The sequence below is a fragment of the Eublepharis macularius genome, chromosome 6, assembly GCF_028583425.1.
Source record: "Eublepharis macularius isolate TG4126 chromosome 6, MPM_Emac_v1.0, whole genome shotgun sequence".
Taxonomy (NCBI): Eukaryota; Metazoa; Chordata; class Lepidosauria; order Squamata; family Eublepharidae; genus Eublepharis; species Eublepharis macularius.
Genome location: NC_072795.1, coordinates 74,154,575 through 74,226,663, shown reverse-complemented (window position 1 = coordinate 74,226,663; position 72,089 = coordinate 74,154,575). Strand labels below are relative to the sequence as shown.

The window sequence follows — 72,089 nt, the reverse complement described above, 5'->3', positions numbered from 1 at the left end:
GCTAAATGCTGTGCTGCTGTATTATCCCCATAAACATCAACAGGTACAGCACAATGCATTTTCATGTCAGACATGAGCTGTTGTATTACTTCCAGCTCTAAAATACCTTGGCTTATGGCTGCGAACTCAGCTTCACAAGATGAAGGAGCTAACAAAGATTGCTTTGATGTCTTATGTGCAATGAGAGCACCTCCAACAAAAATAACTAGTCCTGTGGTTGATTTTCCGTCAGGGCGGTCTGCCCAGCTAGCATCACAAAACATAGTGACTTGCATAGGTTCAGTAACTTTCAGAACCAAAGAGAAATTAAGAGTAGCCTTAAGATATCTTAATACGCGTCTTGCTGCTATCCAATCCCTACAGAAAGGCTTAGCACACCTTTTACATAGCATGTTTACTGCTTGTGTTATATCTGGACGGCCCCAACATGAGAGATACAAAAGACTGCCCACCAACGACTGATATCTCTGTACATCTTCCAAGGGAATGTCATCTGGCTCTTTGATATACCCTGTCGTCATAGGAGTAGACACACCATGTACTCCAGTTAATTTATACTCTGTGAGCAACTTTACAATTTTATCCCTCTGATTCAGTTGGTAAAATCTGTCCTGGGTTTTTGACACTTGCACTCCCAAATAGTTAGAGATAGGACCCAAATGTTTCACCTTGCAAATATCCTTTGCTATTTGTTTAAACCAGCATAATTGTTCGTCTGTCTCGTATATATACAATATATCATCTACAAAAATAAGGAGTTGGACTTCTGAACCTCCTACCATTTTTGTAAAAATGCAGGCATCACCTTTGCCTTGCTCAAAGCCTGCTGTTTTTCGTGATTGTGATAGGTATTGAAACCAAGCTCGTGCTGATTGACGTAACCCATACAAAGCCCGGTTTAATTTGAGCACCATATGTTTATTTGACACCTCAAATCCTGGTATTTGCTCCATGTATAAACATTCCTGTAAAGGAGCATGGAGGTAAGCCGTACAGACGTCAAAATGATCTATGTTTTTGTGTTGCACCCCTGCCTTGCATAAGGCTAACTTTACTGTTTCAGGCCTAACGGTGGGAGAAAATACCTGGTCATAATCTTGGAATTGTACCTGAGAAAAACCACGGGCTACCAAACGCGCTTTCCTCTGCATATCTCCTGAGGGAAGTTGTTTTATCTTATACAGCCACCTACAGCCAATTATATTGGCGTCTTTTGGCTTAGGTACAACTGTAAAAACTTCATGGTCAGTTAGAGACTGATACTCGGGTTTCATGGCCTCGAGCCAAGCCTTTTTCTCTTCCCCCTCATAAGTGAGAAGTTCTGAATAGCTAGCTGGCTCTTTAACTAGTCCACAGTTTGCTGCAGCTTCAAAACCAAACCTTTGAGGTGGGACACCCTTATTTGACCGACTGGACACGTGTATTGGAGGACTAGACCTCTGTGTGTCCTGTGTTACCTGCCTGGCTGGAAAACTAATCTCCTGCTTCACACTCACGTTTCCCTCTGGACTTATTTCAGGCACTTCTTCGGTAACTGGCAATGCAATCTGGCTTTCACTCTCATACCCGTGAAGCCTTCTCCAATTCCCATGTTCACATACACTGGCTGATCGGCTATATGATATCTTTTTGTTTTCATTGGCAAACCTGTAGGCCTTCATGCCACTCTGGTATCCAACGAATATCAACTTAGAGGCTTTTGGGCCCCCTTTTCTGCACTGCCTTAAAGGGATGTGCACCCAAGAATTCATGCCAAACAGCCTTAGTAAACTTAGATTAGGATCCCTTTTGAAAAGTAACCTAAAAGGTATTTCATTCACAGCACGGGACCACAGACGATTTACCACATAACAGGCACAGATAATTGCCTCAGCCCAGTAAGTTTTTGGCAAACCGGCATCAGTTAACATAGCAGCCATTTTTTCTTGTATAATGGCACCATGCCTTTCTGCCAGACCATTCTCTTGCGGCACACTTGTAGTCGCTACCCTGTGCAAGACACCATTTAGATCACACCAGCGAGAGAAATTTACAGACATGAACTCTCCCCCTTGGTCAGACTGGATGGCCTTAATCTCCAGCACCAACTGTTTTTGTACCTTTTTTGCCCAAACCTTAAACAAATCAAAAGTTTGAGACTTGTGTTTCATAACATAAATCCATGAGTACCGGCTAAAATCGTCTGTTAGGACCAGGGCATAACAATTTTGAGAATGGCTTTTGGGGAACAGACCAATCAGATCCATGTGGATCAACTCGAATGGTTTTGTAGACACCCGACCACTTTTCTTAGCTACAGGGAATGCCTTTGTTTTGACTGCTTTACAAACAGTGCAGGCTAGGAACTCTGAGCAGCTTGACACCTTTTCTCCCTTCAGGAGTGTTAGAGATTTGCGTATAACCCCAAAGCTAGCATGCCCTAAGCGCCGGTGCAATAAACTGTTACCAGAACTGCTCTTTTATTATAATGGGGAATTAGCTGTAGCAGTCTGTAACTATTAATATTAAGCGAGGATCATAACCTATGTTTACGGAGGTCCCGATCCCAGACACTCTAGTGAAAAAGAGGCAGACAAGGAGTAAGGTACAAACACGTGTATTGAGTGTAGCGTAAGCCTAGCTTGCACAATCATACAAGGAACACACAAGGTCTAAGAAATACAGAGTAGGAAATACAGAGACGTTCGCATTAGCTGGTTCCCAACGATGATAGGGGAAATACTCACTTATCCTGGAGCGAAGCAGAGACACAGCAGCGAGGGTGGCCCAATGCCAGCACTGGGACCACAGACGGACAGCAAGGAAGTCTGGATAGGAATGGCCGAGGCACCGAGTGGTCTGAGAGACCAGCTTAAATACCCCAAAACGTACCCTGGGGCTGGTGCTGTACTTGGTGGTTCTCACAGATTAAAACAAAGGGTCTAATGGGCTACTGAATGGCTTGGATGGGCCACTTTGGTAATCTGATTGCGATAAGTGACACCTCAGGAAGAGGGGACAAAAGAGGGAGGGGGAAATCCAAGTGGGCTGAATGGATGTTCCAGCGGACAGGGCTTGTCCTGATGTCATCAGCTTCTGGAATGCGGAGGTTTCTTTGAGATGCATTCTCTAAGTGCTTGGGATGGTCAGCACTTAGCTCTTCTCCGGGGCGGCTCCTAAGATATGCAGAGCGGGGCGAGGGGCTCTCGCTGCGGACGTGGTGTGCCCGCTTCGCCGAAATGGCTTCTCAAAGCAGTCTCTTCCTCTGGGTCTTCTGGGTGCCTGAGAACATGGATGCCGGCTGGGCATAGCTGGGGCTGGATAGCAGGCTGCCCGGTAGCGAGGGCAAGCTCGGCGACCGACCCGCGGGAGGCTCCAGGCGGGAACTGACCAGGGAGCGCCTAGCCAGGCTCGTTGGAGGCTTCCCCGGCAGGCGCCCGGCTGCTAGCAGCGGCTTGGGCCCATATGAGGCAGGCTTCCATGGAGGCAGCGGGAACAACACTTTAAAACACAGTACAAGGCAAGGAACAGGCACGGTCCGTGGCAGATGGCAAAGCAGGCACGGGGAACACAGTCCAAACACACACTGGGAATTCCAGATACAGGTCAGGGCAGGGCTGCCCAGAAAGAGAGTCCTTTGTGCAGTTAACCAAACATGGAGTCAGTAAACTACACAGTCTATAGCAGCAAGGTACTTGACACGCAGGCAGGAAACTGACACGTGTATCAGAACACACACGTGCAAAGCAGTCTTTGGTGTAGCAGTGAAACAGCAACGCAGGAAACTTTAGCACAGTTCATGGCAGGCTTCAAAGCAGGGGAGGGGGCCTACTTGGCAACAATTCCCCCCCTCGGAGACCATGTGACGTCAGGCACGTGGGTCTCCGAACTTGTCTTCAAAGGCGAGGTGGTCGGCAATGTCCGGTGGTCGAGCTTCGAGCGCAGAAGGAGTGGGAAGGGAAGGGGGAGGAGGCGTCACTCAAAAAAATTTAGTTTGGAGAACCACCTAACCGAATAAGTGCAATTTCGATCAGCCAATGGGCTGCAGGTCTCTGGGTTCACACCAGGGGGTGTGCTAAGTGCAACCGTCAGAATAAATAGTAATAATTCATAGCAATAGTAATTCATAGTAATAGGCAGCAATGACCAATTCATGCATATAAATAGCAATAATTCATAATTGTGTACATTGATTAATTCATGGATGAGGGTAATTCATACGGAATTCATGATGGGTTAAAAGCACTAAAAACCAGGAGCAATTAATATACATGGATCAATTCATGGATAGTTAAAATCATAAGTAGATACATAGAATTAAAAGCAGGGACAATTAAAAGCAATTCATACAGGGTAAAGTGAAATGTGCAAGCATGGCATAATTCATCAAGGGTAGAGTAATTCATACATGGCTAAAATCATAAATACATATATGTGATTAAAAGCAATAGTTCATGAAGTCAAAAGCAGCAAGAATAAAAGCAAGTGCGTGGAAACAATTCATGAGGGGTAGGCGGCGGAAGGGCTCATGGGGGCAGAAAAATAAACTCTGCAATTAAAAGACCAAATCAATATGGCTGGATTAAAATCAAATTCATAGACTAGAACTGCCTCGGCGGAGGGAGTCGGGTTAAGAAGGCAATTCAAGGTTAAAATCAAATTCATAGGGATAAAGTTCATGGGCGCACTTGCAATAGATAGAGAGAGGGACTAGTTCGGGGCTAAATTCATGGGAGTTAAAATTCATGAAAGCAATGAGAAGAAATTCATAAAACAATAGAGCAACAAAGATCACAGACGGCTCAGTCTGCAGTACAGCTGCTGGACTGGGTTACATATATACAAGAACAAGCAAACTTAGTCCATGTGCTCCAAAACACACTTCCACCCCCCTTGCTGTCTGCGTCAATCCGCAGAGCAGGGTCGGCAGGCGGCGAGAAGGGCTCCAGGCACACAGTTCTAGTCCTCATGGAGGTGGCGCTGCTGGCGGTCGTTTGGAGACGGGCCGTGGGCTGGGAGGCAGAGAAACATGTCCCCCCCTAGTCCACAAGAGGGCCTCGGAGCGGTGTCCGGCAGCAGAGCGTCCATGGGGCCGGTGCAGGATTCATACACATAATAATAAACATAATCATAGTCCATACCGGCACAAGCAATAAAACAAACAAGGGTTAAAGGAGGGCGCCAAGAATAACCTTTAGGGCAAGAGGAGGTCGGGGTTGTAATGATCCAAACGGTAGGACAGCTGGAGTTGCTGGAGCTGTCGGCGGCTCCAACAGCCCAAATAAAGCAGTGAGGCACATAGTAGAACTTGAAAAGCCAAAATCACAACGATCGGGTGCAGAGCCAAATTGTAAATTCCAGTGGCAGTGGGGCTCCAACCAAAGAGGGTCTCCCACCACGAGTGCTCGCCGGTGGTCTTAATCCGCTGGACCAGATCCAAAATCTCCTTTCCGTTGTGGGACACAACCAAAGCAGTGGTGTCCCCGTCCCTCTGGATGCTTTGGAGGGTGCGGTGGAGCTGCGGGTGGGCCAGGAGCTCGTGGATTAATTCCAGACCGATGCCAAGGGCGACAGGCTTCACATAACGATAGATGGAGGTCGCCACCAGGATCTCTTCTTGGGTCCAGACCGGTACCGTGTAGGTGAAGTCGCAGGCTGCCACCGAAGACAGGTTGCAGAAGCAGCGGTTGACTCCCGGGATCACGGGCTTAAGCTGGAACGAGTTCAGGATCACAAAGTCGCAGGCCGTTCGCACGCAGGCACATCCTTTCCCAAGGTAGACCACAGCGGAGCTGTTCTCCTGGACGACCTCGAAAGGGCATTCGTTGAGGGCGTCGACTTGCGGGGCTACACAGGGGTGATGAGGTGCAAAGGCTTGGTCCTGGCAAATGAAGCCGGTCTGGTCTCGATGCTGGCACCCTTGGAGGCTGACGAGCTGCCATCCGGTCGGGGTGAAGCGGGCCCAATGGTCGGGGTGGCGGGCGTAGAGGACCTCGGTGTCGCTGACTTGGAGTCCCAGAGGCACGACTGGATACACATGGAATGACTCGTGCGCACTGGCCGTTAATAAAAATAATTTAAGCTCCTGGGTGGTTGGTGAGAATGAGGAATTTACGAGAGACCACCAGGATTCAAGCTCCAGTTCTATGGGTGACAATTTGGGTATAATCAATCTTTTAATTTCCAGGGGCAAGTGCCCATCCGTGGCTTGCCGAATTAGTCCCAGGCCACAGCCTGATTTAATTGTTGGGCTTGCATACATGCCATGGCTATTGACATGTTGCGTTCCAAAGACTGTGTTCCTTTGAGCAGCAGAGAAAAATCTCTTTCAATTTGACTCTCCCAGTTAACTAAAATGGAGCTGATCTCGTGTTGCCCATTTGAAATGGAATTTAGGGACTGCACCACTGGTTTACCTAAGTCGGAGATGCTAGTCGTGACATGGGCAAACTTATTAGCGAGAGTCTCAATATTGACCGAATCCATGATTGCTAAGCCTCCGGCTGCAGGAGCAGTCCAGTCGGCAATGCTTCGTCTGGCATGCGAGAGAGAAGGAGAGGGATCGATCCACAGTTGTAGCCATGCATTCCAACCCTTGCTACCGGCCTCCAGATAGGGAGCGCACTGCGGCAGCCTCTGGGTTATATTTAGTTCAGCTAAGTCTATGCGGATCTCTTTTAAAGACATTTGCGGGCGGACTAGAACTCTCTCTCGAATGTCAGTTTTCAAAACATGGGAGCCCACTATATGTGTGCCGCCTTGGCTTAATTGTTCATTGCTAGCAATCAAAGGGTCAATTTGGATGGTGTGGGTCTCCTGGGTCCGGATCAGCAGGGAATAATTGCCTGGTTCGTGAGTCAAATTTACAAAGAGCAGCCCAAGCCGGTGAAATTTCTCTACAAGGGGCTTGGTTTGGCATTCGGGCGTCTGTTGAACCAGAATCCAATCGGGTGGGCCATGTTTGGCTAGATCTTCCTCTTTTACAATCCAGGTCAGGTTCTCCCAGCGTTCTATAGCAAAGGAGAGAGCCGTGCCTGAAGGGGGCGTGATAGTGACTGATGCAGACTCAGTGGTAGTGGTGCCTAGTAGGATGGTCATTCTAAAGGGGTCTCCTGCCTTCCATACTGCGGCCGACACTAAAATAACTTCACAGTATGGTCCGAAAGCCTCAGTAACAAATGGCGAGGTTTCGAAATTGGTAGGGGTGGTATATTTGTCTACCACTGGGACTGCGGTGGGGGCTGGCCTGATACGGGGAAGAAACATACATGGAATTGGAGCAAGAGGTGACACTGTGTCAGTAGACGAGTAGCATACTAGCTCTTGGGACATAGTTTTTACTCCTACACATAAAATAACAAGCTCGGGGGGTCGGATCCACTGCTCTTCACAGCTGCGGAAGTTTGTGCGATCCGTGGGGGTGGTCATATTGCTCTGCTGTACAACTTTGCAGACCATCATTTCACTCCTTGCTAGGGTATTAATGCATCTCCAGTGGGGGTAGGGCATTAATTTGGACGGGCGTCCCTCTATTAGGGTGCCTGCCAGCACGAGCAAACACAGAGTAGCCAGGTGCCTCATCTCCTGGCCTTCCTTTTCCTTTCTGTAGTGAAAATATCCTGGGGAGACCTGCGGATATAAGTACAGGTTCCCTGAGTTTGTTGCAGCGAAAATAAAATAAAGTGGAGCAGGGAAAAAGAAAAGAGAGGGCGTTTTTCTGCCAGCACTGTCTATTAGGTGGGGCTCGAATGAGAAGTCCCAGAGCACTAAGCGAGCCTTCCAGCTTGTTGCTCTGGGGGACTCCTGTGCGGGGGCTTCTTCCTAAAGCATGTATATTTCAGAGGGGAAACGTTTTTACGTCGAGCGAGGGTCGGCTGTGCGTTAGGCGGGATTATGCAAACTCGCCCCAGGGGTCCCTGGGTGCCTGGGCTATGTGGCCTTCAGGTGCCCCTTGCTCGGCGGCGGGCTATTTTCATTTTGCGGGCTGAGAGCTGTCGGTCCGGCTCGGCCTGGCCTTGCCGTTTTAAAAGGAAGAAAAACTAGAGAGCGGTATCCAGCAACTATAAGGATTGCTGCAGACGGGGGCCCTCGCTTTAATTTCCTAAAAATGGGCTTTCGTCATATGTTTGCAGGACTAGCAATTTTTGGAGGGACTCCCTCGGGAGGCCCCATCTTCTGGTTTCAAAAAAAAGGTACACCGGGCAAAAAGAAAAATACACTGAGCAAAAGAAAAATGCACTGAGCAAAAAGAAAAATACACGGAGCAAGAGGCATACGGGTGTAGGGTACTTTCGGGTGCCCTTACTTGGGGTGCCTGGCAGGGCTTCATTATATCTTCAATATGTCTCCCCCCCTTCTTTTCCCTTGTACGGTACGGGCAAGGGAAAAGATTACGTGGGGCGGGCGGCTGCTTGCGGAAAGGGCCGAAATGGGGCCGAAGGCGCTCGGCAGCGTTTATCGAAAAGCGGCAGAGGCGGCCGAGATCTGCCGGCGCCACTGGGTCTGGGTTATTCGGGGGTCATCTTGGCGCAGGGGATCCTGGCTATGTAAATGAGGCACGCTGCCCCTTGTGCGTGGCGAACGCACCTCAATAACACATTCCAGAGGGCACATATTTACAAAATACTGGCGGGTCTTTTACATTTGCACTAAAGCGTACTAACTGGTGGCGCCGTATAGCAACTCACCATGACGAATATGAACATTAGTAAAAGAGGGGTATTGGGTTATCTGGGGGACCTTTTCCAGGGGAGGCACGGCCCTCAAAGCCAAAGCCGACCATCATGCGAAAGCGTGGGTCTGGCAGGTGAGACCCCGAATCTACGTAGATGCGGGATCTTCACCAGCACGGCGGGTGATATATTTTCGAATACCGGGATCACCTTATTTGGTGGATCTACGGTATTGGAAATCACCTTTGGGCTAAAGCCTCTCCAAAACTTACCACAAGGCAACTCTCTTTTGCCTGTGCAAAATTTTTTTTCCGAACATGCGGCTTAAAATCCAATTAAGAATCACTTTCGGTGGTGGTCCTATTTGGCCTTGGTTGCCGTGTTCCCCCTATACTCAGGGTCCCAACTGTGGGGCCCGCCTAATGAAGTTAAAGAATAGAACTGAAAAGAAATAACAAAAACACTAAATGATTATATGAAGCCAAGTTGGCTTTTTACATCTAATTTCAAAAGGGAATTGGGCTTCAGGTTCACACACACATAAAGTTAAGACTGCACAACAAAAAGGGACGGGGGCTGCGGGGACTTGAACTCAAGTCTCCTTAAGGTGGCTTTTCCACTCCTGGTTCCAATCCCTTCCAAATTCGGACAGGGAACCAGTGATTACATTTATTTAGGCTTACTTCAGCCTGGGAGAGGACAAAAGGAAGAACTGGGAGGAGGTCAGAATCCTGGTCTGGCCAGTTTTTTCCATTTCAATGAGGGGTGGGGGTGCAACGCTGAGTGGGAATAGTCTGTTTTAGATGCTGCTAGCAACTGGGAGTCTTTCTGGAGTTTGCTCACTTGCATTATTACATTCCTGACTGCACTTACTGCTGGAGGCTCTACCTTTTCATTAAGTTTTGGGCTTGAGCCTTTTAAAACGTGGAAACAGATACACAAATGTCTCTGAATTAGCTCAAGCACTACTAAACCACACAGGCACAACATAAGGTTTTCTTCAGGGGTGTTAGTCAGGGAAGGCTGAGAGAAAGCTATTTGGTGTGTAGTTGCAAGCACTGGATTCTCAAAGCATTTTAAATCTTTTAAAGGAACTGCATTTTTACTTTTGTCTGTTTGGTTTTCAGGGTCATTGCAAGAGGGCACAGTCACGGTGGGCTGTGTATAGCTTGGCTGGGGGCAGTCTATGGGAGCCAAGACAATTTCTTGGGGAATGACTTTTAAACTCTGCACATGCTCAGAGGCTAAAGTGAATTCTGGCTTCTTGGGCGTGGGGGCTGAGGCAGAAATTGGAGGCAAAGGTGACTGGCTACCTGTTTCACTGCCTTTGGCGGGGCGGGGTGCTGATTCAATCACTGATTGTTCCTCTAAAGTCTTTAATCTGGCCTCAGTGAGTCTCTGGGATTCCAGGAGATTTTGCATCAGGGTTTTTAAAGTGGCGGTTTCATTATTCTGGTTCTCCAGCCAAGTCTGCATGCTAAGGAATTTACTGTGGAGCTGCTCTTTCTCTATTGTGCAAGCATTTAATTTTTCTTTTAATTCCTCATTCTCTTTATTAAGATCATTTATTTTTAAATTCTGTTCCCTGTTTACACTTATGAGTTCCTGAATTTTATTTTGCAGCTCTGCCAGATTTCTTTCAGAGGTGTCTGGCAAAGTTGGTGCTGGGTTCTGGGTGCGAATCACCCTTTGGAATCTTTCCTTCTCTCTTTTAAGTTCCAAGCTATTTTTAGTTCCCGGAGGTCGAAGGCTAGCCTCAACCTTTGGTTTTCTCCCACGGGCAGTTAAGTGGGGAGAAGCACGTGTGACCCCCGGGCATCCCTATTGGAAAAAGGGGTTCCCAGCTGGTGGCGGCTCTCCTAGGTCAGAGGGCTCCTCGTGGTCCTTTGGCTGCGGTCTCCAGGAGTCAGCCTGACTTGGGGGAGGGTAGACCTGGTGATTGTAGGGGTGAGGTGCCCGAGGGGGCGGGGGTGCCGAGGGCAGCGCAGGTCTCCAGGGCTCAGAGGGTCCCTGTGGGGAGGAAGGGTAGCGACTGGGGGTGGGCACAAAGGTTACTCCTGGACGGGAGTCCCTCTGGCTGCGGCCCCGAGTGAAGCTACCACTTCTCCCACGCAAGATGCCACCTCTAGGCTCCGAGTACGAGCTATGCCCTTGGGGCCGATATTGGGAGTGGGGACCATGGTTGGCATACATGACTGTGTTGATGGGCTCACTCTCTTTCCTATGGGAGGCCGGGGACTTCACATGACGGATGGCTCCGGTCTCTCGCAACAGGCCAGCAATGCTCCTGATGTGGGATTCCAGCTCTCCCCATGTAATGCTCCCGGGCTCTACTCCTGCTAGGGCTAGGCGAGTGGTGCTGTTGAGCCCATCTATGACTGCTCTCCTAAACTCTAAGTCATCGAAGTCAGGCATGTCGCTCAAGTCTAAGTCTACCTCGTCTGCTAGTTCGGCTAGGAGCTGTTTCCTGGCTAAATATGCCTCTGGATCCTCTCCGGGTTTTTGAGACTCTGCAATATACAGGGCTTTTAAACTCTTGGTGGGCCACAGAAATGCGCACAACTCTTTCATGGCACCATACTGACTGCGAGTGGCTAGTCTCCGGTTAGAAATGTATGCATTAAGAGAGGTGACTATTTCGGGGCTGGCACAATGGCGAGCCAGCTGAGCTACATCGGAGCCACTGGCGGAGGGCTGGGACATGGTCACGTGTGCAAACCATTGTATAGCCGAGTCCCGGTTCAGGGGTCCCATGCGGTCCGCTATGGCTTGGAGCTCATCGGGCCTCCAATTGCGGGTTTCCTTAACGACCCGGTCTGTTTTCCTGCCATCCTCGTCCATGGATACAATTTCCTTAGTAGCTATTGGATGGAGGGGCTGTGGGGCTTCCTCGGGCTGGGGCGACTGAGATGCCCAGCTATCCTTACTATCTTCTGGGAGGGCCAAGAGGGCTGAGGGGTGCACGGCGGAAATTACGGCCTGTTGCATCCCCAAGTGTCGCTTTAGGGCCTCTAGCTCCCTCTTACAAGCTGAATGGTCCGCGGCTGCGGTTTTAGACTGGTTGTGGTCCGCCATGAACCGGGCGGCATGGGTGAGCTTAGTAATCTCTTCTTGTCCCTCCGTTAATGCGTGCTCAGCCATATCGGCACGAGCGGTGGCCGCTTCAGCCTTGTGCTGAGCGTCCTGGAGGGCGGTAGTTAGTCCTTGCTTCTCTAATATGAAATTGACGCGTTTGGCGCGCCACTCAACTGCTTTCTCCTCATGTTCTCTCTCCTGGTCGGTTAGCTTGGTCCTGAGAGTCTGGATTTCTAGGCGCAAGGCGTCCTGCTCTCGTTTTGACCTCTCCTCTAACTCCTCCTGTGCTGTTTGCAACTTGCTAATTAGGGACACGCTGTCCTGCAGGGCGGTGAAAAGTGCCCAGGCTCCATATCTGTCCTTTTTGCTAGACCTAGGTTTCTCCTTGTCACAAAAGTCCTGGAAGGCGCTTCTAACTATCTGGAGTGGGTCGGGTCCCTTGAAGGAACCGGCTTCCCAGGGGCAATCTCCCTTCTTAACTAGCCACTTCTCCAGGCGGGGCACGGTGGGGGCTGCCCGGTACATTTTTTTTTCTTTTTAGTTTAAGGCTGATCTCGGGGGAGGTTAAAGAGTGGATCAGCGACACCAGGGGTGGGGCGATTAAAGCTGCTCAAGGGTTTTAACAACTTCTTCCTATCTATGTTCCTTTTGGGAGGTTTATCCTTCCCTCAGGTCCTCAAGGGTTTTTACCAGGGGGTTTTAAGGTTCTACTTTTAGGTTCACAAGGGTATTTTTAAGGGTTCTACACTCGGTTCTCCTCCACCGGGGGAGAAGGAAAATTCCTATTCCCGTTTCAAGCTTGCCTACAAGCCACGGGACCAGGAAAAGCTTACTGGCTCAGAGGGTGCTCTCAAGCTCTCTAAGCCCAAGAACCAAAAGACGCTCAGCGCTTCCAAGCCTCTGCTCAGAAGCTAAAGCTCAGGGGTCTCCCAAGCCTATACTCGGAAACCAAAAGGTGTCCCCAAGCCTCTGCTCAGGAACTGCTACTAAAGGGGTCTCCCAAGCCTCTGCTCAGGCAACCAGAAATGCTCCCAAGCCTCTGCTCAGAAACTGCAAATGCTCCCAAGCTCTCTGCCCAAGAACTGTACTCAAAAGTGTCCCCAGGCCTCGTGCTCAGAGACAAACGGTTAAACTGTCTCCAAGCCAAGACCAAAAGACTAAATGTGCTCAAGGACTGCCTCTGCAAGTCCCCAAGCAAAAGTGCCCAGGAGTAAAACTACGGTACTCCCAAGCGGAAAAAGCGCTCAAGAGTTCAAACAACTCCCAAGCAGGGTGCGCCCAAGAGTCCCACTGACTCCCAAGCGAGGTGCGCCCACGAGTCTGACTTAAAACTCGCAAGCGGAAAGGTGCCCAAGAGTCTACCTTAAAACTCTTAAGCACGGTGCGGCCGGCTGCCGCGGTGCTTCAGGAACCTGGCTTCAGATTCCCAAAGCTAAACTGAACGAACGGACTAACGATCCCTTCACGTTTCCTCCGGAGTGGGGATTGAAGCCTAAGTGCTGGCAGGAACGGGGTTTGGACGGACTTAGGAGAGACGGGGGAGGGCGGAAAAGAGTTTTATATGTGCTGCCTCAGGATGTATATATATATAGAGAGAGCCTACTTCTGGGATCCCACCCACATAGACGCGTTTAGGCGGCCCGGAAGGTGGCCAGGAACTTCACCAGTTCAGAGGTCCTCACCCACAGTACACCGGTTATAACGGCTGGAGGGCCTCGCGGTGCACCACAAAAGGCAAGTAGTCCAAAGCTGGCTGAAGGAGGAAATGGGGGAAAAGCCAACCCACAAGATAGAAATGCTCGCTAGAGCCACACACACTCACACTTTTAATTCCCTGAGCTAAATTGCGCTTTTTACACAGAGGTCTGGAAAATTTTCCTCTAAGTCAGTTCGCTGAAGACACGCGTGTCGACTCACGTGGATTCACACGAACTGGGTTATGCCCGCATTCTCCACCAGTAAACTGTTACCAGAACTGCTCTTTTATTATAATGGGGAATTAGCTGTAGCAGTCTGTAACTATTAATATTAAGCGAGGATCATAACCTATGTTTACGGAGGTCCCGATCCCAGACACTCTAGTGAAAAAGAGGCAGACAAGGAGTAAGGTACAAACACGTGTATTGAGTGTAGCGTAAGCCTAGCTTGCACAATCATACAAGGAACACACAAGGTCTAAGAAATACAGAGTAGGAAATACAGAGACGTTCGCATTAGCTGGTTCCCAACGATGATAGGGGAAATACTCACTTATCCTGGAGCGAAGCAGAGACACAGCAGCGAGGGTGGCCCAATGCCAGCACTGGGACCACAGACGGACAGCAAGGAAGTCTGGATAGGAATGGCCGAGGCACCGAGTGGTCTGAGAGACCAGCTTAAATACCCCAAAACGTACCCTGGGGCTGGTGCTGTACTTGGTGGTTCTCACAGATTAAAACAAAGGGTCTAATGGGCTACTGAATGGCTTGGATGGGCCACTTTGGTAATCTGATTGCGATAAGTGACACCTCAGGAAGAGGGGACAAAAGAGGGAGGGGGAAATCCAAGTGGGCTGAATGGATGTTCCAGCGGACAGGGCTTGTCCTGATGTCATCAGCTTCTGGAATGCGGAGGTTTCTTTGAGATGCATTCTCTAAGTGCTTGGGATGGTCAGCACTTAGCTCTTCTCCGGGGCGGCTCCTAAGATATGCAGAGCGGGGCGAGGGGCTCTCGCTGCGGACGTGGTGTGCCCGCTTCGCCGAAATGGCTTCTCAAAGCAGTCTCTTCCTCTGGGTCTTCTGGGTGCCTGAGAACATGGATGCCGGCTGGGCATAGCTGGGGCTGGATAGCAGGCTGCCCGGTAGCGAGGGCAAGCTCGGCGACCGACCCGCGGGAGGCTCCAGGCGGGAACTGACCAGGGAGCGCCTAGCCAGGCTCGTTGGAGGCTTCCCCGGCAGGCGCCCGGCTGCTAGCAGCGGCTTGGGCCCATATGAGGCAGGCTTCCATGGAGGCAGCGGGAACAACACTTTAAAACACAGTCCAAAGCAGGGAACAGGCACGGTCCGTGGCAGATGGCAAAGCAGGCACGGGGAACACAGTCCAAACACACACTGGGAATTCCAGATACAGGTCAGGGCAGGGCTGCCCAGAAAGAGAGTCCTTTGTGCAGTTAACCAAACATGGAGTCAGTAAACTACACAGTCTATAGCAGCAAGGTACTTGACACGCAGGCAGGAAACTGACACGTGTATCAGAACACACACGTGCAAAGCAGTCTTTGGTGTAGCAGTGAAACAGCAACGCAGGAAACTTTAGCACAGTTCATGGCAGGCTTCAAAGCAGGGGAGGGGGCCTACTTGGCAACAAAATGCACACAATTGTCATGGCTACATTTGTTAGTAACCGTGTCGGCCTTTGCCTGTCGATTTTCCACAATATATACATTGTTTTTCAGCTCCCCATTTGCTAGAACCTTGCCAGCTTTGCTTATTAGACATTTGTCCCCTATAAACTGGACCTCAAATCCCTTCTGGGCCAACTTACTTACAGATAACAGATTATGGTCCAAAGAGGGAACTCAATACACAGGCGCAAAGTCCTCCTCCAGAGCTGTAAACCACAAAGTTCCCATAGCACTCACTGAAGATTCTCTCCCGTCTGCCAACAAAACGGACTGCAGATTAGGGGTGTGCAAGCCAAAAATTTTCGGCTAAAGCCGAAAGCAGAAAGCCGAAAGAGGATTCTCTTTCATATAAGCCGAAAGCCGAAACGGCCAGCCGTTTCGGCTTTCGGCTTTGGGCTTACTTTCGGCTTTCGGCTTTCGGCTTTTTCAATGGGAAAATGCCTCCGGCGTCTTCCCGGACGTCTGGGGGAGGCATTTTCCCACCGAATCAGCCCAAAATTGGTGGGGACCTTCCTCTAACCCCTCTCTACAAACCCCCCAAGTTTAAGACCGATTGGACTTTGGGGGGCCATGTTATGGCCCCCCAAAACAGGTCCCCCTATCCTCCCATAAGAAAGTGAAGGAGCAGCATATTGTTAGCATGCTGCTGCTCATCTTCTTCATTATTTCCTATGGGGAAAAATGAAGAAGCAGGCTTCCTTTGCCAGGGGTGGCATTTTGCATGCAAAATGCCCCCTTACCCTCAGGAGCCCTTCTCCCACCCCTCCTCCCACCCCCACCAAGGCTCAGCCTGCTCCCACTTGGGGGGCCATTTCATGGCCTCCCCAAGTAGATGCTCTTTTCTCTACCACTGACAGCTGGGGGAGGCTTGTCTTGCCAGGGGTGGCATTTTGCATGCAAAATGCCCCCCAGCCCTCTGGGGCCCTTCTCCCACCCTTCCTCCCACCCCCAACAAGGCTCAGATTGCTCCCACTTGAGGGGGCCATTTCATGGCCTCCCCAAGTAGGTGCTCTCAGCCCCCAAAGTCCACCCCTTACAGCCCCACACAAACCCAATTCCCCCCCAGCTGCCACACACAGACCCAAATCCCCACATTAGCCCCTCACAGACCCAAATCCACCCCCACCTGCCCCACACCCATAACCCCAGGAACAGGCTGGCAAAGGCCAGCTCTCTCCCTTTGTTCCCTATGCTGGGAACTTCTAAACTCTCTTTCCCTGGGCAATTCTGCACAGCCCAGGGGTACCACAATGGTGGGCACACTTCTGAGTGCCAGCTGGTCCCTGTGAAAGAGCACCTGAACCACAGACACCCTCCCTCAAATTCCCCCACCACCTACAGAGATGGCTGGCCAGCCAGCCCCATTGTTCCCTATGATGGGAACCAACTGCACAACAAAGAATAAAACAAGAACAAAAAATAAAGTTTTTAAAAAATTATTTTCTCCTTTCCAAAGTACAAGTAGGCAAAGCATTATGACACATTACACCAGCAGTCCCCCACACAGAAAAATAACACAACTCACTTAACATCAGAGAATCACAAAGCACGATTCCTGTCAAAAACACTTTATTTCTTGAACAGCTTTAGGTTACACAGCAGGGGGGAACACCAAAGGGCATGGCAGCACTATCTTACACAAAAGTAACACAACTCACTTAACATCAGAGAATCACAAAAGCACAATTCCTGGCAAAAACACTTTATTTCTTGAACAGCTTTAGGTTACACAGCAGGGGGGAACACCAAAGGGCATGGCAGCACTATCTTACTCAAAAATAACACTACTCATTTAACATCAGAGAATCACAAAAACACAATTCCTGGCAAAAACACTTTATTTCTTGAACAGCATTAGGTTACACAGTAGGAGGGCACAACAGGGCATGATAGCAATGTACTACAAAAAATAATACAACCCACTTCACCGTTTTTGACAGCAATTGTGTTTGTGTGATTCTCTGATGTGAAGTGAGTTGTGTTATTTTTGTGTAGTACACTGCTTTCCTGCTCTGTTGTGCCTTCCTACTGTGTAACCTAAAGCAGTTACAGAAATAAAGTGCTTTTGACAGCAATTTTTTGGAGTGATTCTTTAATGTGAAGTGAGTTGTGTTATTTTTGTGTAAGATACTGCTTCCATGCCCTTTGGTGTTCCCCCCCTGCTGTGTAACCTAAAGCTGTTCAAGAAATAAAGTGTTTTTGACAGGAATTGTGCTTTTGAGGGTGAGGGGGCATTTTGCATGCAAAATGCCACCCCTGGCAAAGGAAGCCTGCTTCTTCATTTTTCCCCATAGGAAATAATGAAGAAGATGAGCAGCAGCATGCTAACAATATGCTGCTCCTTCGCTTTCTTATGGGAGGATAGGGGGACCTGCTTTGGGGGGCCATAACATGGCCCCCCAAAGTCCAATCGGACTTAAACTTGGGGGGGTTTGTAGAGAGGGGTTAGAGGAAGGTCCCCACCAATTTTGGGCTGATTCGGTGGGAAGATGCCTCCCCCAGACGTCCGGGAAGACGCCGGAGGCATTTTCCCATTGAAAAAGCCTAAAGCCGAAACGTTTCGGCTTTTTTTCTTTCGGCTAGCCGAAACGTTTCGGCTTAGCCCGAAACGTTTCGGCTAACCCGAAAGAAGCCGAAACACTTTTGTTTCGGCTTTCTTTCGGCTTTCAGAAAGCCGAAATGCACATCCCTACTGCAGATTGCTCTGTTGTAAATTACACAGCACCTCCTCTGACCAGGCAAAACATTCCGAGGCGCCGCTATCTAAAATCCATTGGAAGCGTGTGTCTGCAGTAGAAGCGGTGACCAGCCTTGCATGTTCATCCTGAATTCGAGGCTCCTGCACGTGTCCTTGCTTCTGCTTCTGTTGTTTTCTTCTGTCCGGGCAAAAGCGACGAAGGTGAGAAGTGGAGCCGCAAATGTAACATTTCCTTATGGTTGCTGCTGTCAGCTGGGTTATCTCTCGCTGTTTGCTGGTAACTCCTCCGCCGTCAGTGGCAGAAACCCCTCGATGGGCCCCTCCGTCCGATCGCTGCTCCGTCCTTGAATGCCAGCTCCCGTATGTTGAAACACGAGCTTCTTCCTCAAGAAGACGGGACCCAACATATGAGTAAGTGAGTTTATCCGGTTCAAGGCTCTCAAGGCTTGCAATAAGAGGAAAATATACATCAGGCACACTTGATAACAGAATGTATGCCTTATCTGAGTCTTCCGTGGGTTTCCCACGAGCAGACAGTTGCTGGAAACATTCAGTCAAACTGTTTATATGTTTCTGCATGCTCTCCCCCAGCTTGAGAGCAAGTCTGTAGAGGCGACGTGTCAGCATGATTAATGACCCTGCAGATGTTCTGGCATGGACCAGCTTTAAATCTTCCCAGGCCTTTGAACTCGTAGCTGAGTCCCTGATGTGAAGCAATTGGTCACCCCCCACAGCCAGCATGATATGAACTAAAGCACGCTCATCTGCACTCTTTTCAGCATCAGTGGGGTCCGCAGGGGGATTGCTGACACATTTACACAGCCCCTCTCTTTTTAGAAAATGCTCCACACATAATGACCAAGTGGAGTAATTTGCGGAGGTTAGCTTCTCCACCAACACAACCGTGCTCTGAGCCATACCTGCTGCTGCAACGGCCTGAGGGAGCTCATTTGCCTCCTCCTCCTCCTGGTCACTGGCACTTTACACAGCCAATAAATCCTCCTCCGAAGGACTGCGGCCGTTGGGTGCCAACATCCACCACTGACTCTGCTGCGTCTCGACACACTTCAGTAGAGCCTCCTCAGTTTGGCGCAGTCTATCTGGGCCCATAACCCTGTTGATTGGCGCGGAGTTAGCATGACTGCACCAGCTTTAGGAGAACCCAGAAAGAGTCCACACCTTGCTTGTCCGGTAAAGGTGTATAATACAATTTATTTACAGGCGGATAAAGAGCAATAAATATACAGGTTATAGTCCAGAGAGACAAAGTGCTTCGCCTACACCTGGACTCAAAAGAAGCCAAACCATAATGTACACAGTAGCAATTTATACATATAGACAACCAATCACATGCATGAGTGAATTTAGCTGAGTCATTCCCTCACAGTCTCCTGACTTTGGAACTTGACCATCTGACTCTCAGTCACCTGATGTGTTTAACTGTCACACAGATCATTTTGATCTAGAGCCTCTGCACACTGGCTTTTGACATTTAGATTACAACAAGCCACTCTTCCCCTGCATATTCTGTTCTTGGATTTACTACTTCCGCAGGGATAATCCACATTGGTATAGTCTCTTCCATATATTTCTTATATTTGGTCCATACAGCAAACAAGCTTCTTCTTACATAATGATGTAAAAACAGAGTCTGCTTTTACTTTGTCATACCATAGATATGCATGCCATCCAAATAGTTTATTATATCCTTCCAATGCTAACAGCTTCAAATGCTTCAATGTCAACCATTCCTTTATCCAGTCCAAACATACCACTTCATGATATAATTTAAAGTTTGGTAATTGTAAACCTCCTCTTTCTTTTGCATCATACAGTATTTTCATTTTAACTCTGGGTTTCTTTCCAGCCCAAACAAAGTTTAAAATCGTTCTCTGCCACTTTTCAAATTGTTTACTATCTTTAACAATAGGTATTGTCTGTAGTAGAAACATCATTCTTGGAAGAACATTCATCTTAATTACTGCAATACAACCTAACCATGACTAATTCATTTTGTTCCATTTAATCATGTCTTTATCTATTTGTTGCCATAGCTTGTCATAATTATTCTTATATAAATCGATACTTTTCGCTGTCACTTCCACTCCTAAATATTTAACTTTGTTCACTACTTCACATTCTACCTTGTCCATCAACTCCTTTTGCTGTTGTTTAGTCATATTTTTACACAATATTTTGGACTTCACCTTATTTATAACAAATCCAGCTAAATCTCCAAAGTCTTTCATTTTCTTCATCAGTTTAGGCATGCACTCTGTTGGATCCTCCACTATCACCATTACATCATCGGCAAAAGCTCTGACTTTATATGAAAATCCTTTTGCCCTCAGTCCTCTTATTGAATGGTCTTCTCTTATTTGCCTAAGTAAAATCTCCAATACCATTACAAACAGAAGTGGGGAAAGCGGACACCCTTGTCTTGTTCCTTTTCTTATTTCCAACTTTTTTGTTACATCTGAATTAACAATTATATTTGCAGATTTATTTTTATATATTGCTTTTATTGCTTGTATAAATTTCTCTCCCAACTGCATCTTCTCCATTGTTGCAAACATAAACTCCCAGTTCAAATTGTCAAAAGCTTTCTCCTCATCCACGAAAAAAAACCCCAACCTGCTTCCCTGGGTTGGCATTCAGCAATGGCATTCAGCAATACTCAATGGCATTCAGCAATACTCGTAAGTTATTTTTTATTTGTCTTTCCGGTAAGAAACCAGCTTGATCTTCTTCTATAAATTCCACTAACCACACAAGGCTTTCCGCTAATATCTTAGCAAATATTTTGTAGTCATTATTAGTTAGAGATATTGGTCTATAGTTCTTAACATTACTTAAATCTAATGTCTCCTTTGGTATCAATGTAATATTAGCCTCATTCCATGTATCTGGAATCTCTGCCCCCTCCAATATCTCATTCATCACTTTTTGCATCAGTTGTTTTAAATCCTTTACCATCACTTTATAAAATTTTGCTGTAATTCCATCCGGTCCCGGAGCTTTACCAACTGTAGTAGCTTGTATTGCTTGCACCACTTCCATTGTTGTTATTTCAGCACCAAGCTTCCCTTTCAGCTTCTCTGGCACCTTAGGTAAATCAATCATGTCAAAATATGGTTGTTGGGGGTTTTCCGGGCTGTATTGCCGTGGTCTTGGCATTGTAGTTCCTGACGTTTCGCCAGCAGCTGTGGCTGGCATCTTCAGAGGTGTAGCACCAAAAGACAGAGATCTCTCACTGAGAGATCTCTGTCTTTTGGTGCTACACCTCTGAAGATGCCAGCCACAGCTGCTGGCGAAACGTCAGGAACTACAATGCCAAGACCACGGCAATACAGCCCGGAAAACCCCCAACAACCATCGTTCTCCGGCCGTGAAAGCCTTCGACAATACATGTCAAAATAGTCTCTTATCTTTTCATAGTCCACTGTTTTTTTCTGATATAGTCTTGCATAATATTTATAGAATGCTCTCTCAATCAGTCCTTGATCATATAATTCCTTCCCCTCTTCCATAATTTTACTTATTGTTCTTTTTTCTCTCTTTTTCTTCAGTTGCCACGCCAAATATCTCCCTGGTTTATTAGCTCCTTCAAATGATTTTTGCTTCATTTTCTTCAGTTCCCACTCCACTTCTTTATTTTCCATAACCCTAATTTGTTCTTGCAATAACTTTATTTCATACAACAATTTCTTTTTACCTGGCCTCTTTTTCAATTGCTGTTCTACTTGAATAATATTTTCCTGAATCTCTTTTAACTTCATTTCTTTTTTCTTTTTGTCTCTACCATTTAAGTCCATCAACACACCTCTAATTACTGCTTTATGTGTATCCCAGACCTTATGTGTTGACACTCCTTTATCAACATTACATTGAATTAAAAACTTTGTTTCTTTTTTAAGCACCTCCACACATTCTGGGTCTCCCAAAAGAGCCTCATTAATTCTCCATCTCCGTTTCTTGTTTCTCATTCCAAATCTCCACATCACAGGATTATGATCTGAGCTAATTTTCGGTAAAATATCAATCTCTTTAGTAAATACTACCAGTTCTTTAGACACCCAGATCATATCTATTCTAGAAAAGGATTGATGACTAGTTGAGAAGAAAGTATATTGCTTCGATTTAGGGTTGTATTTTCTCCAAATATCCTCTAAATTTTCTTGTTCCTGAATTTCAAAAAATGACTTTGGTAATTTCCCTGCCCTTACTTTACTTGGTAATGAGCTTTTATCCAACTGTAAATCCACAACTCCATTCATATCTCCAGCTACAATTATATGATCATAAGTCCATTGTTCCATTTGCTCTCTTAAGTCTTTAAAAAATAAATCCTTAGAACCATTCGGTGCATATACTCCAAGTATCAACGTTTTTTTGGCATTACATAAAAATTCCACAGCCAGGTATCTTCCATTTTTATCAGAAACTATTAATTTGGGCTGCAATTCTTCCTTAATATATATAACAATTCCCCGCTTCTTTTGTTTTGTTGCCGAAACAAATTGTTTTCCTAACTTCTTATTAAATAGATATTTAACATCTTGATCTCTAATATGAGTCTCTTGTAAGCAAATCATATTACTTCTTTGTTTAGATAGCCAATGTAACACAGCTTTTCGTTTAGAGGGTGAATTGAGTCCATTAACATTCCATGAAATTAATTTGTACTCCATAATTATAATCTACTTGAGCTAGGAAAGTCTTTTCCATTCTCCATCAGAAAGACATCCATTGCATATTTTGACTTAATCACTTGTCTCCCTGATTGGAATTCAAAAGTCACTCCTTCCGGCAACTCCCATCTATATCTAATTTCAGCTGCCTTCAGCTTTTGTATCAAATCTCTATATTTTTTCCGATCTTGGAGCACTTTTCGTGGTACTTCTTTCATAATTCGAACCCTTGTCCCAACTATTTCCAGTGGAGTCTCAAAATGCCTTCTAATAATTTCCTCCTTCATTCTCCTCGTGGTCAATTGGACAATAATATCTCTTGGTAAATTCTTTTGTTCTGCATACTTTGAGTTGACTCTGTACACGATATCCAAGTGCATCATCATTTCCTCCTCTGTTTGTTCTAAAAATTCTGCCAGTATTTCAGCTACTTGTTTCAGAGCAGATCCGCCCATTTTCTCCGGAACACCCCTCATACGAATTTGCCTATCCATTGCTTTACATTCCATCATCACAATTCTTTCACCCATGCCCATAGTCTCTGTCTTTATAGCCTCTGGTTTTTTTTCTCCATCCTGCACCATCTGTTGTATTTCTTGCACTTTTTGTTGGGTATTCTGTAAATCTGTTTTTATTGCCACCATCTCTTTTTTAACCTCTGTTATTTCCGTCTTAATAACTTCTTTAATTTCCATCATTAAATTTTGCTGCAGTTGCTGTACCATCTCCCGAATCTCTTTATTTCCCTATTTTTTGTCCAAATTCTCCATAGCAAGTTGCCAGTCCTTTTCTTTTTTTGAAGCCATCAGGCTTGCTTTGGGCCCCCACGAATCTGCTCTCTTTCTTAACTCCGTCTTCCTTTTAAATCAAGTCTCAATTCGTTTATATCAAAATTTCGGCCATCTGCCCTCACTTAAAAAGGCGGTTAGGGCTTCCCTTACCCTTAAAATGTCAGGCGATGTTTTTCTATGGTATAAAATGTTGGGCGATCTTTCTCTATGGTAATGATGACAATACTATGATCTTCCCTTACTTTCAATGGTGGGCACTTTACTTCCTCTTCCTCTTCCCTTACTTTCAGTGGTGGGCACTTCACTTCCTCTTCCAATGTTGTTTTCCTTCCGGCTCTTCCTGACCTCTCCCTCGCCACTCTGTCTCCTTTCCGTCTATTATACTCTGCTGTAATCACTTCTTGCCTCGCGTTGCTTCTTCCGATTCCCACGATCCTCCCTCCGCGTCACTATCTCCCCAACCGCAAGTATGCAAAACAATATTCTTTCTTTGCTCTTTTTAACTCTTTCTCACTCTCAAACTTCAAATTAAACAACTCAGTTCTTTAGTATGCTTTTTTCGCTTAGGATCTCAGTTCTTAATTTTTTTATAAGATCGGTCTTTGTTCAGTAAAACAGTCTGTTGGGGGAGATAGTAATCTTTACTTAACACAAACTTCTTGGGTTGTACTCACTGCTTCAAACATCCAATTCTGTCAAATTCTGTTCCTGAGGCTTGGGTGAGCCTATGCCAATTTAATGACTTCCAGAAGCTGCTGCAGAGATTTTAGCTGCCCTTCTCCGAGGAGAATCTCAAGGCTTGGGAGGAAAGCCCTTAATTCAGAGCCTCCCACCCGCCGAGATCCTTCACTCTTGGGGCTTCAAGCGTTCCAGCCTGATTTCTAACTGAAATCAGGGGGCTGTGGGTGATCGATACACCCCACCAGCCAAAAACAGCACTTCGGATGGTCCAGAGTTCCGGATCACGACGGTCTTGCCATTACCCCCAACTGGAAGTTAACAATGTTCTCTCTCTCTTATGCCCAAATTCAGCAAAAATGTTGACCTTTTAAAAAAATATAAATTTCCACATATTGGCATTTATAGTGTATCCTAAACCTTTTCTTTAACAAAGTTTTTCCTTTTGATTATAGTATTAATCAAAGCCAAAATATAATAGAAAAGATTGTATGGTTACCAGAATTAACGTTTTCTCAAGTTCTGTTAAATCACTCAATATATGTCCTTTTCTTATTTGATTGTTTTCCAGCTATTTGGCTAAGATCAAGTGTAGTATTGAGGTCCCCTTAAGGGATCTGGGGGAAGCTGAAAGGTGCACTCCTATGCTCATCTTCGCAGGCTTCACCTTATCTGGCAGGAACTGCCAGGATCAAGCCTGGATGAGTGCTAAACCTCCTGCCATCCCTCAATGCCCAACAGGTGGGCTGGGGAATGCATGCCATCAAGTAGCGGGGGCTGTTTGACGTAGTGGATCCATTGCCCTTACTGCTGTCCCAATGCTCCTATGGCTGTCATCAATAAAGTTGTGGGCTAGTCTCACATCTGATCTTGTTGTATTCACTGTTACTGTCCTGTGCTGAGATGAAGCAATGCAAACATTCTCATTGTGGACAGGCATTCACTGAAGGCTTCTATAGGCACTGAACTTTGAATGCAAGGCAATTCCTTTTGAAAATTTATTTTGAAGGCTTCTCCTGCAATAACAAGAAGAAGACAATGCTTTACACCTAAAGCATAATGAATTCTTACTTACCTACATTCTCTGGACCCTATATTTATTGAGGTTCCAAGTGGTGGTTTAATTATCATATTGTTTCATACTTAACAGTTGGTCTAGAAGACTTCTGTACTGTATTTTGATGGAGAAATATTATATTGTTTCTTGCTGCATATATTTATATTGTGACAATATTTATTGATATATTTATGGTATTTATAGATCGTATGTATGAAATCTGGGCAGTTACTGCCATTGTTCACTTTGAGCACTTTAGCACTTTAATGATATGGATGAATTGAGATATATGCATTGCCAGTGATTGGTTTGGTTCCTGGGAAGTTTTCCTGTTGTTGTTTCTGTGTCTTGGGCAAGCCCCTCCTTTGTATGCAGTTCTTTAAAAATTGGCAATTGAAAATCATTATAACACTCTGTGTATCAGGTTCTCTGACTTCCCATCTTTCATTTAAAAAAAATAAGTCTCTAGCTCCTTTGGTTGGGGAGATATAAGTAGAAAGGCAATATCTGCGCTAGAGACTTTTAAAAACAAAAACAAAAGCTGGGAATGCAGTTGACTTCATAAATGGATTGTTTTAACTGCATTAAAAAAATAAAAAGCTCCAGTGTGTGGAGGGAAGTGAAGATGGCCATTGGTAAGGGACTGGGGAAACTGTCCATGTGGAAGCCTGTAACTGCTGCATTGTATTGGCAGCCACAGAAGCAACAGGGAAACCACACAAGTCTGCCCACAGGTGGAAAATACTCATGTCTGACAATGCAGATCTGTACTTTCCCTCTGTCTCTTCATTTTGCCTCCTTCTTCATCAAAAGCCCCCAAACTAGATGGAGTTATAATCTACCAAGGAGAGAGGATGACAGATGATGACGGATTAAGTACCTGTTTGGAAAAGGTCTTGAAACAATGAAGGGGCTTTAGGAAATTTGGGAGTTCTTTAAAACCACCACAACTGCATGTGCCTGCTCTGCAGGACACCACAAATGATATGATAGTTATTTATGATAAAACCATGTGTGGGGAAAGAATCATCATCAGACATTGTATAAGTCTGGAGGTGGTGGTAGGACTGGAAGAAGGCCAAGAAATATTCCTTAGGAAGCTGAGGCCCATTTCTACGTGCTGTAAGAGTCTTTCTACTTTGCTGATGGTGAACTGCAAATCCATCCCCAGTGGGCACTTGAAAGCAAAAGTCATGGTATCAGTACTTCCCAGTCCTCAATCCTCACCCCATTTCTGCCTGCTCAGAGATGCACAGTAACAACAGACTGTAATAACTCCTCCTACATCTTGGGAGTGAATCATTAAAAATATGGTGCCACTGAGAAGTGTTTGACAAGCTTTTAGGTGAGAAAATCTGGAGGAGGGAAAAGAGAAGCATTTCCATATGCATGACTACAAGTTCCGTACCACACGTTTTACATGTAGGCTGCTGAGATTGATTCCCCCCTCCCTTACTTTCTCCCACATGCCAGCTCATTGTCATTAATTCATATAAAAGAGTGTCTGGCTTTCAGAAGAAGCTGTAAACATAGGAAGCTTCTGTCTCTGCTGACTAGTAACTGCAACCTGACTCTTGAAACGGCAGAGCTTGTATATATTGAAATCAGTATTGTGTGTGGATGTGGATTCAATTGAACTCAATACTTTTAGAAGGTGCTTAGCAGGATGTAACTCTGATTACGATGGCTGGGACTAAGTGACTTCCCGTGCAAAGTGAACCAGTTCACTCTGTCAATTGGCATTTGCTTCACTGAAGCTCTTCAGCCAAAGGGCAATTTTCAAACGGTTACAATGCAGCCAATTTACACCCCCCCCCACCAAAAAAGGGGTCATATTATACCCCTCACCAGGTAGCTCCATGCCAAGTTTCATATTGATAGGATAAATCAGCTTGATAAGATGAAGTATCTAGCTTCATGAAGTGACCTGGGCAGGCAGAAACAGCACCCAAAGATGGAAACAAGTTGGGTAACTAGGACTGCATCTCTCTCTTAATTAACATCACAGGAGTTTTCAGTCTAAGGGAAGAGGATTTCATCAATCCACTCTTAAATTTATCCTTTGCTCAGTAGACATTAGACTTTGCTCATTGTGTTTTTTATTATTTCTGTTATCAATGGCTTTATTCACACAACTTTTTTTTATATAAAGTTGGTGCTCATTGTATTATCTCAGCTAAAGCTCTTGAGGAGAGATTTTTGATTGGCACAAAAACTAAAAACTGTAGACCTTTATCTGATCTTGCTGATGGCAAGTGGTGAAAAGGATCTTCTTTCTATGGGGAGGGTAGAACAAGCCTGTGGAATAGAATCATTGCCTGTGATCTGGGGCAGTTGGGTCATTTTCACAGTCCTCTGGTTGAATAGATGGGCCTGTAGAACCCATTTCTCCACAAAGGCAAAGGGACATTGGCATGCTTACAGAATCCTGGAGGTGAAGATTTTGGGATGGGGGATTTCACAGTTGTTCATCCTTCCCTCAGTTCCTCACAGACCCTCTCTCTATTAATGTATTTAATAGGAAAGTAGATGTATGTGACCATTTGAAACTAGCAAACTGAGGCCACCCACAGAGAAAGCAGTGATTTCTACATACCATAGGACTCCTCTGGTAGGTAGAATTGCAATTACAAAAAGGAAAAAAAACCATTCCTCAGAGGCCTGTGGAGGACCGGATGTGCTCTAGGAGACACAAAATGCTGAGAACATTTGAATGTTAATTAAAGGGTGGAGGGAGAAGTGGTGAAAAAATTGATCTTCTCAAGGTTATAGAATCCTGGAGGGGAAGAGCTGTAGGTGTGTGCATGCGTGTAGATTTCCAACTGTTTATTCTTCCTCTAAAAATCTTACTTACTTACTTACAGTCCACCTTTCTCACTGACACCCAAGGCACATTACACAGTGCAAGTGAAATACAATATACAGTCAACAGCTAGGACCTGAGCAAAATACAATATGGTTCAACAATTAGGACATTCAGTGAACAGAGACAATAAGTTGCAGTAACAGAAAATTTGAAAACAAACTGAAAGCTGAGCACAGAGCTGAAAACTTTCTGAAAACAAAAGCATAACTAATGAACAGAACAGCTTTAGCCATAAGAGTCCTCCCCCTCAGCGTGTTCTTTCTAGCATCAAACTTTATAGCTGAGTGCCTACCACAGAGGAAATGAAAGATGCCCACTCACTGACAAGGTCAGAATTTTGGCATGGACTCCCTAAGTCTGCAAACAAACAAAAATTATACCCCCAAAAAAAGGAAGGAAGGAAGGAAGGAAGGAAAAGAAAAATCACTCAAAATGACTGGATGAGGACTCATAGCCCTTGAAATGTTTAGATAGGTTAAGAAAAGGTAGAAAACAGAGAGATGGGGAAATTAGCTTCCTGTAGCCCAAAAGAGCTTATAATATCTTGGAAGGGAAGATTACAGAAAGGAGAAGAAAGTTCCATAATTTAATCCTCTTTCTATGACCCCTATAGTTGGTTACTTCCTTAGCAAAGTTGATGATTGAGTGCCTAGCAATAGGGCAACAAAACAGGATCTCCCATAGACAAGGTAGGGATTTCTGCATTCTTAGGAAGTTTAAGTATTCAGAAAAATATGAATCTTTAAAAGGAAAACAAGTAACCTTCTATAACCTTTCTTTAAAAGGAACCTTTAACCTCTCTTTAAAAGGAAATCTTTAATCTTTAAATAAATCTTTAAAAGGAAAACCAGTAACCTTCCATAAATTACCTTTATGAGGACTGAGCATGGGCACAGGGAGAGTGGTGATTTGTACCTGGGTCTCCCAGATCCTACTCTGAAACTATAACCACTGCACTACGCTGGCTTTTTGGGGGTGGGGGGAGGTTTGCTGTTGAACAGTAGCAAGCAGCAAGGCCTTGATTAATCATTAAAGTAATGTGGTATCAAGTCATCTGGTGTTTTCTGCTGGGCCTGGTCCCAATGAGTCCTCCCTCAAAAGCCAAAACAGTTCTGGAAAGGGCTCTGCCCCCTCTTTTGCCTTTTACTGACAGAAACCAAAGATGGTATACTAGCTAAACTGTTATGGTTGCATAACAACAGCCACTGAGGACAACTGGCACATCTTTTATCCTTTGGTTTTTTAATTTACCCTTCCCAATGTTTTTTTCCAGTTTTCTGCAAACCTGGGGCATTTTTCAGTTGTGTAGGAAAATCTGTCTTGTCTGTTCATGGCTCCAACCTCCAGATTTAAATATCCACAGATCAGGAACACTTGGATCATCATATATAAGATAAGGGAATTGGCCTGCTGTTCTATAAAGAGTTTATAGAATCCCAGAAAGACAGATCTGAATAAAAGAGACTGATCATCCACCCACCCCAATTCCTCATGGACTACCAATGTATTCCCTCTAACAGAAAAATGACATCCAATCTCTAAATATGGTTAACCTATGAGGAATTGCAGAGGAGGGAAAGTTGCTGTGTTCAACAATAAACCATTTGGTTGTGGAAGCAACGTGTCTGCTTACTACTGACCTTGCTGCTGTGTTTGGAACAATAAACCATTTGGTTGGGAGGGAGGGAGAAGAGCCAAAAAAAGGTAAAAGGAAATCTCTTTGTTCCTGGAGTTCTTTCAGTTCTGAAGCCATGAGTTCATCCTGGCAAAAGCCTTGAACTTCCTTTAGCCCTAGAGCTACCTGGGACTGGATGAGGAACAGAACTCGCTGGTAAAGAGGCCTGATTGTAGATAATGCAATAAATGCATTAAATATGCAATAAGGACACAAAAATGTTCTGGAATGAAATGTTCTAGAAACCAGAGACAGCCTCCAAAATAAGGGTATTGGTGGTTTCTACAGATCTGAAAATTAAAGAAACTTGTGATTGCTAAGTTTCCCATATTTTAGGTACATAAGAGTTCCCAGGAAATATAATAAGGGTGATAAGGCTTTATATGGATGCCATACAGTTGCAGGAAGTGTTTTCAGTGATTTTATCAGTGGAAGGCCAGGATGGATTTAGCCTGTTCTTTGCCCGGCTCTATTGCCAACATTAATCAGCGTCCTTTAACTCATGTTCCTGCTTCTGAAAGGTCAGCGGAAAAGAGACTTCCACTCTTATCATGTAAACATAATTTGCTACAAATTATAAGATGTTAGTTCAATCTGACCATTAGACATTTCATCTATATCTTTTTGATCACTCCCTTGATCCCTTGCAGGAAATTACTTCTCCCTGTCAATACAACTGTGATAACATCTTTGCCTATCTTCTAACTCAGTTGCATTTTCTACAAAATGCATAAAAGCCTTAACTGACCCTAGATAGTTTAACATGATTCAGCAAAGCAAATGTTATCCCAGCTTTCCTGTTGTTTCTTCTTTTGTACCTACTGCTTAATATTTCAATAGGTTACAAAGAAGATACTGATTTTTTTCTGAACATCAGCTATTCTGATTTCCTGATGGTCTCTCTTAATTCACCTTTATACAATTTCATGTCATCGGAACCACATAATATTTCCAATCTACTGCAACCTTAAATCAAGTGAATGCGGGGGTGGGGGTGGGGGGTCACCTACATCTCTAAATAAATACATTTTATGATCAGCTCTGTTACATACCGTGAGGTTATATAAGTAGCTCCAGCTATACTAAAGGAAAATCTCAAAGTAAATTCCTTATCTTTGTCACTGCAGAATAATTTAGCATGTTAAAATATGTGGCAAGGTCTGGTACATCAGTAATCAGATAAAGAGATCTATTTTCTTCATAGCATTATCTCAAGATATTTTAAGTGAGTCTTGTGCTTTTGGGAAGGATCTGACTCATTGTCTTGGTGTCCCTGAAGCCACATACAAACAATGTGTGTGTGTGTGTGTGTAGTAAGTCTGTTCCCTGTCTGTCTGCCAGATTTTATGAGGTTTCCAGTTAAAGCAGGACCAGTCCTCCTAAAAGTGTGTACATAGCTGTTTCGTTTGGATAGAACATTGCCTCTTGACCACGTAAAAGTAGGACGTTATTTTAAAATACAAAAAATATTCTCTTAAAATTAATGGCACAGTGAAATGCCAGATGCAATTGCTGTAAACTGGGCTGAAGATCTGGGGTAAGTTGCTACCAATATGCAGATGATACTCAACTTTATTTCCTGCTTCCAGCAGATCCCAGAAATGCCAACCAAGTACCTGGAGGCAGTTTTAGGTGGATAAGAGTTAACAAACTGAAACTTAATCCTAACAAAATGGAGGTGATACTGGTGGTGGGAAGGTCTCACTCTGTTGTGGATGGGGCTGCGTTCCCTCTAAAGGAGCAGGTTCATAGCTTGGGGTGCTGCTAGACCTGAGCCTCCAGTTGTATAAACAGGTGTCAGTGGTGTCCAGGGGTGCCTTTCACCAGTTTTGGCTCATGAGCCAGCTGTGGCCCTTGGCAGAGCAAGATCTTGCCACTATGATGCATGGCTTGGTAACATTTAGATCACATTACTGCAACATACTCTACACATGTTACCATATTGGCCCTGGTTTCTGCCTGGCTTCTGTGAGTGACCCTGATTCTGTTGGGCTTGTAACTTTATCCCTGGCTTCAGTTGGTTCTATGGGGACTCTGGCATAGGTTCTTCTGGAATTTTCTGGTTTGATGTTTGTTCTGTTGGGTTTTGTTGGTTCTGTTTGCATTGGGAGGCTTTTGGCTAGCGTGGTTATTCTTGTTTGTTTGGCTAAGGCTTCTTTCTCGTAGAGAAAGCACTGAAATAATGGAGAATGGCTGGAGGCACCTTATTCAGATGCCCATAGACTTTGACCTCATGACCCTATCTACTTGGAACATGTTGTTTCTTCAGTGGATGGGCAGCTCCCCTGCAATTTTGGTGTCATTTGCATGAAAAACAGCTCCTTCAGCCCCCTAGAAATATTCTTCCATAGGGATAATGGAGCCAAATAATTTCAGTATCCTCCCCCCAACCCAAATCTGAATATAAAACCAGTATGGGAGGACCCGAATATCTGGAATGCCAATGTTTATGGCTTTCCTGATACCCAGATCTGAAAAATAACTTTTTTTCGGATGCACATCCCTAACCAAAAGTACAGCTGTTGGGGTAACATATGAGGCTTACTTGTATAGTGCTAGATGGGTAGTTGTGTTAGTCTGTCGGTAGCAGTGGAAAAGAGCAAGAGTTCAGTAGCACCTATAAGATTAACAAAATTAGTGGTAGGATATGAGCTTTCATGAGCCACACCTCATTTCTTCAGATACAGCTAGAATGTGAATCCATCTGTCCTTATATCTTGGAGAGTGGGGTGATTTCAGAAGCCAAATGATAATAGCCAGTGAATGACAAAGGCAGGTGTGATTGAATAGGGTGGGGTGTGCAGAGGGGTAGTGGGTGTGGAGAAATTAGCATTGACTGCTGAATTGCAACTGATAATGAAGCTCAAGACAATGCATCCACCTGGACTGAATCAAGACAAAGGCTTCTTGTCTCATTACCAATGCTAATTTACAGCCATATTTTATGGATCCCAAACCTCACCCACAGAGGGTTCTGCAAGTTTAGTTTTTTTAAAAGAAAAAGAAAAGCCTTGCAAATGTGCATTTGCCATACGTCCAAGGACAATTGTTAGAAGCCTCTCTGAAAAATAAGGTCAATCACATGCAAGCATCCTTCACTTGTACATTCATTAAGACTATCTATCTATCTATCTATCTATCTATCTATCTATCTATCTATCTATCTATCTATCTATCTATCTATCTATCTATCTATCTATCTATCTATCTATCTATCTATCTATCTATCTATCTATCTATCTATCTATCTATCTATCTATCTATCTATCTATCTATCTATCTATCTATCTATCTATCTAGTACTGCTCATATGCTTATTGCCTTAAGCAGAAAAATGGGAAGAACCTTACTTGATATCATGTCTCTGATGTTTAACTATTGCCCCTATAAATTTTGCCCCAGAAAGAGTAATGGAATCAAAGAGTAATGGAATTGTTTCATTGCATTCAGACTACAAGTGTTTTCCTTAGCATTTTAATATTGAGTGGAACATGATGACCCAGGGAAAAAACATTAGAGGGGAAGGAGTGGAAAGGGGAGGGCAGAAGATATGATTGATGAAGGATGACTTCACATAAAAGAGACTCTAGAAAAAAATGCTCTTGCTTTCTCTGCTTTTTCATGTCTTCTCTTTTAACACCCCCCCCTTTGCCTCCAACATTCCAAGCGTGAGGCAGGAATTTCTATTAGAAGGGATCCTTCTTTGGGTGCAGGTAGGAGAAGTCACAGGAAACAGAGAAAGGAGTGAGACAAAGAAAAATGAAATGGAAATGTTTGCAGTGGACAATTTGGCATTGGCACCCTATGACAAAAAGGTCACCAGACATCTCCCTTTTGTCTCTTTTTACAGAATCTAAATGAACCCTCTTTTCATCAAAAACTTCATCATGTTCTTGTTCCTTCAAACATCTTTACAGGTGAGCCTCTCTTTCTTCAAGTCATCCCAGGTGAAACCCAAGGAACAAAAATAAAGCAAGTATTCTTCCCAGCTCACTGGAGTAATCAGAACTGTCATGGGCCCGCTTATTGCCTGCTGTAGCTGACAGAACAGTACACTTTTTGTCTTTCCACTTCCCTGGGAGTGGCCCCCTGATCAATTTGCCAAAGCCTATCCCTCTGCATGCATCCTGCTGAAGGCCAGAAAAGCAGCTGCTCCTCACAGCTGGATTACTCAGTGGAATCCTGACAACTCTTTAGTGCTCAGTAGCACAGACATTTTTTACTGCCCACCTGGGGTCTGGCATTGCTTACTTAACTCTAGAGTTGCTGGCAACGTGCAATACATATTGTAGTAAGACAGTTTTGGTAATGTTACTTTTTGCTCTTTGTATCTGAAGTTCAGAACATTTTATACAGGATAGAAAAGTCAGCCCTCAATCAGTAAATTTATTGTTTTAATCTGAATGCAGATTTCTATCATACATACTTTGAGGGTCAGTGAGTTGATTGGATATGTAAAAAATGTCCATTATGCTCATTCAGATGTTGTGAAAAATAAGCCCCATTGGAAATATTACAATGAGATGGCTTACATTATCTAGTCAATATGAGGACCCTCCAAATCATATTGAATTACATTAGTATTACATTAGTATACATATGGACTATTGTATATAGTCTGCAAGCGGAGTATGTACACTGACAGCAATGTATGGAATGTCCTATAGAAAGTCAGATGTTCTGCACATCTCTGACATCATTTAGAGATTATTCATGGGGCAATATACAAGATTTTCAGAGCACTGTTAAATTTACGACAGAGTTTCTGGCAACTCCTAGAGTTACCTCACATCATTTCCAGGTTTTCCCCAAAAGTGATATGGTGATGTTGGCAACATCAGTGATGTCGCCCAACCTGCAATGTTTCTGCCCCCAACTCTTTTACCAGTTACTTGGACTGGCAACCCTACCTTCAAGTGCTTACCAAGGACACAACACAGTGATCCCTACCATGAATAATGGCATCAGCTGTCATAGAGGGTAAATATACAAAGCAATCATACGAGGAAAGAGTGTGCGTATGTGGGGCCGGGAAGATAGAAATGAGGGAACATGTTCTTTTTGAGTGTAAATGTTACCAAAATATTAGAGCTGCCTATATAACTCCAATTTGCAATCAATTCCTGGGAAGAAATGATAGATTTTATCTAGATAAGCTTTTAGCTGATAGGGATCAAGAAACCACCAAGAAACCAGTGGCAAAATTTGCTGGGCAGGCCATACGGATCCGGAAGTATTTTATAGGGGGAAATATTTAAATATTTTATATATTTAAGAATTTGGATTCTGGAAATTCAGTGCTTACTAGATAGATTTTTAAACAATATGGTTTACTTTGACTGTAATAATTAGATTGTACGTCATTACTTGTTTGGTCTTTGACCATATTAAATATATTGATTGACTGATTGATTGATACTCTGAATAATGGGATTGGCACTAAGACCTTACTCCTAGCATACTCCACACTGTTGTGATGTACCAGTAATGCTCATTGACCCAATACCACCCTCAGAAAGCTCTCTGGCTTTGTTGTAGCAATTCTGTTTTGCTTTATATACCCAGACATTTGTAGTAGTCTGCATTAGCTCAAGCCAATGAATGACATTACTGGTCTCTGCAGGCCAACATAACACATGCAACAATCTTTCCATGCCATTTTATCGTGAGGTTACTGTTTATCTACACTGCAAAACCAAAGCTCCTGTGCCGGACAACTCTGCAGCTCATTTAATGACAGAAGATAACTAATCAAACCATTAACTACATCAGGGGGTGAATAACAGATCACTCACTGGGCCAGAATAAAGTAAAAGGGCTGTAAATTATCCTCAGTACGTGCAAATTGCTTCTCATTTTTCTTAATAAAAATGGCTCTTTGACTTCAAAACAGGAAAAAAGGGGCGAGAGTACATTTTCCTGATATTACAATTTTGGCAAATTCAATGAAAAAAATGGATTCAATATTTATTTATTTTTAAATATTGCAAACTCTCCTGATGATGAAGTGGAGAAAATAACCCACTGAGACTGTGAATGTTCAGACTGTGGTCCTGGAGCCCATTAATTGTAGTCTTTGCTAGTGTGTGTATAGTTTGTGCATATATCAGGCGGCAGACAAAGGACAAAAATGCATCATTGCCAGTAATGTGTGTGTGTTATGTGCTGTCAAGTTGTTTCCAACCTATTGCGAACCTATGAATGAAAGACCTCCAAAACATTCTATCTCTAACAGACCTACTCAGATCCTGCAAACTGGAGGATGTGGCTTCTTTTATTGAGTCAAGCCACCTCGTTTTAGGTCTTCCTCTTTTCCTGCTGCCTTCCACTTTTCCTAGCATTATTGACTTTCCAAGAGAATCTTTTTCTTCTCATGATGTGACCAAAGTACGATAGCTTTAGTCTTGTCATTTTTGCTTCTAAGGAGAATTCCAGCTTGATTTGATCTAGTACCCACTTATTTGTCTTTTTGGCTGTCCATGGTATCTGCAAAACTCTCCTCCAGCGCCACATTTCAAATGAATCAATTTTTTTCCTGTCAGATTTCCTTACCGTCCAACTTTCACATCCATACATGGCAGTGGGGAATACCATAGTTTGGATTATCTTGATCTTGATTCCTAGAGAGACATCTTTATCTTTAAGGATCTTATCTAGCTCCCTCACAGCTGCTCTTCCAAGTCTCAATCTTCTTCTGATTTCTTCATTGCAGTCTCCCTGTTGGTTGATGATTGAGCCAAGGAATAGAAAATCTTGAACAGCTTCAATTTCCTCATTGTCAGCTTTAAAGTTGTGTAGTTCCTCGGTAATCATTACTTTTGTCTTCTTGATGTTCAGTTGTAATCCTGCTTTGGCACTTTCTCCTTTAACCTTCATCAGTAGTCGTTTCAAGTCTTCACTATTTTCTGCTAGTATTGTGGTGTCATCTGCATATCTCAAATTGTTAATGTTCCTCCCACCAATTTTCACTCCACCTTCTTCTAGATCTAATCCAGCTTTTCTTATGATATACTCTGCATAGAGGTTGAACAGGTAGGGAGATAATATGCATCCTTGTCAGACACCCTTGCCAATTGGAAACCATTCTGTTTCCCCATATTCTGTTCTGACAGTAGCCTCTTGTCTAGAGTACAAGTTGTGCCAGTAATGGAAAGTAGAATTTATCTCATCATCCTGAAATACCCCATGCATAGATTTTTTTTTCTAGTTGAAAGAGGCAGAGCAACATGGCTCCATCATTTATAACAGACTTACAACCAAATGGGATGCTGCAATGAGACCCCGGATTTACTTGGATGACTCAATGTGCCTCATGAGCTATATTCAGATTCCCTATTTAGAGAATTTACTCATGTCTCAAAGCAAGCTGGCAGTGTGATAGAGCACAAATGTCAGAGAACTGAACTGTGCGAGGCTGGTGGTAACACCTCCCCCGCCCAAAGCCTTACTTCCCCATTTGTGTGCTGTGGTAAATGGCTTCCTGCATTTCCCCGCAGCAGAAAGAATGAGTAGGCATCATCTCTCTGCCCAGTTAGAATCAGTCCATGAAAGAAGAGTCTAAGCCAAGAAGTTTACAGTTTAGCCTCTGCTCAGCCATAAAATAACTCTGCAGACTTAGGCAAGCAAGTTACGATCTCTCAGCCTCAAACCCACAGTTGCAATGCTGAGATAATAGTATCCTACTTTATACAGTTGCTGCAAAGGCTACCAAAATGATGTATTTTATTTGTTTGGATGAAATGTGACTAGGCTTGCCAGGTGCCCACCAGTGGCAGGCAAACTCCTGGTGGTTGTTGTGGGTTTTCCGGGCTGTATTGCCGTGGTCTTGGCATTGTAGTTCCTGACGTTTCGCCAGCAGTTGTGGCTGGCATCTTCAGGGGTGTAGCACCAAAAGATGGAGATCTTTAGGTGTAGCATCAAAAGACAGAGTGTCACTGAGAGATCTCTATCTTTTGGTGCTACACCTCTGAAGATGCCAGCCACAGCTGCTGGCGAAACGTCAGGAACTACAATGCCAAGACCACGGCAATACAGCCCGGAAAACCCACAACCATCGTTCTCCGGCCGTGAAAGCCTTCGACAATACAAACTCCTGGTGGTTTGCTCTTCTGCCAAATGGCAAATGGGCTATATGCATGCTCCCAGCCAGTGTGATGATGTCACTTCCAGAAATGATGTCATTTTGTTAGCTGCACTTGTTCTGGGTCAGTGTTTTTAAACTTTCTTTATAGAACTCTTATTAGTTTGTCCAGTGAAGAACCCGTTCATTGCTGAGGACTCAGGAAGAGTATTCTAGGGTACATACTCAATCCATTTATATAGGGTGCTGCGGCCTAGGCCTCACTGACACTTCCGTGAACTGCAAGTGCATGCACCTAGAACACAGACTTAAACACGCCCATACTCATTGCAGGGAAGAGCAGTGAGGAAAAGATGTCTTTCACTAACCCTTTACTGCACTGACAAGCTTCCAAAGAAACCCTGGATTCACATGAAAAAAGACAGGATGGGACCATTTATCATTTTTTTAGGCCAGCAAGAATTTTGTTCACCAGAAGACACTGTGCTGAAAAGTAGTGGCCAGTACAACTGTGCTGATACCAGCTATATAAATATGAGCCAATATGGCTGGTTACAATTTCAATTACGATAGCATCTCTCAACTTAGAAAGCCGGCAGTAATAGTTTTTGAAGCTACTGCCATTGTGCTACAGAGCATTAGTCTCTTTAAAGAACTACAATCCTCAAGGCTTTTTGAAAGGACCTTCATACTTCCTTGTTTATAATTGTAAAGTTGCCTGAGAATATTTTTATTCATTTTCCTTCATAACCCTGCCTTTCTGCCCAGTGAGGCCTCAAAGTGTATGTTTGTTCAGTTCTACCTGCATCTTGTCTGTCAAGTCAAAATAGCTGTGTCAAAGAGGTATACTTACCTCACAGTTAAGTACTACATTATTCTATTAGGCTCACAAAGTTTCCTAAACTTTGTTTAGTAAACAAAGTATACATGCTACCAAGCAGTTAAATAAAGCTTGTACCTCCCTTTTACTGATTGTGGGTGGCTAGAGGGGGGCCAGTTACACAAATAAAAAGAGAGGCTAGAGTGTGGGGTTTGGACTGTATTCTCAGAACTCTCCCTCCTTCCCTCCTCATGCATACTCAGCTGCCACAGTGTCAAAAGCTTTCCCCCCTATCCACATAGAAAAGCCTGGTATTACAATATTAGGCTAAAACCTCCACACAAATCAGGTCTGGGTGAAAAAAAGAAGGAAAACAAGAATGCTAACACTGGAAAGCAACACATTTGTTATCTGGATATTCTTCCAAAAACAGAGTGAAGGAACTGTGGCAATTTCATACTAAACAATGAATGTAGAACCAGCTTTTAAGAACTGTGTATCTTTGATTGTGGTTATAATGATTTCACATATCATATGATTTAATGCAAGTAATAATTAGAACAAAAAAGAGTTGTTTATTTTTAAACTTTATTTTAAAAAGTTTGTTCACATTCACAAGTTTCAGGCAATTATTGCCATTCCTCATATTAAAAATATGACAGACAGCACACAAACTGAACTGCTTTCAGACACACAAGCTAGACACATAGAGCCCCCGCAAAAAGGAACCTATTAGATAAATGAAATTATTCCATCCCAGGAAATGTGATATGGAACAGACCTAAACATGGAATAGCAAGCCGCACACAACATATACCAAGAACACACAGTGTACAAGTTGATAACACTTCACTTGGGCAATCTGCAAAGCTCCCCTCCCCCCATCTATTTAACAACTAGTGATTCAAATTGCAAGAGTTTGATTTGAGAGTTCTAAAACAATCATTTATACTCATAACTAATTTCTGTTCAATAGCTGGGAGAAACTGATTATTTAATTTACATGTATTCTAAATGAGAGTATGTTATTTGAAGGCCAAAGCAGCTCTGCTCAAAGAATAGACTAGAGGTCTGAGTCTTGAACAGGCTGTGGCTATGGGCATTCCCCTCTACTTTTTTCTGCACATGACCCAGTGACTGATGTGTGAGTGAACTACACCTGAGTTATGAGCTGTGCTTTGGTCATTGAACTCAAGAGATGGCAGAGGAAGAATATGCACTTTGGGATTGTTGACCTCCATTTGACCATTTCCCAGCACTAACTGTAAAAGACCAATTAAGCAATAGCTCACCCATGCCTATATTTGGCTGTCCTTGGTCAGCTACCACTTGAACTGTATGCAGCATCACACTCCTCACCCAAACAGCTGTACTGAGGCCATTTAGGGGCAAGGCTGAAAAGATGAGTATAGCATATTGCCAAATCCAGTGACGGAGCAAAATTGGAGCCTGGTGTAAATGATGGCTTCTACAGCTTTCCATGGAAAGTTACCAATGGCCCATGGAATATGGAACTTGCAGAGCCCCAAGAGAGATAAGGAGGGGGAAACACATCACAATGGAAAGATATATTTTTTTAAAATCCTTTATACCATGCAAGGCTTATTATTGTTGGCGAGAATCAGTGCTCAAGTACTAACACCAGGCATTGCATCAGCAATCAGAAATTTGATAAGCACATCATTTAGACCAGGCCACTAATACAATAAAGAGGATTTGAACAGCCCACTCATTGCACTTTGATAGGATCAAGGTATCCTAGAACGACATTTCTTTAAAATAAGGAACCTTTGGAATTCCTAGCTGGATTAATTTGGATGATACAGAGGGCAGCTCCCTTATCAGGTTTCAAGCAGCCTTGGGGGATCTAGAAGTTGCTCTGCTCAAATCTACCTAATCTCATTACTTAGCCTAGAACATGACACTCCCCCCTCCTCCAGGGCTTCTGGGGAAAATACACCTCTGATTAGACCCCAGTTGTATGGTAATAAACACTGGCAAACACATGGGTGTGTGAAGAGGAAAGTTTGCTTCCTACATTTTCTGATCCTCTTGTAGCCTGCAACATAGGACATAAAAACAGGAAAAAGCAAACATTAAAGTTTCTGCCACCACTAAATGTTAAGGTTTGCTTCTTTCATAAATTGTGCTTTTCATTACAGCTCTGCTTTCCTGACATAGCTGCTTATTGCTTACACTTTAAAATGAAGCTGTAATTAAGAAGAAGTGGCAGGAACTGAGAAGCAATTGGACAAGCCTGATTTTGTGTGTAGCTTGCTCTGCTCCAGCATGGTCTGGAAGTACAGTAGTGGATGCACACAGATCCCAGCAGGTATTTAAAAACACCCTTAAAGATGCACACATTTTAAAAACATACACTCTTTTGAAAGCCTGACCAACTGGTGTCTATAGACACATTTCTCCTATGGAGAAAGGAATGGAATCTACTTTTGAAAAAAGGAAGAATATTTTCTAGTTCAAACCCTAAGTCAATTTGAGCGTAAGCAGCTAGGCTCAGCATGATGTAAGGCCTTGAAACTGCATAACTGTTCCAAGTTTAAGTGTATTCAGACCTTGATTTCATCTCAATATAAAGCCATACTTTTCCTTCCTGGAAGCGATGGCCCTTCAAATCAAAACCATCGTATCTGGGAGAAATCCATGAGATTTTCAGCACTGCATGTTGATAAAATGTCTTATCTCTGCTGTGTTTACTGGACTGTATTATCCCTTGCTCCCAGAAGGGTCCAGCAGGATGAAGTTGCCGCAATAGGATTAAGTTTCAGCTGATGAACAGGTGAGTGAATGGGTACAGAATTCAAAACTGAGGTAGGAAAAGTGTAACAGGAGCCTTCAAAGCTTTTGCTCAAGGAAAGTTCTTCTGTGAAGAAAGACACAGCATCCCTTTTGCAAGAGGTGACAGGAGGGCTGGGTGTTGAAGACAGTATTTCTGACTCATACTGTAACAGCTGGCCCATGAAACCAAAGTTTGGTGAGATCAGACTCCTACGTTGTTTGATGTAATCAAAAGCCTCCTCCAGACGGAACTTTCTCATTTTCATGAGATAAGCCATGCAGATCGTGGGAGAGCGAGAAATTCCAGCTTCACAGTGCACCAAGATTTTGCCCCCTGCCCGTCTGGTGCAGTCTAAAAAAAAAAAAAAAGGTGGGGGGGAGATTCAAGAGATCAGTTTTTAATACTAGTGAATGTCATGGTGAGTATTTCAAGTAGAACTGAAGTTATTTGCCTCTTGAGAATTCTAGAACAAGAATGAGTAATATACAAGGTACTTCTTGAAAGCAGTGATTTACAAACTTTTTTACCAACTTTTTTTTTCTCGGTTCTGGCCTTCACAAGTGTGGAGCCAAGCTTTAAAATATCATGGCAACATGTGCAAGTTGGCAGAGCATCCAGTAGGCAAGCCACAAGAAGTGAGCAAATAAATTCCTCAAATCTTATTTCAAAACCCATTTTGTGAGGTGTATAGGGCTGACCAAAGAAGTTTCATGAACTAATTTCAGAATGTGAGAAAATAAAACTTCATGACATCCACCAAGTGTGGCACAGCACTTCTCACATTTATTCAAAGATCAAATCTTTAGGGTTATATAGTAGACTAACTGGTTTGGATAAAGGTAAGAGGTTTTATTCCCCCACATTTAGATGAATAGCAGCAGATGTGTAATAAGAGAACTACTACACCATCACAATACCACAAAAGAACTAGAACAGTTAGGTTCTTTTCAAAATCAGCACAGAATTGTGGCAAAAGATGTGGGTTTGCTGCATATCCCCTCCAGTCTGAAGAGGAGATGTACTCATTTCCCCCTTGGCTGAATGCCTGAACGGTACTGCCTTTGTCCCCACCCTGTGGGCTCTTTTGGGAGCCACTCAGCATGCATGTTAAGCAGGGATGTCGAGTCCCCGTTTCCTGGGGTTTCCGCCACAAAGTGCACAATAAACTAGTCGAAAAATCTCTAATTATAACCTTTGATAAGTGGCACTTGGACTTAAATCAGGCTATAAATGGCTTAGGCAGAACTATCATTTTACGCAATGGGAGGCCCAAGGTTACTCACACAATTCAATTATTGTTATAAGATTAAAAAGAAAATGCTGAAAATAAGCTCCTTAGGTAAAATGTGTGGATTAAAAATAGAAGTTGTCCTGCTTTGGCAAGATTGAGAAATAAATTCCCAAGTTTCTTCTTACTGTGAAATGTGATTGTTTAGATGTACAGGCCATGCTGCATTTTGCTCAGCTTGGAAACACTAACAGTCATGCAAACCAATTAACAAAAAAAAAAATTGAAAAAAGGCTCCTTGAACCATCTTGGTCTTCTAAAGTTTTTTTTAACCTACAAAGATCTTGAAGTAAAAATAATAATTAGCATTGTACAACTGCACTAGTAGAATTGTAGGTCCCAGGGCATGGTCTAAATGCATGTGAGACAACTATCAAGTCTGAACCTGGTCAGAGCCCAGGGAATACTAAGAACTGAACCTTGAGCTCCTTGGGAACAAAGGCAGAGCATCAATGAAAGAAGCAGGCAACATTTCGTAAATATATTTTAAAACAATAATTTGAGTGCTTTGCATGCATTCTCACGACAACCTTGACATGTAGGTCAATAGTATTACCCCAGATTCCTATTAGTATCTTTCCCGTATGTGCTCTTTCCTGTGAACGGGCACTATGTGGCTCTGTTGTAGTGCACATACGGGAAAGATACTAATAGGAATTTGGAAAATCCCCCTGACAAAGGTATATGCAAAATGTGTAGGGGTTATACTATTATTAAAGATTCTTCCCTTTGCACCAATTGCTGTTTTTTCTTCATTTTACCTTGGTGTGCCCCCCCTTCCTCTTCAATAGTATTACCCCCCACATTTGAAGTTTGACTAAGAAACAAAAGCTTGTATACCTAAGCAGATTCATGACAGAAATGATTTGAACCACGGAGTCTTAATGTCTTACAGCTAAGGTAAGCTTGGAATGAGTTGGAATCCTCTTACAATAAGCATTCTCTGGAATGTCTGAACTAAACTTTCTACAGCAAGCAGGTAGATAATTTCTTTCAATAAACTTGCCCTCTCAACATACATCAAACATTCCTGGATAGCAGCCCTGCCCTTTCCATTTCAGAGGTGTTAATATCACAAATATCTTAAGCTTTTACAAATTATTTTGTACTAGGTCTTCCTGAGGTAGCGCCTTTCAGTCAATGCTAGGTTATTAACTGAGGGTTATAATAAGCATTGAGGGTTATAATGAGGGTGTAGGGACAGAGAAAATTGAGTTTTCCTTTCTCAGGCGACCACATCTCTGCTTTGCTAGATGTAGCAGTGGCAGTTCCCATTCATGTACCTGAACTATTTCTATGTAAAGGAAAGGAAGGGGGTATTTAAAAAGGAACATGTGGGAAAGGAACACATTATTTTACAGTATCTATGAAGGAAACAGGGCAGGGACTCTCCACCTCAAGGGCAGAAGCAGTTTCCCCCTCTTCCATTGATGGGTTCATAATGCATGTCATCAGTCACCTAACTTCTAGATTTTACTTCAGAGCCCTAGCTAGAAAACATGCTGATCAGTTGCAGGGAACCAACAGCTCAGCCCTAGGAACTCTCATTGGCTGAGCAGAATCGAGATACAAAGTTCTATCCTCATGCAGTTACATCCAGTTACAAAACCAGACTGGTTTTCACTCCATGTTCCAATGGAAAGGATTTCAGTATACAGATATAGCCATCACTCTGCATTTATAGACAATAGAGCCCAGTGGCCATTTTCAGCTGAATACCAGAAGTTCAGGTTGTGTGTGTGATGTTGGTCTTTTTCTACTCTGTGAGCAGCCAAGCAAGTTTTTCCAGGCCCTTTTCATCCCTGTTCAGCTGACCTGCAGCTAGAAGTTATTACCCAATAAGGCAATGTCTTGCTGCCTCTGCTACAAAGCTGTTGCCAGTCAAGGGTTGGAGTTGATTAGATTTTGGGTCAGGGCCTTTTGAGCTGCAGCCTGATAGAATCAGCTTCCTTTTGAGATCTGACCTTGGGGGCCATATACAGACAATAAAGTCATTTTTCTTAAACTTGCTTTCAAGCGTAGCTGATAAGGGTCTTGCTATATTGTTTTGAGGACCTGAGAAGTCAGAAGCTTCCACAGGACACATGTGGTTTGCTGCACATGCTTTGAAAAGGGACTGCCTGTGATGTGATATGCACTGGCCAGAAAGCAAGAGGTTTCGGAGAGTCACAATTTTTGAAATTCAGAATGGGGGTCCTTGGGTTTTTGACATTTGTGAACTTCTAGACTAAGGAAAGGAAAGGTGATGGAATGACTCAGCACCTCTCTTGTGTAATCTGTCTCCATTTTATGTGCCAACTGAATAGATATGTTAATGGAAGTTCTGTCATGGGAAGATTGTTCCTCTGTGCAAGCTTTAAGGGCTTCATGCCATGACAGGAGGGCAGCGTGAGGCCGGTGACGGATAGGAGACAACAGGCAGCATGGATTCCCCATCCTGCCCTTCCACCCCTGCTTGAGTTCCAAAAGAGCCTTTCAAGCCACCACTAGCCAGTTTCTCTTTGCCTGGAAATCCTTGGAAATGTTTTCTTCCTTGGAAACAATGGAGTGGCTAGGGGCATCTTGTTCAGGGGCCCACAGAAGTGGACCCCGTGGTCCAATCTTCCTGAAACTTGGTGGCTCTTTAGTGGATAGTCAGGAGTAGACTCTCTGCAAATTTGGTGGAATTTGTGTGAAAAATGCTCACTAGGTATTTTTCTCCATAGGGAATAATGGACAGATAAATCCAGGATTCTTTAGTCTAACTGGATTATAGAATCTGACTCAGATGTCAGAGATACTGAATTTTTTTGGTATCCCTGAAAACCCAGATCTGGATCAACCAGATTTATTTGGGGGGGGGGGGCGGTGCACATCCTTCGGCCAAGCTACATATGATATTTAAACAAGTGACTTCAGGATAGGAATATTGTCATGTTACAGTGATCTCATACGACCAATGCCCCTAGTGGGACCTACATGGAATGAAAGGACACATGCATGTTTCCTCACCATTTGAAAACCAACTGTAAAATGCCAAAGGACACGTTAATCTTCAAGCTATGTAGACTCAAGTCATCCTATTTATATCAATCTGACTAATTTTGAGTTAATTATTACAAAAGGGACATTTTAGACCCCCATCAGGTGGATGTTCTTCTGCTTGCAATATATAGAGAACTTACCAATAAAGTCTATAGCTTCCTGGAAGTGAGAGCTGATGTCTGCTGTGTGGTTATCCTCCACTGGAATCCATTTATAGCAGTATTGATCTGTAAAGGGCTCTGAACTCTTCCTGGAAACATTTAGGAGCGCAGTGATGTTCAGATTAGCTAGGAACTCACACTTGGAAGCATGGTAGGCACTGCCAAGGTACAGGAAAGGCAAGATTTCCACTGGGCCCCCCTGGAAGGTAAGGAATCAAATATAATCACAGAGTTCCTTGACACTTTTCATTGCCTATGCAGTTTCTGCCATAAGGGGTTACAGCTGCTACTCCTGATTTTGCGTAACAAAAGTATTGCCTCCTACTTTGATCCTGCTTACTCAGGTGTACTAGCTCTTACAGGAACTTTGATTTCCCCATGAATATGCAGATTGTGGTTGAGAAGTGCTCCAATTCAGAGCTGAGAGCAACCACCACAGCCAAGCAGAAGTGCTGCATTGCTGCAAATTATGGCAATACAACACTGGCTTCTCTCTACAACCCCCCCCCACACACACACACCTGCAGTAAAGTTCAAAGCTTTTCTCAAAGAGAAGACCCATGCCCGCTGACAGCCAGTTTGGTGTAGTAAGAGCCAGTTTGGTGTAGTGGTTAAGAGTGTGGGACTCTAATCTGGAGAACTGGGTTTGATTCCCCACTCCTCCGCTTGAAGCCAGCTGGGAGACCTTGGGTCAGTCGCAGCTCTCTGGAGCCCTCTCAGCCCCATCCACCTCACAGGGTGATTGTTGTGGTGATAATAATAGCATACTTTGTAAACACTCTGAGTGGGTGTTAAGTTGTCTTGAAGGGCAGTATATAAATTGAATGTTATTATGTCATTATTATTATTGAAGGAAGACTTTAATCTTTTTCTGAACAGACCAGCAGGGTACAAGCCAGTTCTGTTATATTCTATGGGATGGAATCATATCTGCCCCATTCACACCTCCCCCCTCAAGTGTACTCTCCAAGGTACCTTTACGTTTACCCTCCTTTAACAAGAGGCAATGAAACAAGACATATAAAGGGAGTGCAATGTAAAAGCATCATGCTAACAAATAAACTTCTTGTCATTTTGAGACCTGGCTTGAGGTCTTTATGCAAAATAGTTTTGTCAGAAGCTTCAGAGTACAAAGAGGTGCCTTAATGACACAAGGCTGTGCATATTTAATTTCCATTCAAAAGAATGATATGGATGTAGGGCAGCACCTTTTGCATGCCCATCTAAATTGCAAGGTGACAAGACAGCATCTATTTGCACAGTCTTCTCCAACTAAAAGCTGGCTTCATATCCTAAAACAGCAGCAACATGAAAGCCCACAGCCCCACCACATCAGAAGCACAGCCACCCCCAGTGCCTTACTAGAGCTGTGTTCTCTCATCCTGTGGGAGGATGGGGAAGGCTGGGGGAGACTCTGTCTTTGGGAACCAAAGTACTCCACGGTAGTTTGTAGAGAAAAAACAAAAATACCACTTTTGTATTTCTTGGCACTTTCTCTAATAAAAATACATCCAGGCCATTTTACATTCCTATATATTTTAAAATCAAGTCTCTTTACTCTTGCAAAGAAAATGAGACATTCAGAAAGGGAGGTGTATAAGCCCCAGAAACAGATATGCATAGTGGGAGGAAAGCAAAAAAGAAGCACCTCGCAGTGCCTAGAAAGCTTCCAGAATTGGTGCAGGAAGGCACACGGTATGGTTTGGTAAACCTCTGTAACTAAAATCTAAACTATATTAGGATACACTGGCATGCATTATGAAAGCATCCTCTAGACCAGAGCCGAAATGCTGATTCACTTAGGTTAGGGAGGCAGCTAGACTGGGCTTTATAAAAAAAAGTGCTCCCTTGCTTTAGTCCCTTGGAAGTGTACACATGACCAAGGAAGGGGGGGTGGGGAATGCCAGTAATGGCCTTTGTTCCTACAGTGCTTTAGATTTCCTCCTTCCTCTGTTCATTTACTTCTGCAAGCAGAAGTAAATGAACAGACTAAAGTACATAACACCCCAAGCATGCATTCAGATTTTTTTTTGTCACAATGCCAGACATGAATAAAAGTGCAAACAATTCAGTTATGAACAGGATGATGACAGGAAGAGCCCCCCAAGGAGCCAAGCGTGGGCAGGATTAGTCATATCTTCCCTACACACACCTGATCATATGCTGGTTTGTGGTGGAGGCACTGCTTCTCACAATGGTTATTGATGCTTCTCTCCATTTCATTTCTCTCTGGGGATGCAGGCTTTACATCCTCGCAGAACTCCGGGTACAGAGAATAAAAGGTATCATAGCCTCCTAGGGGAGAAAAGAGGTAGAAAAGAAAATAGGTATTGAGGCAGTTTGTGCAGGGCAGGGGATTACTTGTGCTAGATCACTAAATATGATGTGGGGTTAACATGTCTTAGATATCTACCCTGCATGAATAGAAATCTGTTGGATCTGTTTAAAAGGATAAAGACCAAAGCCAGAAGTTTCCTCCATCTGTTTTCTGGGCATTTCTAAGCAGTTTCATGTTCATTGAAGAAAATAAAAATTCAGAGGAATTGTTTTGTTATTCCTTGATTAATAGCTTCCATTCCCTTGCATTCTGGCAAATGAAATGGATCCATTAAGGGCCATAAAATGTAATGAAACCCTATAATTGGTTGAGACATATAAACACCCCCAGATGAGCAGTTTTGCACCATTAAATAGATTACTTGCCAAGTTCAGTGAACAATTAATGAAAATGAATGTATCCATTTTTAAGTTACAGCTCAGATCTTGCTGTTGACTAGACCACAACATATGCACCTTGTGCAAACGTGCTTTCATACACAAGCTATATTGCACATGTTTAAGTTCTCCTATTTTTCTGTGGGAGAAGGAAATTTATCTGGGAAACCAGATCTATACACTGTTGCTTCTAACCATGAATGCAATCTGATTCTGTAAATTACCCTGTCCACGTCAATATGTTCTTACAATGATATTAACAATGAGGGTTTATGAGATAATATAAAGTCAATAAAAGCTAATTGTAGGTATCAATAGGTTTCAATATCAGTATTCTATAAACGGCATTCTATTTATCCACAACCAAACTTTTAGGTTCCCACATTTTTAAATATTCCAGCTTACCCATCACCAAGAACTATAATGAAAAAATAGATCAGGAGATCACAAAAGCACAATATTGTAAAGGGCAGTGAGGCCATACAATCATTCTGTCCTGCAGCAGTCACTGACACAAGGCAAGGCGAGGGAGGACCAAGTTACTCAATGCGCCAGAGCATATTTCAAAATGGTTTGGTCAGCTAAATGGCCAGAAAACGTTTATTATGAACACTTAGGTTTCTCACTCACTGTGAAACACTCTTGCATTGCATTCCAAATCCCTTTGTTTATCTCCTGGCAGTTTGTCAACAGAGGTTTTCTGTATCATTTAACCATTCTTATTTAACCACTTATATGCCCATGTTTTCACAGATAAACAAACAAGGAAGTCGATCCAAGAGAAAACCAGTCTCTGTATTCCACTCAGATTTCTCTTGAATGGATGGTGTTTGTGCCACGCAGGTGAACAGTAACCAGAAGCCTTTGAGATCGAGGAGATCTGCAGGCAGTTCTCAAAATGAGTCACCTTTTCACCAAGTCTGCCAGTTTGCTTTCCCTCTGAACTCCTTTGCTGTTAAGACTGCATTATTCATCTTGTTAGAGAAAGATGCTTCATTCTCATAATTAATGCTGAACGTTCTAGGTAGATAGCAAGGTAGCTGCAGAACAAGCAAGCATGTCTGTCTGTCTCTCTCATTACACATTTATTGAGATATAATGTCACCTCCTGTTCCCAAAATATTATATATTTTACAATGACATAGTTCAATATTGTAGAGGCCCCCTTGGGCAAGGATGGGTTTTTCAGAAATATCCCATTACTAAACGTGCTAAAAAACCTAAACATGCCTCCTTTAAATGTGGCTTCCATATCTCATTCCCACATATGGGGATAAACCTATAGGCTTTTCTTGTAAAAATCAGGATAAAGCAGCAGCTTCTGCCCATGTGTAAGTAAACAACAGTGACACTCAACGAAGATGTGACAGAAGGGTAGCCTCACAAGAGTTTATGTCACTGAACAGAAAAAGCAATTCCCTGAAGAGCTGGACTGCGCCTGTGGTAGGTGACAAGAGTTCTGACTCATGCCTTTATCTCACTGCAACTGCCCAACCCCAAATAGCTGCTTCATTCCATTCAGCAGTGAATCCTCTCTTACACGTCATGCTGTACAAAACCCCCAGGACTCTTGTTATTTTATAGTGAGAACCAGTCAGCCCAAACTAAAAACATAGCTATGTCTCAAGAATGGCACTCCTTGAGACTGTTAAACACATTTACCAATATATCTTGCTTCTTGAAAATAAATACAGCCCAGGGCAATAACACAACACTTAACATTTAATCTAGATCTATTTGACACAGGGCACATTCAGACTAGAGCACAATCAATGTCTTTACTACAACTGTGCATTGCTTGGCATTCTTACTAGGTTCTTCGAAAGCACTTTAAAAACCTGGTAAGACTGTTGTCTTCTTCCCAGGATAGCCTAGAAGAAACTGTATCTAGAATGGCAGATGGCATTCAGAGGGAACCATAGGAAAAGAGTTTTGACCAATATGACCTGGGGTCAGATCGTAATCCAGGATAAGAGGCTGATTTTGCATGGGGGGCATTTCCTCTGTGAGTTACAACTGGAATGAAGAATGAAAGAATTCTGACATGACTGGCTGCTTAAAGAACTTCAGGTTTTACTGATCCTCCCCCCCCCCCCCCAATAACTATGTAGCCACAGGTCACGTCTTCAGACTCCAACACTTCACATTGATCAGTGCTATAAAGCATTTAACAAATGGAGAAGCATGCAAAAAGCAGAAATTATGTGCTCTCCACATGGTGGAATAATGGAAGAGCCAGACTTTTCAAAGTACATACAAGGAGACAAAAAGGTGCCAGCACCCATTAGGGAGGAAAAAACAGGAGGATATGATCTTTTATTAAGATCAACTTAGTGACTTAAATTAGCTCTAATAAAAGATACTGTGCTTTTTTCAAACTCAAAAAGCAACTGGTCACTTGTTATGTGTTCAGCAATCTCAGAATGTATGCAGGCTGACATATTGAGGTGCATTTTTCATTTCTTAATATATAGACAAACTGCCCTTTGGTGGGCACTGCTGAGTTATCCCCTTGCTAAATTCCTTGTACTTATCCGGGTGGTCTGATGTATTGATATATAGATTTTAGAACAATACTTGAGAATAAAAGAAACCCAAACGGGAAGACCAAATTGTCAGCATTTTGAAATATTCGTTTATGCTGGCAAGGTTCAATTCATAAACCCAACAATGTAGACCATCATTGCTTTAAGCAACTGCGACGTTCTGACAAGAGAAACGCTCAGTTCCAGGTTAATAATTAATAGTAACGATGAACCTCATCAGCCATTTGACTTCTTTGCCTTCACTAGCAGCTTACAACGGGTATAAATTGTTAACGTGAGAACTCGGAATTAAGCCACGATTCTTCCAGGTGGAGAAAATGTCCTATAGCGGCCAGACTACCACCACTCCCGCCTCGGAATCTGATGAAAGAGTATTTGCTTGCTTGGGGCGTCCTACAACCAATGCATTTATTCCGTTTTTACAGCCGCAGCTACGCGCTCCCCGCCGGCTTCTGCGCTACCCCCGCATTTTCGCCCCACCAGGCGAATCCACTCGTCTGCCAAGACCTGTCGACCAGTCCACATCTGTAGAGGCTTTCCTGCCCGGTCCGCCTACCCAAGTGATTCTGTCACCGGGACGGGGTTTGAACCTCCGCGGAGGGCCGCCGGGTACATACAGAGGCAAGGGGTGACCTTGCAAGGGAGCCCCGCTAGAAAGCGGGCTCGGTCGGTAGGGCGCCCGTAGAGGCTACCGTGCCCCTTTGCCCTCCACTCCCCCTCTGTCCGAATGCTCGCCGTCGGCCAGATTCCCAGCGCCGGTTCTGCTCGGATTTTCCCCGGGGGAACTTTGCAGCCGTCTGCGAACTGCCGCTACCGCGCCGCTTCCAGGCGCCCCAACCCGCTCCGAGCCCCCCATCGCCCCTGTCCCGGCTCGCCACCCCTGCGCCCCTCACCTTTCAGGAAGCAGACCCGGACCCCCGCCTCTGGCAGGCTGGCCAGCAGCGTGTTCAGCACGATTTGCGCCGTGCTCTCCTTCTTGAGCTTCCGCCAATGCCGCGTGCTTTGGTCGAGGACGATCACCGCCGACAGCCGCAGGGAGGGCGCCCCGTCGCCTTCCCTTTCCTCCGGGCGAGCCGGCGGCGGCAGCAGCCGCCCTCTGGCCGTTTCGTCGGGCACCACGAAGTGCAGAGGAACGGGGCGCCCGCGCGCCCGGCGGATCACGACGGAGTTGAGGTTCACGTTAAGCGATCCGCGGAGGCAGGAGGCCGAGTAGGAGAGGTAGGGTCTGCAATCCAGCGCCAGGCAGCGGGCCGGCTCCTTCCGCAGCAGCGCCTTGAGCTGACGGGAATCGAGCGAGGTTACCTTCATCTTTGCTTTGTCTCTGCCAGCCTCCCCCCTAGCCCACCCTCGGCGGCTCCTCAGGAGTGGCCTGGGCGAGGGTCGCGCTCCGAGGCTGCGTTACAAGTTGAGCGAGCTGGCTGGGGCGAGAGGGGGGGAGCGCTTTTATTGCGAGAGGGAGCCGGAGGGGCTGCCCGCCCTTTTCCCGAAGGCCCCCTCCCGGCTGCGCTCGCCCAGCGCCGCTCCGAGCTTTCGCATTTCCCTCCCCGGATTCAATCGGGGGATTCCGTTTACAAGAAGAGGCAATTTATCTGAATGAAACGCCGGGGCCGCGCAGCCGTGTCCATATAAGGCGACTGACGTCACAGAGATGCTTCCTAGGAGAGCCGCCCCATTCTTCTGGGCCACGCCCGTTCGGGTCGAGGCGATTCCCACCCCCAGGAAGCGGGGAAAGGCAAGAGCAGAGGCGATGCTCGGTAAGGCGTTAGTCAGACTTCTTGGAGCAGAGGAAGTTGAAGAAGGCCTCAAAAATTCTCCAGTCATCAGAAAGTCCTCCTTACACTCACTCAGCCATCACTTGTTTCCGTCCACTTAGTAATGAAGAAGAGGAAGTCTCATGATGATGGCGGCAGCGGCAGAAATAGAAGCGGCGCTGGAGGCGGAGGGGGAGGGAAAAAGAGGCGGCAAGAGGGGCGCCCATTAAGGGAGAGCAGGGGTTACTCAGGCTTTACATTTTGATGAGCGGGCCCTTCTCCTTATTAAGCTTCCCTCTGCAGGCTGCAAAGTGATTATTAGGGCTCGAAGGGTCTGCTCAATTACACACACACACAGACAGAGAGAGAGAGAGAGAGAGAGCGCGAGCTGAGTGTGAGCCTCTTTGGGGGAAAGGGCGGCATCCTATGTCTAACACCTTGCATAAATGTAATGGGAGCCAGACTCAATACAGATGAGCCCTACAAGCAGCCATTTTGGGTCTCAGTTCCAGAGGGATGCAACTCTGTCTAGCTGTCTGTCTATCAGTACATCTCCCTAATTTATGGTCCATCTTCCTTGCTGAGACTGAAGGTGGGTTACACAGTATAAGTCAATACAGTCAGTGGTTGAAATATTCAATAACCAATACAATACATTAAGGATTGCAGAAAAAAAGCAGAAGTCAGATACAGAATGGAAACAGTGCTTTTAAAAAAACCCCAAACAAGCTGACACATGTTACCAGACGTGGAATTTATCCAGTAGGAGCTTACTTAACGGCAACAGACAGTACACAGTTAATCTCTTTCCAGCTGATCTCTGAATCATTTCCTTACATCACAGTCTTATTACCTGTGTAAGAAGGCTCCACTGAAGAATTCAGTTTGTGGAAAGCCAGGAGAGTAGGAGATTCCCTGACGGCCTAAGGCAGGCCATTCCATAAGGTGAGGACTACAACAGAGAATGTGCACGTGTATATGAGCAGCTGTTTTTTGCCCATGTGGGCACTTTTTTCTGCAGAAATTATATCAGATTCTCTGGGTGATAACAAATCCATATGGATCCAACACAGGGCTTAAATGAAACAAAATAAAAAAGCAGAGAGTGGCTCACTGAGTAAACAATGATCCACAGTTTCTTGCGACTCGTTCCTTATGTACATCTTGTATACAAATCATTTCAAACCAAACTTGAGAAATGTGCTTTGTTTAAAATGGTCATTTCAGGTGCAAACTCTCCAGAGGTTACTGACTGTAAGCCGTGCAGGCTACTGCTGCTGATCCTTGAACTGTTCTCTGCTAGTCTTCATGGCCAACTGAAGGAGCTGTAGGAGCAGTAGGGGAGGCTTAAGCCCACATCATATGTCAAGTGGAATCTTTTCTCCCTCCATGGAATGCAATTACCACCGTTCTCCAGTGATGCTTTCCTCAGTTTAAATACCATCACCCCCCACCCCCACCATCACACACACTTCAACTTGCCGGAAGAAGCCAGTTCTCAGTAATCCGTCACATAATACTCTAACTAGGCTCCAGTGCAAACTATGATTTGCTGCCTTGCCCACCTAGCAGTACAAAACAATTGCCTGGTAAACAAAGCAAAACATTTCAGTGCAGGAAGAAGGGATTGTCTACCCACTTCCAAACTCCCCTCTGCCCAAGTATCTGCAATTCGATGGGAGAAATGGTGGGTGGGGATCAGATAGAATATTTCTAAAGTCATGCAGGACAGTTGAAACATAACTGGAAATTGACATTCCTGCATCACTATAAATAAATTCTATTGATATTCTTCTGAGAAAAACAGAAAGGCAGTTCCAAATGAGAGAGTGGCATCTATTTGTTGTGTGAAAAGCAGTTTTAAATGTACTGGGTTTCTAAATCAATTGATGCAGAAGAGTTTCCTTCCTGTGCTTTATAAAGCATCTGCGGTTTGGGTCTTTCACACTGGTGCACCAGAAGTGGGAGAGACTCAAAAGTGCTTTATGTAGGGCATGTGAAGTCCATCTGAGTCTATGTATATTGAGCAAAATCTACCTTAACAGACCACCTCCTTTAAAAGCCACCACTCTTCCCATTTCCACAGTCTACCAGTGCAGGAAGATTATATGTGAATGCAAGAATAATATCGTGCAAAATGCCTGAAGCATGGCAAGAGACAAAACCTTGTTCTTTGGACACCAGCCTTTTCCTCCCCCAGCTGATGAGCTGTCCAAAATGTTATTGTCATGATGATTCTTTTAAGTGTTTCTTTCTCCTAATTATCACATTATATAAAATAGTGAAATGGGTAGCCTCTGCGTGAGTATAAAAAGTAGCAGCAAAACCAAACATTCGGCAAATGAGCTAGAGGTCTCAGAGATTCCCAGGCGTACAGAAAAAAATGTCTTTGCAAATCAAGCAAAAGAGGGATGCCTCCCTCAAAACCAGCCAAAAGCAGACTGAAAATGCTTTAGAAGGGAAGTTGAGAGCCAATGGGGGAGAGGCAGGGAAAGAAAATACCCTATCTGTGAGAGCTTAGATAACCCCAGAGGGTGAGATATTGAGGAGGTGGATATCCAACCCCGCTCCCACAGGTCAATACCACAACATTACTTCTGGTCACATGACCAGAAATGACATCACACATTGCTATGATGTTCTAGCCATCCCAAATCTCTATAGTTAAGACATAGAATGGGAGGCTGTAGAGAGTCACAGTAATACATATGTCAGTTCCGGCTTCCATGATTGGAAGTGATCTTGTAGCATCACATGATGCCATGCAATGCCCTGCTTCACCTCCCAAAGCTCTCAGGGGTTGCCAGCCAAAGACTGGTTACCTTAAATTAACATAAATTGATAAATAAAATCCCATTAAGCTCCTATGAAAGGGACAGAGCACTTTTTCTCCTGGCAGCTGGCAACTGTATCTTCCAGCTTGTCATGATATTCTTGGAACTAGAGCTAGGAACATTGTCATTAGCTTGCTATGAATCTTTCCTTACTATATACCAATAGCCTCAAGACTCATACATACAAGAGGTACAAAAACAACTTATCCCCTCCCTAGGAGAACAGTGCCAAGTGAAATTAATTTCTTCAACTTGTATCTGCTAGTTGTTTTATAAAGGTCAAGGGAACATAGAAGAGGGGCCCATGGAAGTAGTTATAATTTTCCTTCCTTCCTTCCTTCCATACAGCTTGCCTCCACTGACCAGTTGATCCTCCCATAGAGATCATTTCTTCTTTGTATTTCTTTTTCTACAATGCAAATACGGTCACCATTAATCTAATCTCTGCTACCTCTTATTAGTGACATTGCAGCCAATTGCTGTGCATGATTACTTGGAAGTAAATCCCACTGAGTTAAATGTGTATTAATCCTAGATAAGTATACATAGGATTGCATCAAGTTATTTGGATATAGAAAAATGTAGGGTAATAATAGAAGTAACTTCTTATATAGAACCAGAGCATCCAGTCTAGTAGTAACCACAGCTTCAAGCATTTTAAGAAGAGGTCTTTCAGCCCTGTTTTCTGTCCAACATTTAGTGAAATGGCCAAGAACCAAATCTGAGACATTATGACGTCAATGCGAAGTAACATTAATCCATGCTCATTAATGGCATGTACAGCCCAATTGCCCCCCCCCCCCAAGGCCTATAAGCAGAGCATGCAGGCCAAAGTTTCACCCTATTGTTGCCTCCCACCAGCACTGTTAACAGGAAGAATCCAAAAATGGTCTTGTGGCAAAAAAAAGGATGTTTGGGGTAAATATTCTCATCTCTGATTTAAAAACTGAGCTTTTATTTAGATGTTTATAACCAACTATTCTCCCCAATGGGGACCTACAGCAGCTTAAAATGTAGTTCTTTCCTCCTCCTTTTATCTTCACAACAATCTTGTGAGGTAGGTTAATGTGAGAGAAAGAGAGACTGGCCCAAGGTCACCCAGTTTCCATAGTAGAGTGAGGATTCAAACTTGGGAATCGCAGATCTTGGTCTGATACTCTAAGCACTCGACCACATTGGTTCTGAGATCACTATCCAGTCCTTTCTCTCTTGGCTACCCCCCCCCCCCCCGCCCAACATGTTCATACAAAAATTAAAACAATCCAGTTCTTTAAAAATGTTGTGGCTTTTAATTGATTGGTGTAGATGGCTGGGGAAGACAAAGGCAAATCACCCCGTAACAAAAAGTCTGCCAAGAAAACATTGTGATGTGATATCCCCCTCTGGGTCAGTAATGATTCGGTGCTTGCACCTTTACCTTTAAAATTTCTGGCAAGTTTGGGATATTTATGGACAGACTGACAGACAGACAGAACGGCTTGGGGTATATAACAGTTGTTTCCCCCTTTGATATGACTAATTTGTGCTAGTTGCCCTTCTAATGTGGGCAAATGTTTCACTGTTAGCATGTTTCTAAACTGAGAAGAAAAAAGGGGAGGAGTGAATTCTTCTAACAGGAAAGGTTATGTAAGAAAAAATACCTCAACTTGGGTAGAAATTTCCCCTTCCGTTTCTGGTTAAGGCTCCCCTTCCCCGTGCTTTTCTTTTAGAGTTTCTTCTTTTGACAGAACCTTTAACAGAAGTTTACAAGAGAGAACTTCAGCTGTTGTGACTTGTTCAGTCCTGATGTTACAGTGGAGGGAGAAGCTATGACAAAGCGCCCAAACTCCATTTCTCATTGAACTGGGCAACTTGAAGCTTGCCACAGTCGATAACCTTAGTCCCTTTTATTGCTTACTGCTTGGTTGTGTGAACACTATTTATTTATATGAAATTTAGGCCACCCTGAAGTCTCTAAATATTTAAACACATCAAAGGTTAATTCTGGCCACACTCGACTAAAGTGAGCCCAGATTGCAACTCTTTCGAAGGAGCCTCTTCTACTCCCATTTTAGTAACTCCTTAAGGGAGAGAATTGTCATTGTTGCAGATAACCTAGCAAGAACTTTCCTTTGCTCTTCAGAGGTGGTATTCTTATTGAATAGTCAAGAGAAGACTCTTGGTAAAGGGGACAGACAAAGGGGCACGGGGACTCTCAAAGAGTTATACACACTGGCACTTTAATACTTGCGTTCTCTCTCTGGTAGGGTTGCCAACCTCGAGGTGGGCCTGCACAAGGAATGGTATTCCACAAACGGGGGAGAATATAAGTAGTGTGTAGAATTTAATTAGTGATAAAGTGCAAAGTGCTACTAGTAATATATCTGCATCCAAAAAGTATTATTGTTAATAAATATCTAAGACACATAGAAAAGATCCACAATCCCAAAATTTCTAAGATGGCCAATAGAGTCCATAAATAGTAATCAGTTTCTATTATTTCCTCTGTAGATTCTTAAGGGTGAAGTAAGCAATAAATCTTCAAGAAGGTGAGTATCCATATATGTATCAAAAATAGTTATGTCCATGTAAATAACTCTATTTTCTCTCTGCAAGTGGAGATGGAACAACAAGGAAGATGAAGTCCCACAAAACCTCCAGCAGGTAAATACTCGTATACGTATAAAAAAAAAATCATATCTTGACTATATTTCTTTTCTCATTGCAGGTGGGGCTGGAATCACAGGAACAAGAGATGTCACGTTCTCGACAAGAAGTCGGCTAATAAATTTCTTGTTTCATAGGTACAACTTCATCAGGGATTACAAATCAAATGTAATAAACATTTTAAACAAAAATCAAGACTCTCTTTCATTATATAATGAAGAACACTCACCCACTGGCACACATGAAACTTCCCATGTGGCAGTATGCGGCGCAACCCGTGTTCTGGCCGTGCGCAAAAAGCTTAGTCACTGGCATATCTGTATATCTTATTACAGGCAAAGAATTAAAGGTACATGCACATCATGTTAATTTACAAAAAACATTGAATTCATTATTCAGTCCATACGGTTCTAAGGTACCCAAATAATTAATCCAAAAAGCTTCCTTCTGCAAAAGGATCTTATGAGCTCTATCACTTTTCGCACTGGCTGCAACCAGGGCTTTTTTTCTGGGAAAAGAGGTGGTGGAACTCAGTGGTGGAACTCAGGACCGCACAATGACGTCAGTTTGGGTCAGCTGGAACAAGGGGGGAGTTTTTTAAAGTTTAAATCTCCCTCAGCGAAAATAGTCACATGGCCGGTGGCCCCCACCCCCTGATCTCCAGACAGAGGGGAGTTTAGATTGCCCTCAGAGCCACTGGCATGGAGGGCAATCTAAACTCCCCTCTGTCTGGAGATCAGGGGGCGGGACCACTGGCCATGTGACCATTTTCAAGAGGTGCCGGAACTCCATTCCAACGCGTTCCAGCTGAAAAAAAGCCCTGGTTGCAACAAACAATGTGGTGAATTTAAGGGCATCCTCTGTATGCTGCTCTGTGATCAAATGTTGTACCAGGGATGCTTCTAATACTCGATTTCTAATTCTGGATATGTGTTCTAAAATCCTAACCCTGACCGATGTGGATTTTTGCAGTCAACAGCATTATACTCCCCCCGCAAGGTTCTTCCCCTCTCCAAACCCTGCTGTCCCCAAGCTTCACCCCCAAATCTCCAGGAATTTCCAAACCCTATTCACTGGTCTTATAATTTTTCCCACTTTGAGGGGGATCAGTGTGAGTCTTTAAAGACTTGATTAATAATATAATTGTAAAGCACCTACTGTCAAGTGCACAGCCTAACAAATGAAAATCTTCCCTTTGAAGCACTATATAACCTAACAGAGAGGTGTGCCATCTGATCAAATCAAGAATATTACATTATTCCTGTTACTCACCTCCTCTTTCCAGTAAACTCCAGCACACTGCTTACAAAACTGGAATTGCTGGCTCTGCCTGGGGGCCTTTGGAGTATGAACAACCACACACTTTCCTCTGTACTCTCACAAGTGCTAATCCCATGCCAGAAACTGAGTATCCTGTCCCCAAATAAGATAAATTATTTATTTAATTTAGTTTATTTATGTTATTTATAGTCCACCTTTCTCACTGAGACTCAAGGTAGGTTACATAGTGTGAGATTAGTACAATCAGTATCAAGGACATTTCCAAACAGTGTCAAAGACATTTCCATAAACAGTGTCATAGGATTTTACAAAGACATAGCATTAGCAAGGATCCAGTACAGAGCTAAAGAATTGCTGAAACAGATTATAATCAATTCAAGGACTGACATTAGATAACGTGAAGCACAGGTAGTATATAGGAGTACATGGGCAAAATTAACACGCGGGCTTTCTCTGTGGTGGCCCTTATATAGAAGTACATATTCAAAGCAACAGATCATATGCAAGGCAACATAGTGGTGAAGTCTATGGTCCCTAACTCATTAGTGAAGCATCTGAGACCCCCTCCCTACAATACTTCCCTCCTATCTGAGTTAAAAGCCTTTTTGAATAATTCGGTTTTGCATCATTTGAAGAAATCCAGGAGAGTGGGGGCTCCACAGGATGGGGCAGAATACCACAATTATTATCAGGAGCTAGGCAGAGGATGCATATTACTACCTTTCTGCAGTTACTCTATTGGCTGCCCATCAGTTACTGGGCTCAATTCAAGGTATTAACTATCACATACAAAGCCCTTCATGTCTTTGGTCAATCATATCTGCAAGACTGCTTCTCTCCCTATGCTGTTATAACAGCTTCTCTCATCTGAACAGGGCTTTCTGCAGATACTGTCCTGCAAATGGGCAAAATCAACAACTTCTCATACACGTGCATTCTCTGTTGTGGCCCCCACCTTTTAGAAGGGGCTGCCTGATGAGATCAGGAAGGCTTCTACCCTCCTGTTTTCCCACAAACTATGTGAAACTGACTTATTCAGGAGGTCTCTTTTATTCAGGTAATAAGGGCTATACTGCAACAAAATGTTTCAGACAGGTGCTTAGGTAACAGAACAGAAACTGTAGACTGCACCACTATGTATACTACATACTTTCTGTTTATTTCTTATTTATTTAAGTTATTTATAGACACCACCTTTCTTGCTGAGACTTAAGGTGGATTACACAGCGCAGGTCAACATGATCAACAACTGGGACATTCAATGAACAATACAATGGGATAAGGATTGCAGAGATTAGAAAACAAGCAGAGATCCGATACAGAGCTAAAAACAATGCTAAACCAAGATACGAGCAGATGGCTATGGCGTGGAACGATCCAGGAGGAACATACTTACAGAAACAGACAGTACACAGTAGTATAATCTACAGTCCCTATCTCATTCCAGTCCATCTCTCTGAACCATTTTCTTACAACACAGTCCTATTACCTATGGGAAAAAGCCTTCCTGAATCATTCAGTTTTGCATAGTTTGCAGAAAACCAGGAAAGTGGGAGTTTCCCTGACCTTTTCAGGCAGGTAATTCCATAAGGTGGAGGCTGCTACAGAGAATGGTGTAAGTATGAAGTATGATCCCACTATGTAATTTCTGCATTGTTTAATGTGTCATGTTGGTGCTTATGCTTTATTTCAACTCTCTTTTCAGATTTCTGTTTGTTTTCAAGTTTCTTTAGTTCAGACGTTATTACTTTGTTTTTTGTATGTTCCCTCCTGTTGACTGTATTTTACTTATACTATGTAAACTACCTTGATTCTTGATGAGAAAGGCAGACTATGTAAATAAATAAATAAATAAATAAATAAATAAATAAATAAATAAATAAATAAATAAAGAAAGAAAGAAAGAAAGAAAGAAAGAAAGAAAGAAAGAAAGAAAGAAAGAAAAAGAAAAATAGTAAATCACACAGGTTGGAGAATGCAAAATCACACAATGGGGAAAAAGCAATCCACAAGCCATTCAAATACATCCTTAGGTGGAAGAAGCTAGATGTTAAGCTAGAGGTATCCACACACTGCTAGTTCAAGTGGATTCCACCCATGAATGGGCCTGTGGTGTCTTTCCTTAGAGAGAAGCAGAAGAAGGGGGAGGGGAAAGGGAAATTGTAGGCCCAGGCCTGTGAAAGAGAGTTCAGGGTTGTGCAGGAATTAGCGGGACAGAGGCACACAACGGGGGTTTGCAGGCTTGAGTCTAGAAGTGGCATAATGAAGCCCAAGCAAAAGGATAAGGGGGTGAGGAGGAGTATAAGAGGAGGCTGGTGACAGAAGGAGAGAATAAGAGAGAGAGGACTCTGGAATGGAGCTCTAAGGAGTCTGTGAAAAGGGAGAGACCAAGGGGGAGAGGGAAGGGCAAGAGAACTGGAGGTAGGCAGCAGGAGACCAACATGGAAAAGCAGGTTAACAGCAATAACAGCGGGGTGGGGGTGGGGGGAGGGATAAGATGGGGCAAGGAGAGTGGGGAGGCTTATAAGTTGTGTGAATGTGTAAGAGTTTCAAAGTGGTGAGGGAACAATCTGGAGAGATTGTGCCTTGTCCTGTCACAGTTATGAATGAGCTGTCTTGGATCACAACCAAGCCTACACCACTTTATCTCACATCCTGAGCAAAGCTGAACTGAACCTAAAGTGCTTGCTGAAAAAGGAGTCATTTTATACTTAAGATCTGCACCCTTTTCTGGCTGAAGCAAGAGCCAGATTTTAAGGGTCTTTAGGGAACTTTGAGGGGGTCAGTAACTAAGCAGAACATTAAGTTACCTTGTTGATTAAGGGCTTGATTAGATTACCAGGCAGGTCTGCATTGTAAGAGCCACTCTTGATGATAATAATAAAAAAGGAATGGAAGGTCATTATTTTGCAAGCACTGGTCAACTGTTTTGGCTTGGGTGTGGAGAGGTCCCATAGAATCACAAAACAATCCCTTGATTAAAGGATGTGATGATTTCTCATGTAGATCTGACTGTCTCTATTAAATGGGATTTTATTGCCTTTAATCCATACCTCAATTTTCTAGTTTGATCCAAGTTGGAGTCTTCCTGTTCCTCTGGCTTCACAGGCCTTAGGAGTATAGAGGCCTTTGGAAGAAGTATCAGTTCCATCTTTTGTGGCGTAGGAAGGGGCCTTGAGGGAACAATATGGATGGGTAGATGAGCAGATGGATTCCACTGCAGGGCATGTCACAGTACAATGAAACTCTTTTCCAGAGTGAACATTCTTTGGTCTGCATGCATAGTGCTTAGATGAGCAAGATGCAATAAACCAAACAGAGCAGACTTGAACCAGTAACCATAAGACATGTTCACAACATGATCAATGTCTTGTTATTAATTACCCATTGGTAACCATTAAGTATTACATCAATTGCTATAGTGTAGCACTTCTGGGTTTACAGATATTGTTGCTATTTTTCATAAATGTTTAACTTCATATTGTATGAAGTTGGGGGCAGATATACTTGTAAAGGAGGAGTCACGGGCATCTGTCCACACACTATAAAGCAGGGGTGGCTAAACTTGCTTAATGTAAGAGCCACATAGAATAAATGTCAGATGTTTGAGAGCCGCAAGACATGATGCATTGAAGTGATTTCAGATGAAGAGGTGGGTTTGGGGGAGTGTCCTGAAAGTGACATCACAGGAAGGGGTGGGGTTTTGGTGCAGTATGCTGGAAGTGACATTATCAGAAGGGGTGGAGCTTGGGAAGAAACATCACCTGACTTTTGACTTGGACGTAAAATCACAAAAGTGATGTTACATCTTTGCTAGGTTTCACCCCCAAAGTCCCCAGGTATTTTCTGAGCCAGACCTGGCAATCTCAACATTTTTATTGAAAATATGAAAGACATGGAAAGAAAGAAGGAAGGAAAGAAAAAAGGAAAAGGGAGGGAAAGACATAGAAGGAACGAAGGAAATGGAGGGAAAGATATGAAAAGAAAGGAGGAAAGCGAGGGAAGGGAGGGAAGTAAACTAAACTAAACTAAAATGTATGGCCATGGCGATACTCAGAGACCACTGGGAGCAACACAATATGTCTAGAAGAGCCACATGTGGCTCCCGAGCCACAGTTTGGCCACCCCTGCTATAAAGGGTGAGTAAAGCCCAATCCAAGATGAAATTAGGCATCTTGCATAGTGTTGCTGCTGGAAGGCACTGCCAAGAAGGCTGGGAAAGTGACAATGAAAAGCTAACAATGGGATTTTGCAACTATACTCCTTGTTCTCCCAAGTACAATCCATTCAAATCCAACAAATTCTTCAGTATAAATGTAGACATATAACTCATTGCCAAAAACATCTCAAAATCTATAAATCTTGCCTAATATTCATCAGAAGAAGTATTTTGTATCCCAACATAATATGTAACTATATTTCCACACAGGTATGAATCACAAATGAACCCAACCCTTAAAAAAAATAATAAACCAAACCAGAAGAATGCAGATTGTGCAAAGTTTTTTTTATTAAGGTAGGGCAGCGGATTTTGCAGTAATGTGTCAACAGTTACAATGGTGTGTGCACTGTGTGTGCAAAGTTACAAAATGTAAAGGGCTGGTTTTATGGAATCATATGACATTTTTAGGTCAAATTCACCTGTCTGTGATACTTATAGTGCAGTCTGGAGCAGAGTTCCATTCTTCTAAGTCCACTGAAGCCAATGGGCTTAGAAGGGACCTTTGCAGAGACTTGAGTTTCCTCTGTCATGGCTCATATCTCTACAGGACTCACTTTTTAGAAATGTAATTAGCTCTTCTTAACATGTTTCATTAGATTATATCCTTGTACCAATATCAGTTCATTTTCATTTAAACTATTTGTGTATCTGTCCTAAGATCTGACCTCCCTCGCCATCCATTATTTGTCACTGCTAATTCTGTTGATTGATGAAAGGGCTGACACCAAAGCTTTCTATACCAACTCCTCCTTTGTCCCTAACACTGAGATTAACATTTGAAAAATTCATAGTGCAATTCCCACTAAGCCTTGGCTTCTTCCTCCCCACATTTCCCCAGTAGGATTTTTCCTTTACTTACCTATCTGAAGAAGTCGGCTGGAAAGCCAGATTACAATAAATGTTGTTAAGGTGCTGCTGGACTTTGGTTTATTTAGAAGGGTGTAATTATGTTTAGGATTACACTGTTAAAGTGCTTTTTAACTCTTCTACTGTTGGTGTGCATTTGTGATGTGTGAGAAAACAGACAACTTTAAATGTATTTGTATATGAGTTTCTGTACTGGTTGATGGCCCTGCAGGAAGACTTATTTAGAATTGCATCTCAATCTTTCTACATTTTACAGCACACATGTGGTTTCTCTCTTATTATTAAGAAAAACAAGACGCTGCCAGATTACAGAAGTACAATGGAATGGGGTATCTAGCCCTTTCTTCCTAACATTACCACCAGCACCTCATAACCTTTGTGAGTTTTGGGATTTCAACAAAGCCATTATAAGATTCAGGCTCAGATTTGGGCTATTATTCGGGCTAACTTCGTCCCATAATTTCAAATGTATTCATTTAATATTAAGGATCTGTATTAGAACAGCAAAACCCATCAATGGCTTTTTGATTTCTGCCTCTGCCCCATCTCTACCTTTTTGTCCAACGGTAAGGAAGAGAAAACCTACTTATCTAACCTTAAATTCAGTGTAGCCAGTCATGGATTCAATTGTTATCTTTCCAACAGTCACCTTTCAATCACCTATGAAATACTTTGAATTTTGAAAGAGGCATATCAGCATCCTTCCTGCTAGTTGAAAGTGGCTACTAACAGGCAATAGTGGTGGAATCTCATCAAGCCACAAGGTCAGCAAAATAAATAAATAAATAAAGAACCAACAATCCTGTGAGGCTGGGTAGGTTTCTTTTAGCCTGCTTTATGTTGTTTTGACATTAATGCTGTTACAGTTATTGTTTTTATGATTTTATTGTATTTTTTCCTTGTTAACCACTTGAACACGTCTCTGGAGAGGTAGTGTTTAAATTTTCTAAATAAATAAATTGTCCATATGTCTATCACATTTTTTATTCTGACCTTCTTCTAAGAAGCTGTAGGTAGAGTATCTGGTTCTCTCCCCCCTCTTCCTCTCCTTATAACAACCCTGGGAGATGACTTACAAGCTTAAGATCATCCTGGAACCTTCATGACTGGAGGAAGCTTTAAATGTAGAGCTCCCCACTCCTAGTCCAGTGCTCTACCCTCTACATCACACGGGTCCTCCTGTAAATCCATCTATCACTTTTATACCTGGTCTTAGTCAATCGCTCCAAATATTACACAACACTGGTTTTCATACAACTTGCTTACTTGTTCCTGCAGTTTTAGAACAATTATTGGAGTGCAGAATGAGCTGAGTTGTAACTCACAAGCCTCTCAAGTGGTCTTTCACATGACAGCCCTCAGGAAAAAAATGGTATTCCAAAAAGGACTAACTGGAATAGTGGTTTAAGAGACATAAGAAGCACCCCATGTAGAGAAGCTGGCTAGAATTTGTGTGTGTGACTGGAAATGTAACCCTTCTTTATGGACCTCTTAAACCAACCAGGTACATTCATGGATTGTAATGTGAATGATTTATTTTTGTATTCTACTTTCAAAAGGCTCTTGTGGCACACTTCTGAAGTTATATACATTATCACATTGCTTTTGGTACATACACGGTGGATGCTGGAAATATAGCGTGGGATGGGGATGCAAAGAGATTTTCCATAACAAATGTTGAATTCTCTGTTCTTATGTCCCTGCTGATTTGTGAGTTACAAGTGTGCAGATTTCCTTTCTCGCAGCCCACGGGTTTCTCTCAGAAACCACCACAAGAATTATGCCTGGATATACTAGGAATGTGCTGTTCCCATTATACTCAGATATACTCTGAAAACCTGGTACACGATAAGCATCAATGCCCTCACTATTGACGTAAGACCTTACAACAGCTGTCCAGAGCAAAAGGGAGATACCCACAAAAGGACAGAGGGAACTAGAGAGTGGAAAATTTACAGTGAAGAAGAATTTCCCATGAAGGTCTAGCACAAGAAAAAAAACAGCATCTCTCTTGCTGACATTTCATGGCAATGAAAGTTAAACTGATCATGAAACAACTATACATGGGAGAAAATAACAAGGTTGAAAGGTGCTCAACCATTTGAAGCTAGGGGAAGCCCAAACTGACATGACATTCTTTGTCACAAATAATACTATTCTCTAACTCCTTTCAGAGTAGAACTGTAGTACATCTGGCTGTGAGGAAAGCTGCCCAGTTTGGGATTGACTGAGCTTGGTTATCTCAAAGAATTATTCAAAAAGGAAGTGCTAGATTGGTTTGATGATCTTGCAGACTCAATTAGCCAATGCTTTGCCTGGAGGAGTCACTAAGTAAAAACCTCCCAGAGGAAATGTTTCTTTCTTTAACATATTAATAGGACTTCCCCAGCCTTAAAGTGCTAATGATAGCTTGAAGTTCAGCTACATTTGATTGCTTAAACAAACATTCTGTGGGAGTAGCATTCTGTAGGGGTGAGAGTTCAGAAACAGTAGGAGTGGTGGAAATGGTTGTTAATGATTGGGGGTTGCTTGGTTGGGAAAAACCTGATTTCCCAGGATTTTTAAAGACATGAATGGCAGGAAATAAGCTGTATAAAGAGTACATTCCAGTTGATTGTGCAGACAATGTACAGGACACATATACTAGAGGTAGCTTCTTATTCCAGTAAAAGCATGATTATTCTTCACAGGCATACATGACTTGTTCTAAAGCTTCAGCAGCAACACAAAAGGTAACTAGTCAAAGGTAGCTTTGACTCTTGAAAGCTCATTTCCTGAAAATCTAGTTGGTCTTTAAGGTGTTACTGGACCTGAATTTTGCTCTTCTACTAGAACCAACACAGCTACCCATATGAAACTATCTTGGTTTTCTTCAGTTACAGATAAATCTGGTATCAGGCAAGCAAGGCAAAACTAGGGATGCCACAAACTTCACATAAACATTTATTTATTTTTATTTCATTTATATTTCAATTTATATTTCAATTTATATACCGCCCATCCCCAAGGGCTCTGGGCGGTGAACAGTTTAAAATCAATAAAAACAAGAAAACAACAATACTAAAATCAATATACAAAACAATAATGAAATAAATTAACCAAGTGCAATGGTGGGGAGAACCACCCCCCAAAGGTGGGAGGCCGACATGGCACCACCCCCTTCAACCACCGAACGCCTGGTGGAACAGCTCTGTCTTACAGGCCTGGCGGAATAATAATATGTCCTGCTGGGCCCGGGTCTCCATTGACAGAGCGTTTCACCAGGCTGGGGCCAGGACTGAAAAGGCCCTGGCCCTGGTTGAAGCGAGGCGGGCTTCATTAGGGCTGGGGACCACCAGTAAACATTTATCCATTGATCGAAGCAGTCTCTGGGGAACGTACAGGGAGAGGTGGTCCCGAAGATATGCCGGTCCTAACCCGCTCAGGGCTTTAAAGGTAACAACCAATACCTTGAACCTGATTCGGAATTCAACCGGAAGCCAGTGCAGCTGGCGCAGGACAGGTGTGATATGTGACTGGTAAGATATACCAGTCAGGACCCGCGCCACTGCATTCTGGACCAGTTGTAGTTTCTGGATCAGGCCCAGGAGTAGCCCAGCGTAGAGTGAGTTACAGTAATCTAGCCTGGAGATGACTGTTGCATGGATCACTGAAGCCAAGTCCTGGGGCGTCAGGTAGGGGGCAAGTTGCCTGATCTGACAAAGATGGAAAAATGCAGACTTGGCAACCGCTGTGACCTGGGCCTCCATCGATAGGGAGGCATCCAGGAGCACGCCTAAACTCTTCACCACTGGCAAAGTTGCCAGTGGTGTCCCATCCAGGGCAGGGAGCTGGATCCCAACATCTGGCAGCCCCCGTCCCAGCTGCAGGACCTCCATCTTCACCGGGTTCAATTTCAGCATGCTCTGTTTCAACCATGCCGTCACAGCCTCCAGAGCTCTGGCCAGATTGTCTGGAGCCGTGTCTGGCCGGCTGTCCATCAACAGAGAAAGCTGGGTGTCATCCGCGTATTGATGACAGCCCAGCCCAAACCTCCGCACCGACTGGGTGAGGGGGCACATGTAGATGTTAAATAACATCGGGGAGAGTATCGCCCCTTGGGGAACCCTGCACACCAAAGGGTGACGGGGTGATAGATCTCCCCTGAGTGCCACCTTCTGTCCCCGACCCATGTTCTATAGATGAACATACCAAGGCCTACAGCCTACAACCATGATCACCCATGAGCTAAATGTCTATCTGCTTGTTTGCTGTCCACCTCAAATGGCTGCCAAACACCTTTGCAGCTGTGCAGTAGTTTTGGTGTAGGAGTTTCATCTCCTTGTCTTATGGGGCTTTTGCATCTGTGCAGTAGACAAGATGATTCTACCAAGGCCTCCTATAAGGATGTGCAAAAATTTACCTGTGCAAAATTGCATCAATAACAGATTTGAACACCGTCTTAAAATATATAGTGTTTATAATCTCTGGCTGACTGATTGATTTGCTCCCTGTTTATTTGCATGCTTCGCTGCTGAATGGTGTGTAGCAACAACAGGTCTGCAGGAGAAGGAACAAAGTAGGGAATGGGCTGAGAATGCATATGTGTGAAACACTGCCAATTACACTGTTCTGTATGAATACATGAAAAGTAACCCAGCAAGCGGGTCTGAATTGGCTCCCTGATCACAACTACTGAATAGAGGATGAGCTGGTCCTCTGGGTGTTTAAAGTATCCATAGGGAAAACCAGCTAGCTCTTTACGCAGCTTGCCAGGCAGTTTATAAGTGCCATTAAAGGGGAATGCGTGGTGGTTCTGATCTTCAAATAGCCCTTGGGATGCCAAGGGAAGCACTGCTAGCTCTGTATATTTCATCTACCAGTGCCATGCAATTGCCTCTTGGGCTGTCCTGAAATACACAATGGCAACGATGGGGCCAAGTTCAATGAGGTCTTCTGTGCCAGTGCCAGGAATGCCTCATCCTGGCTTCTGCAGAAGGGCAGTAGTTTTGTCCTGAGATTCAAGTTCGTACCTTTAAGACTAGCCCTGTTGACTTTTTATACTTTTCCTATCTGCAGGACACAATTGCATAGGTCTGGCAGTTAATGCTAGCTACTAGTTTTGTCATTCACTTTTTCACAAAACAAAAGAAGTCCATAACAATATAGCCAGTACAAGAAGAGTGCTCTCTGTTAGCCTTATTTAGTTATTTTTCATTTTATTCAGTTATGTTTAATTCTAAAAATTTCAGATGGGCTTACATGGGAACTCCCAGGGGTCTCCTATTCAGGCATTGCTCAGGTCCACATCTGCTGAGTGCTATAGCTGCAGATGCTCCCAGACCAGCCGCTGAATTTGTGATGAATATAGCCCAGAGATGTCCCATTGTCCCCACTGGGGTTTTCTCCCAAGTAAGTGCATCCAGGATGGCAGCTTTTGTTGTCCTTCAGGATTTTCACATAGAACTGTTTGAGTTTGGAAGAGACTTGTCTTCCCTGAACTCTTTTTTAAAAACAACTTCATAAATACATGCAAGAATCAAATGAACTGAGACCTTTTATCTTTAGATACAAGGAAATGTGAGTTCAAAAACACCACTAACAGTGAAGTTACTTATGATGGTTATCTCTTGTTTTTGACCCCAGTGTTAATCACAGTCCCATAACATCAATCTGATCTCAGCTCTTCAACTGAAAACCCCACAATAGTCACTGCATGTTTTTAAATGTTGATGTAGCCACACCAAAATCAGCTCCCGCTCTCAGAATCTTGTCTTTAGGCACTTGGCACTGTATCTTTAAGTACGAGACTAAATTTCACCATATTGAATGAGACAAGAACATATTGCATCTTATGTGAGAGAAAATAATAAAAAAGAGTAGTCAGACTGGATAACCAAAAAAGAAATATTACTTGAAAACCTGGTTCCTAAATACAACCATGCAAAATATGCTATGCAATATAGTACCTAGACCAGCAGCTACAGACTTCAAGAGAAGATAGTATTGTCAGAGAAGATACTGTCAACCTGAATCTCTCAAGATGACTATCCCTAGTTTGAACAGCAGATATTTATTCAAACACTTCAAGCTATTAGACAGTTCATTATAGTTGCCCGATCCTTTTATAACCTACGAGATCAGTCTGAACAATCCAGATTACTACATTATGTCTGCAACACAATGTTTTTCAGTCACACTTCATGTCATACTGGGGCCTATCAAACACAGACAGGATGTTGTATGACATGCTGAGGTCTATGGGAAAGGAAATGGGTAATAGCATGCCATAATAACTAGGTCATACTACTGGTGCATCTAAACCAGCTTCCTGTCTCCAACATTAGCTAGAATCAGATTATTGCAGGAAATATATAAGGAGCCACAGGGCAAATATAGGATGAATAGTTTACTCTTAGTGTCCAATAAGCTGTAGCTTGAGACAGCTTATCCAGTACACTACTGAGTTGTGGAATTCTCTGTCAAGGCATATGATGATGGCCAGTGTTATAGTGGCTCAGCTGACAGCAATTTCTCTTACTGTTTGCAAAGATGATCATGGTCTATATTCTCTTGATCACAATTCTAGAAGGATGACAAGAGTTCTAAATAAACATCAAGAATAATTTTCTTATTGTCCTGTACTCTTGCATACTTCTGAACCATCTCAAAGTTTCAGAAATAGTATGATGGATATGAAATAGCTCCGGAACTAATCAGTTTCAGTGTTGACTTGAACTGTGTAGATTTTCCCTGGTTTTTCCTATCATCAACATGCACAGACCTGGGATTACTGTCAAGTTTAAGTCTGGTAATGTCTGGCATTTCTAGTTCAACCCTTTGAATAACTGTTACTAATGAACCCACTGTCCATAAACCCACTTTCAGAACTTTATAAGAGTTTTCACACTGATTACTGAATACAGGTTCTGAGATAAAATCATTATTGCATTATACTCACTAAAGTGAGTAAGTGCCTGTCCCTTAATAATAAGTGTCTTACAGGATAAAACCAAGATCAGTCTAACATTCTGTTTCCAACCACAGCCAGAATCTCAAAACGAGGGAAAGAGTCTCTTGTTATTTTGTCATCAGCAACTGGTACTCTACTTTTATACATGAAGGTCCATGACTGACAGCCATTGCTAGAGTTATCAGCTATGAATTTTACACACCTATAAACTATAGGTGTGTAAAACCTATAAACCTATAGTAAGATTCTGTGCATTGGTATGTTCAACAAGGAAGCAGTGGGCTTTAATAATTTTATCATCATTATTAACATTTTGATTCCTGCACAGAACATTTTATTTATGTGTTATTTTTATGTATTACTGGCTTGTTTGTAATATTTAGCTGATCATGAATTGTAATAAACTATGATACTGATACTATGAATTTATTTAATCATTTTAAAAGCCCTCTAAACTGACTGTTACCCCATCTTGCAGTACTTTTTGGCTACTAAGCAATTGTGTTGGTCTTAGCCATAAGGACCACCGCAAACTTAATTA

At 43.4% G+C, this 72,089-nt stretch overlaps 1 protein-coding gene across 1 annotated transcript; it reads right to left on the bottom strand.

Annotated features, from left to right (window-relative positions):
* Positions 1 to 39,074: 39,074 nt before the first annotated feature.
* On the bottom strand, positions 39,075 to 52,557 carry DUSP5 (dual specificity phosphatase 5). Its single transcript, XM_054982107.1, has 4 exons — positions 51,889 to 52,557; positions 47,887 to 48,029; positions 45,714 to 45,933; positions 39,075 to 41,612 (listed from the first exon to the last, which is right to left on the bottom strand). Exons 1-4 carry the CDS (start codon positions 52,301 to 52,303, stop codon positions 41,176 to 41,178), a joined length of 1,215 nt encoding a protein of 404 aa, XP_054838082.1. The 5' UTR covers positions 52,304 to 52,557; the 3' UTR covers positions 39,075 to 41,175.
* Positions 52,558 to 72,089: the final 19,532 nt, after the last annotated feature.

Bases quoted from the DNA above. Each gene is read 5' to 3' on its own strand.
- DUSP5 (XM_054982107.1), bottom strand. From the start codon at position 52,303: ATGAAGGTAACCTCGCTCGATTCCCGTCAGCTCAAGGCGCTGCTGCGG. The intron at 45,934-47,886 runs GTGTGTGTAGGG...CTTACCTTCCAG, and splicing joins ACAAACCAGCATATGATCAG to GGGGGCCCAGTGGAAATCTT. The intron at 41,613-45,713 runs GTAAGTTCTCTA...TTTTTTTTTTAG, and splicing joins GGAAGCTATAGACTTTATTG to ACTGCACCAGACGGGCAGGG.